Genomic DNA, 72089 nt, shown 5'->3' on the forward strand with positions numbered 1-72089 from the left:
CTTTTCCCTGTAGACCAGGAAACACGTGACTGGAACCGTAGACCAAGCTCGCCGGTGTCATAGGCATGTGGAAGCTGAGAATAGGGCCATCTATGGCCGTTATCACAGACCGTCACACAGCATGGAAACAGGCTGTTTCCTAAGGTCGCCCACTTGTGGGAAACCGAGGCGGCATTGTCTAAGTGGAAGCCAGGGCAAAGCCGTCAAGCCGGAGGTCGCCACTCATTCCTGTAGCCAGGAAACACGTGACGGAAGCCGTAGACAAGCACCCGCTGGTCCACAAAACCCCGGTTACGCTAGTAACCTCATGTCCTCGCAGGCCGTTTCACGAAGCTGCACGTAGCACGCCCGTGAAGAGCCGAGTTGGCAGGTAGTCACGTTAGAGAGAGGTCTCGTCACAGGAGAACGTCACTCAGGTGGGACTTAAGCCGGGCTATTGCCAGCAACCTATTATCTTGCAAGGTCAAGAAAAGCGTGGACAAGCGAGCTGCAGGCAGGGCTTGCCGACTATAGAGCTCGGTTACGCACGTAACTTCCAACTCTAATAGCAATTTACCGGGCCAAGCGCCAACAATGGCAGCCGGCAGGCAGTCACGTTAGAGTGAGGGTCCGGTGGGCAGACAGGTTGCAGGCAGGGCTCGCTGATTATGGAGCCCTAGTTACGTCAGTAACCTCCAATCCAAGTTAGTGCTAACTTAGTAAAGAAAGCGGACTTACTGTTTAATAGAACTATGGTCACAAGAGTAACCCCCAGTTTCAATAAGCAGTTTCACAAGGTCGCCCACTTGTGGGGGACCGAGTTAGTGAGGGTCCAGGCAGGAAGTGGCATGCCGCTGCGAGCAGCCGCCTCATCCTGTAAGGTCAAGAGAGGCGTGGGCGGACAGGTCGCAGGCAGGGCTCGCCGATTAAGGAGCCCTAGTTACGTCAGTAACCTCCGCTTCAATGGCCGCTCTTACAAGCTAAGTGCAGCGATAGCTGAGTCGCAGACCGCCACATCAGTGGGGTGCGAAGCAGCAGCCCGAGCCATCAGCCACGTAGGCGGAGGCTCCGTGGGCGAACACGCTACCTGCATGGTTCGCTGATTCATGCCACCCGGGTTACTAACAGTACCCTCGAGTTTTATCAATCAGTTTCACAGGGCTGTAAGTTTCAGACCAACACGCTGCCGTGGGCTCGAAGGGCCGCGGGACGTCGTGTGTGGAAGCTGGGGAAAGAGCTATCACTAGCTGTTCACCCAGACCGTCAACACAGCGTGAGAGCTAAACAGGCATATCACTATATGCTGTTTGAATCATCAGGGCGTCGGAGAGCGGCGCCTCCATGTCAGGGGACCAGTGCCTGGCTCCTTGTTTCAGAGCGGCAGTGTAGGCCTTCTGTGCAATAGAGGTTGCCATAGCCCAGGCAGTAGAGACACTCGTCATGCAAGTCGTCATGGGCGAGCAGGCCCTTGCAGGTCTTGCACGCCCCTTGTATGCACTGGCTGTGAGCGTCCGCCCGGGCGCGGCGGCGTTGGCGACGGGTTGTGGTCGGGGACTCTGCCATCACACGAGGCTTAGAAGCACGTGGAAACGAAGAGCAGAGTTACAAGCAGCCACGTAGGTGGAGGCTTCGTGGGCGAACACGTTACAGGCAAGGCTCGCTGGTTCATATAACCCTGGTTACAACAGTAACTGCGAGTTTAATCAATCAGTTTCACAAGGCTGCGCGTTTCAGATCACCACGCTGCCGCGGGCTCGAAAGGCCACGGGACGTTGTATGTGGAGGCCGAGAAAAGAGCTATTACTAGCTGTTAACGCAGGCCGTCAACACAAACGTGAGAGCTAAACAGAAATATTACTATATGCTGTTTAGAATACCCGGCGCCACGGGCTAGAAGGCCGCGGGGCGTTGTATGTGGAGGCCGAGAAAAGAGCTATTATTAGCTGTTAATGCAGGCCGTCAACACAAACGTGAGAGCTAAACAGAAATATTACTATATGCTGTTTAGAATACACGGCGCCACGGGCTAGAAGGCCGCGGGGCGTTGTATGTGGAGGCCGAGAAAAGAGCTATTATTAGCTGTTAATGCAGGCCGTCAACACAAACGTGAGAGCTAAGCAGAAGTATTACTATATTTTGTGCAGCTCACCACGCCGTCACGGGCTTCGGGGCCGCGGGACGTGCGTGTGCTGTGTCGGCTACACTAGCTGTTAACGCAGGCCGTCAACACAGACGTGAGAGCTAAGCAAAAATATTACTATATTCTTGTGCAGCTCACCACGCCGTCACGGGCTTCGGGGCCGCGGGACGTGCGTGTGCTGTGTTGGCTACACTAGCTGTTAAAGCAGGCCGTCAACACAGACGTGAGAGCTAGGCAAAAATATTACTATATTTTTGTGCAGCTCACCACGCCGTCACGGGCTTCGGGGCCGCGGGACGTGCGTGTGCTGTGTCGGCTACACTAGCTGTTAAGCAGGCCGTCAACACAGACGTGAGAGCTAAGCAAAAATATTACTATATTTCGTGCAGCTCACCACGCCGTCACGGGCTTCGGGGCCGCGGGACGTGCGTGTGCTGTGTCGGCTACACTAGCTGTTAAAGCAGGCCGTCAACACAGACGTGAGAGCTAAGCAAAAATATTACTATATTTCGTGCAGCTCACCACGCCGTCACGGGCTTCGGGGCCGCGGGACGTGCGTGTGCTGTGTCGGCTACACTAGCTGTTAAAGCAGGCCGTCAACACAGACGTGAGAGCTAAGCAAAAATATTACTATATTTCGTGCAGCTCACCACGCCGTCACGGGCTTCGGGGCCGCGGGACGTGCGTGCGCTGTGTCGGCTACACTAGCTGTTAAAGCAGGCCGTCAACACAGACGTGAGAGCTAAGCAGAAATATTACTATATCTTGTGCAGCTCACCACGCCGTCACGGGCTTCGGGGCCGCGGGACGTGCGCTGTGTCGGCTACAGCGGGCTAGGGTAGCAGCCACCGATGCCGGCACACGTGTGGAAACTAGCAAAGGGTCGAGACCGTTTCTAGACGGTCACACGTTCGGGACCTTAAGTCACCGAAGTTTGTGTGGAAGCAAAAACACGCCATTGCTAGCCGTGTCAAAGACCGTCACACGGGTAAAGAAACTTAGCAGGGCTCGAGCCACCACACAAGTTACATTACCCACCAAGTTATTATTAACCTTGGTTAAGGAAAAACGGACTTACCGTTTTTCTTTACTTCTCGAAGCCTCTAGGAAAGCAGTTTCCGCGGTACCGAGAAGTTTTCTCGTCCTTATGGAAATAACTCAGATGCTAAACCTTAGGGAGACTTCGCTTGCGCTGTGTTACACACATGAGAAGAAACAAATGAATGGAGACTAAGGGACGTTGACGCGCTTTATACTAGCGCACCGGTGGGCGGTTCTCAACGTCATCACGTCTCAAAGTCCCAGCCAAAATTGTCTGTGAGTTTATATAATGCTTCTGTGTTTACGCTAGGGGGCGCAAACTCCCATAAGTGAGCAGCCTTGCTAAGCTGATTAATATAACAGATACTGCTGACTGCATGACCTGGCTTTCCAAAATAGCCAGGTCCAATGTCCAAATAGCCATGACATGTAGGCACTATTCCATTCCAATTATTGTCTCCACCAGGCCGAAGGCATGGGCAGAGAGTATGTTTTGCACTCCGTCCGTGTGTGTGTGTGTGTGTGTGTGTGTGTGTGTGTGTGTGTGTGTGTGTGTGTGTGTGTGTGTGTGTGTGTGTGTGTGTGTGTGCGCGTGCGTGCGTGTGTCCATCCTTCCGTCCGTCCGTTACCAGCTAATCTCCGGCACCGTTGGCCCGATCCATTATTCCATATTATTTTCACTGTTATTTTTATTATTTTGTTTTAAATAAACATTGTCAAAGATATATTTTCCAACATTTTTCATTTTTTCAAAGGAACCAGTGCCCAGTCAGAACCAACTTCAAGCCTAAGTGGGTTTGCCTGTGGGGATCCCACAGGCAAGCCCACTTGGATCCCACATCTATCCCATATGGGAAAAAGGCGGGTCCCACAGAATTGCCAAGGTGGGGCCCACCTCAGGTCCAGGTAGAACCCACTGAAAGCCCACATGGGCAAGCCCAGTTAGGACCCACTAGGGTCCCACATAAAATTGCCTAGGTGGGGCCCACCTAGGGCCCAGGTAGAACCCACTTAAAGCCCACACTGTCACGGTTCGAGTCAAGACAGTGTAGGAGGACCCAAGTGCAAGATGAGAGGCAGAGGCAGCTCAGTTCAAATGAAGATATTTATTATATCAAGCCCGATGAGTAGGCAGTCAAAACATAGAACAAGGAGTACAAAGGGAAACACTAAACTGGGAAAACTAGGGGATCTGAAATACAGGGCAAACGAGGAGTCAAGGAACAAGATACTATCACAAATACTCACAGTGACAAATAATAACGAACCAACGGAGAACTGAAAACACAAGGGCATATAAATAGACATGGACTGACTAGACACAGGTGAAATACAACAGACAAATCAACACAGGGATTGGCTGGTAGAGTAACAGGACACAGGTGGGGAACACTACACTAATCACAGGGTTAGACAAGGCAGGTAAACATGGGCAACACAGGAAACCAAGAGACACTAGATACTACAAAATAAAAGGTAAAAGTACACAAAAGTAAAACCCAAAACAAGGAACATAGGGAAACACATCAGGGTGGCAGACCAGGTCACGGATCATGACAGTGCCTCCCCCTTAAGCGGTGGCTTCCAGACAACGCTTCACATCTCACAAAACAAAGTCCATAACATCGAGCAGGGCGGGCGGTGGGGGGTCTGGAAGGAGGGTCACTGGGACAGGGGATCAGGGGCAAGAGAAAAAACTGGACTAAACATGAGACTGGCAGGAATCAAAACAGCAAAACATCTTTGCAGATCTACAAGCTCAAAACCAGTAGGGACACGAACACTGGAGAGGCTTAGGGCAAGGGTCACACAGAAAGGCAGGTGGGGAGACACACAGACAAGCACACAGACAAACAGAGAGGCAGAAAGTGAGACAAACCGAGAGACAAACAAATTAACTGACAGACAGTCAAACAGGCGGACAAACAAGCAGTCAGACATAACAGGGGGGTAAAACGGTTAGCAGGGGGACTAAAGGACTGGGGAGTAGACAGACACACAAGAAGACTGGCATGCACACTCGCGGACATACAGACAGGGAGACACGCAGATAAACACATAGGGAGATCAGCTAACGGGGTGGTAGGTGGGACAGAGTGGACCAGAGGGGGTCGGGGACTGGACGTAGCCTGGGGAAACTGAGAGCCTGAGATGGGTCTAGCAGATGTAAAAACATGGGAGCTAGTTTGAAAAACTGGGGGAGTAGGGCAACTAGGAGGACAAGCAAGGGGACTAGGAGCTGTGCTGGGTCTGGGGCATGGAGACAGGGGAACCTTAGGACAAGGAGACACAGTCACTAGAAGCGAGAAGCGGGGGTCAGGCGGCACGTCGGCGGGGACAGCCGACGGGGGGTCAGGTGGGACTGCAGGCGGAGGAGCTGGGGCTGCAGAGCAAGGAGCTGGGGCTGCAGACGGGGCTGCAGGTTGAGGAACTGGGGCTGCAGGTCGAGGAACTGGGGCTGCAGGTCGAGGAACTGGGGCTGCAGACAGGGCTGCAGGTTGAGGAACTGGGGCTGCAGACAGGGCTGCAGGTCGAGGAACTGGGGCTGCAGACAGGGCTGCAGGTCGAGGAACTAGGGCTGCAGGTCGAGGAACTGGGGCTGCAGACAGGGCTGCAGGTCGAGGAACTGGGGCTGCAGACAGGGCTGCAGGTCGAGGAACTGGGGCTGCAGACAGGGCTGCAGGTCGAGGAACTGGGGCTGCAGACAGGGCTGCAGGTCGAGGAAATGGGGCTGCAGACAGGGCTGCAGGTCGAGGAACTGGGGCTGCAGACGGGGCTGCAGGTCGAGGAACTGGGGCTGCAGGTCGAGGAACTCGGGCTGCAGACAGGGCTGCAGGTCGAGGAACTGGGGCTGCAGACAGGGCTGCAGGTCGAGGAACTGGGGCTGCAGACAGGGCTGCAGGTCGAGGAACTGGGGCTGCAGACAGGGCTGCAGGTCGAGGAAATGGGGCTGCAGACGGGGCTGCAGGTCGAGGAGAGCCGGGCAACGGAGGGCCGGGCGGCGGAGTGCCGGGCGGCGGAGTGCCGGGCGGCGGAGTGCCGGGCGGCGGAATGCCGGGCGGCGGAATGCCGGGCGGCGGAGTGCCGGGCGGCGGAATGCCGGGCGGCGGACTGCCGGGCAACGGAGTGCCGGGCGGCGGAGTGCCGGGCGGCGGAGAGCCGGGCAGCGGCGTGATGGGAGACGGGAAAACAGAGGAGACTGCCTCCTGGGGACCAGGAAACAAAGCACCACGGCTCTCCCATCTGAAGAAAGCCAAATACTTGGCCAATACACAGTCACCCCTCCAATATTTATGAAGGGACTCTAGGAAGTCGGAGTCTTCATAAAACACCTCCCTAGTTACACCAAAATCCTTCCAGGTAAAGGGTAAGCAGGGCTGTTGAACAGGCTGGGAAGGAGGGTGGATCTCTGGCTGAAGAGCAGGGGGACAAGTGGGCTGACGGCTTGCAGACCGGAGGCTGGTAGGTGCATTGGACATGGCAGCCCACATTCCCTTTACAATGCCATCAAGCTTGCCTGCTAGTTCTGGACGGGAGTAGGCCACCCGGAGAGCCTGCTTCAGAGCCTCGATCTTCTGTTCAGCACTGGTTGATGGACGATTGCAAAACTCCATAATAGAGACCATCGACTGAAGAACCTTGGTGAAATCATCCTCCTCTGCCTTATCTGCTGGGTCCATGTTGGTTGGTTCGTTCTGTCACGGTTCGAGTCAAGACAGTGTAGGAGGACCCAAGTGCAAGATGAGAGGCAGAGGCAGCTCAGTTCAAATGAAGATATTTATTATATCAAGCCCGATGAGTAGGCAGTCAAAACATAGAACAAGGAGTACAAAGGGAAACACTAAACTGGGAAAACTAGGGGATCTGAAATACAGGGCAAACGAGGAGTCAAGGAACAAGATACTATCACAAATACTCACAGTGACAAATAATAACGAACCAACGGAGAACTGAAAACACAAGGGCATATAAATAGACATGGACTGACTAGACACAGGTGAAATACAACAGACAAATCAACACAGGGATTGGCTGGTAGAGTAACAGGACACAGGTGGGGAACACTACACTAATCACAGGGTTAGACAAGGCAGGTAAACATGGGCAACACAGGAAACCAAGAGACACTAGATACTACAAAATAAAAGGTAAAAGTACACAAAAGTAAAACCCAAAACAAGGAACATAGGGAAACACATCAGGGTGGCAGACCAGGTCACGGATCATGACACACACGGGCAAGCCCAAATGGGAACCATCTGGTGCCCGCTGACAAGCCCACTTGAGGCCCATATAGTTCAGCCCACCTTGAAACCATAAGGGACCCATGTCAGCCCACATAAATTGCCAAGGTTGGGCCCACCTAGGACCCAGGTAGAAACCCACTTAAAGCCCACACGGGAAACCCAGGTGAGAACCTGGTGCCTGCTGACATTTCCATGTGGGTCCCATATAGTTATCCCACCTGGCTCCCACATAGGCAGCCCACCTCTAAACCATATGGGACCATCATCGGCGTGCTGGCTGGGACTGCATCAATCTTATGTATGCGCACTCCCTAGAGAACATTTTCCCTGCATCCCTCCACATCTGCCGGTTATAGCGCCACCATGTCATCATGTGATCAAGACGAGTCTGTTGGATTTCTCAGATTCTACACTGATTGGCTAAGATTGCCTTCCAAAGTTTTCAGGAGTGGCCCGTTTTGCACAAAATGTCCTGCTCATCCAGAATTCTATCCTCAGAGATGATATGAGTGATCTGGCTCTGCATTTCCTCAACAAAATGAAGAAAACTGTTGCAAAAAACTAACAAACAAAGAAACATGTTTATATCACTCCTAAACATTTTGCCAAACTAGTTTCTAGTGTATTGTGTATAGCTATGTGTACATATCAACTTCATATGTACATGCATTTAAGTGTATATATTGTTTGTACAGTATGTTAGTTATACCCAGTGGCACTTCAGCCCACACACACATGCAGCCTCGAGCGCAGGCACGCACACGCACGCACGCACGCACGCACGCACGCACGCACGCACGCACACACACACACACACACACACACACACACACACACACACACACACACACACACACACACACACACACACACACACACACACACACACACACACACACACACACACACACACACACACACACACACACACACACACACACACACACACTGTGTCAGGGTGGTTGTGACTTAAGACTTAATCCACCAGCTGAAGTCATGCCCTGTTAGTTTAAAATAGAGCATTAAATCATTAAGACAGGGTAGAAACGTAGGAGGCATAGATCAGACATAGATCAAAGACAGTAGAAACGTAGGAGGCATAGAGCGACGGCAGTAAATTGTCACCTGATTTAAGGGACAGGCAAGTCTGAACATTCTTGAAAGCTCAAACAGGGAATCGATCTGAATTTATTTGGAAAATGTGTTTTATCTCTGCAATCTCAGGCAAAGAACACAGGATGGTGCTATATCTACACATGACTTGTGGACTGCATCTTGGTTTCTAAGGAGTCATCTGGTTAAGAATATTATCGTTTTATTAAGCTCTTTCTGAATGTGGCTAAATTAATGTCAAAACTATAACAAACAGGAATCAGGGCATTATTCATTTCTTGAACATTAACCACTTAAACCCTCAAGGTCAGGCCCCCTATATCCTTTTATTACTCTGTGGGTCGGGCCAGCCGCCAGCCCAGTTAAGGCCCAGGTAGGGCCGGGCCTTAAAGGGTCAAATACAAATAATGACGTTTAGTTGATTTAGAACACTTTCCTTGGGTCTTTGTGTAATATGTTGTTTTAGATATTTTAGATTTTAGCAGTGTCCATGATGTCATGGATACTGGGCTCACTTACTTCCTGAACTGTATGTTGTTTCAGTAAGACAGCCCTCCCCCTATCCACAAGGAGGAGCAGTGCACCAAAGCATTATGGGAATTGTATTCCAGAAAGTAAGTGAGCCCAGTATCCATGACATCATCGACGCTGCTAAAATCTAAAATATCTAAAACCACATATTACACACATAAAGACCCCAGGAAAGTGTTATAAATCTTCTAAACGTCATTAACATATTTATTTGCAAAAAGGGTGAAGTGTCCCTTTAATTTTCGGGCCTGTTGAGAACTCTAGTTTTCACCGGCTGCCGGCTGCGCTAATAACTTTGGGGCGGGCCCGTCTAGAGTTTGAATGGACAGGTATCAGTCAAAAGGGAGACATCGAAGAGGAAGGACGGGTGGGGACGGATCAACATATGGAATGTCAGAACAGGTCAGCTCCATATAAGGGTTTGAGGTTTGAGGTCAGACGTAGAGTTGTTGGCTCCATATACTGTATGCAGATCTAGGTGATGATCCATTCTTCTCCATGTATGGAGAAGAATGGATGGGTTTGATGATCTTCATATGGAGATGGCCATATGGAGCGTGACGTGTCACGAGGCGTGATGGACTGGCAGATTTTGCAGATTTTCATCTCACAATTATACTGTATATTTTCGCAGAACATATCAGATCTACACGCATTTTGTTGAGACGCATTCAACCCCTTTTGGTGTTTATTTACCGATCAAAACCCCTTTTGGGGTTCTTGTTGCTATGTACAGTATAATAGCAACATAACATTTTTGTAATTTTTGAAGAAATATATTTTCTAATCAGATAACTTAAGTCAGGCTTTAGGAGGCGTCTTTAGAATCGGCCTCAGTCTTAAATGGGGTAAGTGTACACTTAACAGACCAACAAACCAACAGACACGTGTCTGTTGGTTTTGTAACCAATAAAAAGTATTAACAAGAGCTTGTGACTAAATAATGACTACAGTGTACATTGAATCCATTGGAACATCTGGGCAAAGACTAAATAATGACTACAGTGTACATTGAATCTATTGGAACATCTGGACAAAGGAATTCTGGATGTTGTAGTATTGTAGAAAGTGCAGGTCCCCAAGGAATGCCTTGGTGGTAATAAGGTTATTGTAGTCCTTTGCCACTAGAGAGCACTATTATACCACATGGGAGTACATTCATGAAAAAGGCTACAGTAGACCCATCAATAAACCTTTTACTGTATCTTTAACTTTTTTAATTTGTTAGTTGAGCCCTGAGGTGTGGCCTCAGAGCCATGTTGCCCTGCTCTGACTATGCTTTTATCAGTTAACGCCCAGTGATTACTACTAGATAAAGCCAATCAGAAGATGAAGATAAATAGTAACTGTATAACACAAGTGCCTATAATGGGCTGATAAACATGTAGTATGTATGTATGCATTAGACATGCACTATCCTACATATTAACCATGTTAGAGTCGTTGATTGAAATTGTTTATCTAATGCATGAGGAGACTATCATTTTTCAATTTGTTGTTTCATGCATGAATTTCATGCATGGACGTTACAGCACTATGGTAGTGAAAATGATAATAGACCTATAAACATTTTCATGAACGTGTGCACGTGGAACACACGCACGAGTGAGTGCATGTGCCAGGACCAGGAGTGAGGTAGATCTCACTGAAATCATAAGAATCTGTAGCATAAAACAGTTTATGAAAACAAAACTGTTACTTGATCAGCTAATCCCAATGTTTATCTTCATCCCACCATGCAGTCCACATAGCACAAGGAATGTCAGTCCTTCATCCTTTAAAGTACATAGTACCTCAACAATAGGTTTCATTGGTGTTTTGTTCATTGAGCTGTCTTATCAGGTGTGTTTTTTACATTGATCAGTTTTGTTATCACACAACACATTCTTGTAGGACTACTGCGCCATAGCTTTCTCCATCTGTAGCAATGCCTCAGCACTGGATTTCTTAGAGTGCTTGAGGACGACCTAGAGAGCTTCCAGAGAGCTTTTTCAATAAAGCACTGGTGCAATACATCAGCCTAGCTGTTGGTGTTTGACAGTGTCCCATGCTTTAAGTATTTTTTAAGTATCTTACCCAGCACTGGTTTTATAAGCCAGTTGATGAGCCTGCATGTGACTCAACTAGTACCCACACCTCATCTCAGAGTGCTTATTCATAAAGAGGGAAAACACAGAATCCCTGTCATGGACAGTGCAGCCTTATCTGAACTTATAAAATATAGTATGCATCATTTTGAATGAAACCAATCTATGAACAGACACGCCTAACATGTCTGTCATGTAGGCAGTCATTGTAGTAACCACAACCACAACACAAGAATTCAAAGATGGATTATTGGTTTATTATTGCTGACGCTGCAGTAATGTAGAAATTAATATAATACTGTATATGCCATTCCTAAACTGGGTTGCTTAAGGACAGGACTGTTTTGTTCTCTTCTATCCTCACATGTCTGTCTCTGCAGGGAAGAGTAAGGATGTGTTGATTTACCCTCAATGTCCCTCTGACTACTAGGAGCGTGCTTTCGAGGTATGCCAATATTACTAAAGGCTCCATTGCCATATTACGCCATCAACATCAGGGTGCACTGGAGAAGGAGGGGTTGCATTCTGTGTTGATATTGCCCCTTTTCCCCTCAGTGGCTGCGTTGTGGCCAGCTGGTACCTTGAATTTAAGTTCAAATACAAAGAATGTGGCCAGTGGCCATAGAGCATATGTACATGTAGACAGATGTACAATGTTTGTGTTTTAATCGATAGAAGATAGACAAAAAGACAACATAGGCTAAAACAGATATCATGATCATTTAATTTAAACGTGTCACAGACAGTGTTTAGATTATAAACAGAACAACATGTTTAATCACCGGTAACACTTTTTAAACACATAAATGTGTTTCGTTTTTACAATCAAAAGTCAGTCATACTGTGTTTAGAATTAGAACACTATATGCCTATATTTTATATCCATAAATAAACATTTGACATTTTATTATTACACACTGGTGTTTAGGTTTTAAACGCGTTTGAATCGATTGATTGATTGAATTTATTAACAGATTGGAGAATTACAGTACATTTCAAGCATGCCACCATAAAGCATTACACTTGTTTACAATAGGGTCCACCGTGTTCCAGGGATTTACAGTGTTGACTATAAGGGAGGAGTAGCGGGGGCCCTATATTTAGTGTTGAATTATTATTGAAATGTGAATTATGAATACAAAAGAATAGGTGAGTATTTTATCCAATACTCATCTTATAGTTACTATTTGGTAACCAAATAAGGTGTGGTGGAACACAGTACACCAACAGCATTGTTGGACTGGGTAAGTCATTTTTAATTTGGCTTCCTTCACGCACTGATGATGATGGAAGATATTACTCATATTTTGATGACATAACAAACATACTTAACATAGTCAATCATAGTAACTTGTACTATAATGCCAAAACAAGGCAAGGCAAGCCAAAAAAGTAATTCAAAATGCTTTACACACAATACAAACCTTAAAAGCATTAAGTAACAATGCAAAAAAATGACAAACATGCATTATAAAAGGACTACAAATAGTAAGATTTCTTAGAAAATAGGAAGCTAAACTAAAACAGATATATGACAATAAAGTTACAGTACAGTCCAGCGTAAATATATCTAAAACCTCGATAAAAGGCACTACTAAAACAAACATCAAACAAAGCTAAATAAAGTTGTAGACCTGCGGTTTTCTGGGAGTCTGTTCCAGATGTGGTGTATAAAAACTGAACTCCACTTTTAGTTGAGACTCATGCAGCAAACTTGTCCCACACACACACACAAATGAATGTTTCATAATGTAGCAAAACATCAAAAAATATATTTTGGACCTAAACCATTCAATGCTTTATAAATCAATTTTGAAATAAATTATTTGACAGACAGGAAGGCAGTGTATAGTAGATGATTAGTATGTTCCACTTTCTTGGTCTAATGACTTGAACTGTCAAGCAGCATTGTTCTGAATTAATTGCAGCTGTCATGATACATTTTAGGGTGACCTATAAAGCATTACAATAAATTATTAAGTAATTGAATCCTTGATTTGTTCCTGTATAGACTCATATGACTTTACTACACCAATATGTTGTGTTATCGCTTGGGTTTTGTTTTTTTTAACTTTCAACTTCAATTGTTGATTTGTTCAATGCGTTTACACAGTCCTTGTATTGGACCATAGTTCCATGGTGATATGGATATGTAATTATTATGTCTTCTGCATAATTATAGTATAACCTAGTTTGTTATTTTCCATAATCTGAGACAGTGACAGCATGTATACTATACTGTATGTTGAACAGCAGAGAACAGACCCAGGGCTTCCTCAGTTTACCCATGATACCAGTGTGTCATATAGTATGTACTGTAAACATTGAATTGAAGCGACCTTTGGTTCAGTAGTTGTTATTATGCAAATTAGTGTGACACTAAATACACAATACAGAACAGAATGTAGTAAAACAGTTTTATTACAGCACAGACTTTCCATATTAACAAATTACTGTCTGGTTGGCTGTGGAATAAATTTTATTGCTAACCAATAATGAAATACAGTGTACACCACCAGCACCCTCACACACTGATGCACACTGTTTTCAGTAAACAACAGAGTGGATTAATTCACCTGCAAGAGTAGCACCCTCTACTTCCTGTCCCTGTTCCCATGAGCTACTGTACCAAAGGACAGAATGGTAAGACTCAGATCTTATAACGTTCATGTTTGTGATATATAGCATATACTCATATGCTCTTCTCTTCTCTTCTCTTCTCTTCTCTTCTCTTCTCTTCTCTTCTCTTCTCTTCTCTTCTCTTCTCCTCTTCTCTGCAGGTGTTCAACTGCAGCGCGCTAGATGACCTCCTAGAGGTATATTACCTGTCACCACTCTATGCTCTGGAGTTCTGCCTTGGTTTCCCTGGCAACCTGTTAGTTGTGATTGGCTATGTGGTTTGTCTGCAAGAGTGGCGGAGCATCAATATTTACCTTTTCAACCTAGCAGTGTCTGACCTCCTGTTCCTATGCACACTGCCTCGCCTCTCCTGGCTCTATGCGAATGGCCAAAAAGAGACCAGCCCCTATGCCTGTATCATCAACCGCTATGTCCTGCACGTCAATCTTTATTCCTCCATTCTCTTCATGGTCTGGGTGAGCGTGGATCGCTTTCTGCTCATCAGACACCCGACACGAAACCACTTCCTGCTAAGACCAAAGGTTGCGATGGCAGTAGCTGGGCTGAGCTGGCTGGCAATCAACATTCAGGTGGCTCCACTGATAGTGCTTATGTTCCAGGATATGCAGAAGGCAATTAACTCGAGCCGATGCACAGACTTTGCTAGCCTGAGTGGCGACACAAATTCATTTGGCTACAGCATTGGACTGACCCTGACTGGCTATGTTCTCCCTTTCCTGGGGCTTTGCCTTTCCTCCTACAATATTGCACGGCTTCTAAAGGTGCAGGATGCAGCTTTCCAGCGTAGGACCACTTCCTACAAACGGCCTCTCAGGGTTATCACAGCAGCAGCTGCCATGTTTCTGGTTCTCTATTCTCCCTACCATGTGATGAGGAATGTGAGGATAGCATCTCGGCAGGAATGGTCAGGGATGGAGCTATGTACCAGGATGTACATAGAGGGTCTGTACATCCTGACTCGACCAATCGCCTTCTTGCACAGTGTTATTAACCCCGTCTTCTATTTCCTCATGGGTGACCAGTTCAGAGAGCTCCTATTTTCTAAATTTAGACAGCTGTTGAGGAAGACAAGACGACAGAGGGGTGCAACATGACAACACGTAAAGGTAGAGTAAGTGATTTTCTTTGGTTAAATATAAGTGTTAAATAGCTCTATATTCTGATAGTACTCTTGCTATAGAGTGTTTGTTCAGTAACAGGAGTCTCCACGTTTCTACAGCTCTTTAATAATCAGAAAGTTCAATGGGATACCAATTTTATCCAATCAGGATAGAGACCACGAACGGAATACAAAGTGCAAGCTGGGTAGGCTCTCCTGATTGGCTGTTGTCACCGGGGTGCATACTAGTTTAGACTAGTCGGTTAGACATGGGTTAAGGTTAGGTTTAGGTGTGCTGCCCCGTGGGAGGTTAGGTTTAGGGTGAGGGTTTGAGATAGGTTGTAGTTGTAGTACTAATGACTTGTCTAATCAATGACTAGTCTAAACCAAAAACTGTCTAAACTACAGTAAGTACTGCACCCGTTGAAAATTTATTTTCTATTCATGAAAGAGCTGGAGAGACATGGAGACTCCTGTTACTGAACCCACACTTACAGAAATGATTACTATCAGAATATAGTGATTTAACCTTTTAACAAAAATATTTTTTATTTTAACAAAAACATAACACTTATCCTACCTTTATTTATTGTAATATGTACAGTAATGTACAGTATGTGAAACCACTATAATACTATATGAATGTTCAGATTCTTATACTATCTGGTATATGTATAAAAGTGCTGACATTTCTTATTAGTTTAAAGTCCTGACATTTATTATTAGTTTCTTATTAGTTTAATCTCTATAAACACTGATTGAATCCTTCAATATGTTTTTGTTTTACATACCGGTAATTATTCAAGATGATCAAACAAAAAAAGACAAACATCTTCAATTTAGTAGGCTGTATTGCCTAATTCATGTCAAATGTAATTATGAACAAATATATTTTGTATTGATGATCTAGAGATTATTTGTTGTGATTATTATAGCCACTGTTATCTGCACTGACAATGAATTACGGCATGTACTTTCCTCTTTTACCCTGGGTTTTGAACCCTAGTTTCCAGCACTGGAAAGTCCTTATATATATTTTACCATTGAGCTAATATTAGAGCCTGCCTGCTTGCTCAGGGGATAAATTGAATCTTGACCATCAGGTCAGAATTCATCAGATCCTAGGTCTAGGTGAGACATGACACGATCTACAGTAAATGTCCCAATATTGTATTATATTGTATTACCATGGTACCACAGATTGGACTAAATTAAAATGTATTCCTTAATAAACAAGACATTATGACATAGTCTTATTATTACCAGCTGCTTTTATATCTTCTGTGGTGGTGGTCCGCCATGTATGTACTGTAATAACACGAACAACAACTTGTGCAGGTTGAGAAATAAAAGTGATGCGTGGTAACTGGTTAATGTCCACGGCTGTCTTTAATTTCCACATGCATGCAAGCCTGTCTTGGCATCTTCAGTAAATGAATAGTTTCTAATCTTGCAGGAATGTTTCTGAGAATGTATTATGAGCTCGTCATCTCATATGTCAGTACCTGCATGTTTTAGATAAGAGGAACTCACTAAACATTATACACACTATGGGAAAAGGAAGATACAATGCTGAAAGTCAGACTATCCTAATAGAATGTCATCCAATATTATATTATATCTTACATCTCATATTTAATAACAGTACAGTATAATGGAAATATTTTGCCGCATCAAAGGTTGTAGCACATTATTGTTGTGATCTTTTCAACAGAGTCATCCTAACCTAAGTTTCATGACTGAAATATTAAGAAATGGAATGTTTTGGTGACCTTCTCCTGCACTTTCATAATAATCCTGTATGATGTAATGTTTTGTTTCATTAGCATGAGCGTGACAGTGAACTCATCTGCGAAGAGAAATGCCTGGTCACAACCAGAGCCATATAGCTGAGAGAGTTGCACCATTGAGGGATCAGAAAACCGCACTCATGCACTGTGCATGCAGCCCTGGAGTGTGACAAGATGGACTTTGAACATTGTTTCCAACGAAGGCGGCGCAAATATCAGCAATTTTAGGCATGTATGCAACATGACAACTGTTTTAAAGTATTGCACAGTGACAAGTCTCTGTAATGTTGTGCTACTAAAGAACTATCTAAAATAAAGGAATTTAAGATCATTAAAGCTGGGCTGTTGCCTCAGAGCCATAGAGTAAGACAGAGTTACTGTAGCCACGGCCAGGAGGCGAACCAGGGACCTCGTTCAAAAAGCCACATACGTTACCAGTCGGCTAAAGAACCATGGCCCAATGGGCGAGTGTGTAACGCAGCAACCTATAGCCTACATTATGACAACTCCGTTCACTTCATGGGACCAGTCCAATGGCGGCTCTTCTACGTGGACATCTATTGTCGAATATTGATAAGGGCCTGAACCGGAAGTTTACGGAATGCATTGGAGTCTATTGACCTTATGCACACTGCTGCCATCTTGCCAGCAAGGTGCTAACTAGGTGCAAGTTCCCATAGACAGCCCAATCATCCAAATAGAAAAGTCCTATCTAATTGTATTAAACAACATCAAACTCACCAACATTGCAGCTGTACGGAAAGCTTATTATCTTCTTTCAATCTGTAAAGTTTTTGTTTCATGTGAAGTTGCCCGAGGGCCAAGGCTCCAAAAACAGTCAGGGATGCTTTTTGGTGGTTTTTATTGCTCAAAACCTCCAGCTCCAGTGTAGATATTCACAAAAGAAAAATCAAACAGCAAAAATAATACTGGCCAAAATACAAAACAAGAACTCAAAAATACTTAATGTACAAGTAGGAAAAAGGGAAAATAACAAACTACACTAGGCTATGCCCATGACATGGGCCCCAGCAGCTCTCTCACAGGGCTGTCAGCATGATGCCTGCCCCAGCATAACTGACTAGCTCTGCCTGCAGTCTCCTCTTTATAGGAGAGGATCCTACCACCCACAGCGAAGCAATTAAATATAAACAGTAGATCTACAAGCTCACAGCTATCAGCTGAACCTGAATAGGTAACCCCACACCTAGATGTTCTATTTTAGATTATACATCATATGGGGTTACATTCATTTCCCCCGATAATAGACATACTTTACACTTGACATTGTGGAACACCCCTACTCCTCAACAGTACTTGGCACCTTCCCCCCTTCTGAAAGTGCCAGCACTGGAAAGGCCATACAAACACTGAGGTTGCAATAAACACAGGTTAATAAACGGAATGTTTTCTCTTTGTGTATCATTTCATTTGTACATCCTGTAAATGCATACATCAACAGTATTGACATTATATGATATGATTATATGGACCTGTCTGCCCCACTACCCACAGTCTGTGTGGTGTGTGCGTGCGTGCAATGTCCTTAATCAGTGTGTGTGTGTGTGTGTGTGTGTGTGTATAGGGCACGGGCTGCCCCGTGACATTTCATAAGAAATCCACGGTAGGCTACTACTTCCTGTCAAGAAATTCTGTGCAGGTTATTTGTTTTCTAAGTGTCAGTTTTGGAGTGCTTGTTGGATATCACTCAACAGCCATGCGTACCACCTGTTTTGAATTTGCACATAATGCAGGAGGTAGCAGGAGGTTGCTTTACTAAAAATACTTGATGGCCGCGGTCTGCGCAAGGTCAATAGGCTTTACAGTGACAAACGAGTTACATGAAACCATGTGACCGGGCTGTCTTCTGCCCCCTCAATGTCGTAACTCTGTCTTACTCTATAGCTCTGTGTTGCCTGAGTCCAGGGCATTATTATGCCAACTTCCGATCCAGGACTTTGTCACTCTTAGCCTAGCATTTCGTCAACGCAAGTCTATGTTGTAGAAGAGCCGCCATTGGACTAGCCCCATGAAGTGAACAGAGTTGTCGGCAGCGGTGGATCAGGGGTAGAGTGGCCGGATGGTAACTGCAAGGTTGCCAGTTCGAACCTGCGCAGGCTCCCCCAGAGTTAGTGTCCTTGAGCAAGACACTGAACCCCTAATTGCTCCTGTTGTGCTGGTTGGTGCCTTGCATGGTTTACGCCACCATCGGTGTATGAATGTTTGTATGAACTGTGAATATAATTCACAATCTATGTGAAGCACCTTGGATAAAGGCGCTATATAAATGCACCATTTACCAAGTATTTACCAAGTTTTTGACCAATCACAATACTTCATACACAGAAAAAGAATCCTGCAACTTCTGCAACAACAATTGATACACTCTACAGCGTAGGTCTTGCCCAGCGTGCACGTGAACAGTAAAGACACCAAGGATTCGACAGTGATGTCACTGTTATTCCATGTAACAACGGTGAAGCCATGGAGTGCTCGTTAGCACTTCCGCCCCAAGCAGGATCTGCAATCTGTAATGGCCGTAGGATGGCCCCACTGAGAGAAGAGTGAATCCAGGAACTCGGTCAACGTCCCAGTGGAGTGGAGGCCACTTGGAAAGAAGGTCGTACACCACCACCATGAAACGTTGGCGGACTGGTTTTGCCACTCAGAAGGCAAGCTCCCTCACTAAAGCCTCAATGTCCCATCATACCAGGTCACGACAGCGCTGCTTCACTCTTACGATGCCCAGATGACCCTCGTGGGCCATGGCCAGGACACATGCTCGCAGGCAGTCCGGCATCAGGGTGCAGAGCCCACGAGCTATGCAGACGCCGTTCCACAAGGACAGCTCGTCCTTGACACGATGGAAGGGAACCAGTTTGTCCGGAAGCTTTGCGGGTCACCAAAAGCGAATAAAGGTGCGGAGCTGGGAGAGCACCGGGTCCTGTTCCGAGGCTGTCTGGAGCTCTTGAAGCGACACTATGGACTGGAGTGGAGAGTGGATCATCTGGATAAGGCCCTGATCAGCGGGGTCAGGACCAGGATCGGGCGAAGGGCCGGGGGTGGCCTGTGACAGCAGGTCTGCCACGACATAGTCTCGACCTGGAGTGAACTGCAGGGTGAAGTTATACTGCTGGAGCCGCTCCGCCCAGCGATGGATGCTGAGTGGCCTATGTCCTGTGCCAGAAGTTGCGAGCAGAGCTGTGAGAGCCTGGTGATCAGGCCATTGTTGGGAACACAGAGAATCAACGTGATGGATAGTAAACCCGCTGTAATCCATGAGCATAAACCCTATAGGTCAGTGAACAAGTCCAGGCCCATAAGATTGGCTCAGTGGCTTGCGACTTGGAATGTGAATGAGTCAACAGTCTTAGTGCCATAACGCACCGAGCTGAAGGTGCCCACGATATCAATCCTGGAATTACCGTAACCTTTGAGGGGCACTTTGGATGGTGCAGCAAGCTTGTGGTATGGGAAAAACTGTGTGACTGTGGCCGCATTTAAGAGGGAGGTGTTCGCCCCTGTGTGGGCACACGCCATCAAGCTCCACAGTACACACTTTAAATGGCTGGCGAGCAGCACTCACAGAGTGTATGGTGGTCGTGGGTGAAGGCAGCTGAGAAAGACTATCGTGAGGTGGTGGCTGGAGTAGAACGGCAAACTTTGGAAAAGTGTTTTTCTTTCCCACAATTTCGACAACGCTGCCTCCTGGCGGGACAATTCTGGGCTCTTGAAGCAGGCGATGACGAGCCGCAATTACCGCAGCGCTGACCTGATCCCTCAGGTCAGCGCTGACCTGATCCCTCAGGTCAGCGCTGACCTGATCCCTCAGGTCAGTGCTGACCTGATCCCTCAGATCAGTGCTGCGGTAACTGCGGCTCGTCACGCTGTCGTCCAGCATAGTGTATGTGGGAAGCGTCTTGGAGAGGGTCAGGGCTAGAAGAACGTGATGAAGACTCGACCTGCTGTGATGTAAGTGCAGGCAGTGGAGATGAGGCGCTAGCCAAATGCGTAGCAAAACCCATGCTGTCTCGGTTTGAAAAGCTATTTCCACAGCCCTATTGAGTGTCAGGTCATCTGGTATGGGGACATTATCAATTTCTCACAAACCTTTGGGTTATTTGTGTGCAGCTCGGCCAGCTGATCATTTCGTCTTGCAATGCACCAAACTTGCACAGGCAGGCCAAGCCCCTCACATCAGCCACATATGGGTGAACTGTCTCACCCCACACGTTGTCGGCGCTGGCGAAATAAAATCCTCCGGAGGATGACACTTTGTGGGTCTGCGAAATGGTCAGACAGGAGTTTGACACAGTCTGCATATTGCGGTGGTCCCATGGGTGGCGTTGATCCGTTGTCCCTATGTGCCAAGACAGTGAATCAGAAATTCAGAATGGCTCTTAGTCGTGCGTCGCTCATGTCCGTTAGTCCCAAAGCCGTGATGTAGTTTTCGAACGACTCATGCCAGCGAGTCCAAGGATTAGGAGGCTCGGCTGGGAACGGCAGGAAAGCGGGAACCGGTGGTTGGGAACCTCTGGATAGACGGATGTACCAGTGGCGTTTCCAGGAATTACATTTTGGGCAGGAAAGATGTGTTTATTGTCGTCTCCCCGCGCACAATCGTAGCACTAAAGGTTTTCAAAGAGATATACAGTACCTGCCAGACGAGTAGGATACAAAGGCTGAAAGGCATGCATTTACATTCCAATGGGTGATTGAGGGTCACGCTCTACCGCAACGGCCAATCAGCTGTCCACTAATAGGTCTCAGGTTTTTGTCTTCTCTTTTTTCTCATTCTATGGATTTTGGCCAGGCAGAAAATGGATTTGGCCTGTCCTCGCCTTATTGTGGATACGCCTCTGGGATGTACCATGGTGTATTCAAGCTTTTTTATGAGCCCTCAGTGCAGAGCAGTTATAGGAATTAACCACTTAATTAAATCCAACATGTAGGCCTACTGTACTTATAGTTGATCTGATTCCCAAGGGCTCTGTACTAGAGCCCCTCCTGTTTTAGCTCTATACACTAGGCCTATATATCTTCATCGAAAATAGCAGACAAGCTCGCATCACACTGCAAGCTTGTAGATTGGCTATTTTCTGAAAATCTTTGCCCCAGAATAGAGATGCAAGGGTTCAACTGGTTAAGTGTCTTGCAGCTGCTCGGGGATAGTTTGACATGTAGCTAGGAGAGTCAAGCCTCGTGACCATCTGATTACCCAACCCAACGGCCTCTCTGCCCACTCAGCCGTGGCAGCCCCAAATACATCACAGTACAGTGGAAGTATGAATAATGATGAATCACTCCTTACTGTATAGGAACAAAAACCAACATCGAGTAATACAATACATACTATTTATTTGATTTCTGGGAAGTCACAGTCACAATTAAGGAGCCAACTCTCTTTCACTGTTACATTTCTAACCTTTCTAACCATTTCTTTTAACCTGAATCCACCTCATCACACTTTAACTGAACTTAACCACTCTGCTTTGTGTGTGGATCTGTTTTATACCCGACTCTATATCTACTGCATGTGCATTATTTGCTAATAACAAATTGGCTGTGAAATTAACATGATTTATTTTCAAATCCCTGCTGTAAGGGTGGAGGGAACTATCATATTTTCTTCCAGTAGACCTACGTATGATCCCTTGTTAAGTGTTTATGGATCTTATGAATCATGCTTGTTCACAAATGCATTCCTGTGTGTGTGTGTGTGTGTGTGTGTGTGTGTGTGTGTGTGTGTGTGCGTGCGTGCGTGCGTGCGTGCGTGCGTGTGTGCGCGTGCGTATTTGCCGATTGATCAAATCAGGATGTAAAGCCTCTTTATGTGTGCATGTGCACACGTGTATTACATGTTCCCGAACTTGTGTGCTGTAATTAAGAATAATCCTCAGAAAAGCTCTATCCACACTGCTATTCAGTAACTGTCTTTCTTAATCCTTGTCACGTTTCTTTCATTATCCTTCCATATTCTGGGAAGACAATGAGAACAGTACTTCCCTACAAGCTCTAGCTGTCACGTACAGATGGATAAAATGCATGCATAACGTGTGGAGCAACATCAATTGGTTATTACTTTGACGTCCATGTGTGTTTGCATGCGCACGTTCAATACTGGTTAAGTATTGAATGCACAAAGTCAATATCCTTGCTCCAAAACTATAGCATACATGCAGGATAAAATGACAGAGAATCTATGAACACAATTCATCTTAAACTGTGCAAGTTCTCTGCATGCCCAGAGGGGAAAGGCAGGCGTGTGTGGCTTGATGATGTTGTGTCCTTAACAGTGAGAATGACCTATTTAAATCACCTCCTTATATAATTGGCCCATTTGCACTCATCCATCATCCTCTCAGTAATCTGGGGAAAAAGAATTCCAGCCTCTTCTGAATTTGTGTAGGTGTGCATAGTGTAGCTACGGATTTATGGCTGCACAGTGACTGCACAGTATAATGCTTTACCCAAGCAGCTCAAAGATTACTTGGTCCTGCACATTGTCTCATACGGTAGTATCCCATTCAGCCTTATTATTGGTCAGTTAATAAACCTCCACACCATAAATCCTGACAGCATTATGGTCCCCACTCCTTTGGGGTATTTTTGTTCGTAGCACATTTGCACATTATGAGGAATTTTCCCTCTGCATTTAACCCATCCTATTAGCAACAGGGGGTAAGTGCCACTATACAGCAGAGTGTGTTCATGATTGGACAAAAGTAAGCTGCATTCATGCTTTTCAATGGTTGGCAACACACACACACACACACACACACACACACACACACACACACACACACACACACACACTCACTTCACTCACCTCTCTCTCTCTCTCTCTCTCTCTCTGCAGAGAAACAAAGACAGGGTCAAGAATGTAGATGTTAGATCATTACATTTATTGTCAGAATAGATTAAAAATAACACGTCCCTTCTCATTTGCACAGGGGACATTTTTTTTTTAAAATACACATCCTATTTACAAGTGTATGTTAAGGAGAGGGTATGGTGCAGTACTCAGGCAAGGATTTCTGATGTGTCAGCAGCTATAGTATTTGGTGATCAAGTGTAATTTGGTTATAGAAGTCAATGGATTATTCTTGTTTTCAATATAGAAGAGATGTGGAAAAGAAAAAAAAGGGTTTCTCCAGCAACTTCAATTGGTTATTACTTTGACGTCCAACTGTTTCCTATCAACTGTGACCCATTTTCAGTCTCAAAGCATTGATAATATATTTTTTATCACAAACACAAAAAGACAAAGTCACTCTAAAATTATGCTTCTGTTTTCCTTTTTTTTGTAGTTTTAAGCTTTTCCCTCTGTGGTCTCTGCTAGTCATTTCATGTTCAGAGCAGTCACACTGTAAGAGAGAGAGGGAAAAAAATATACCAGTAGATATTATCGAGAGCGAGAAAGAAAGACAGATTGATGGATATTTAATCTCACATGGAGGCTGCACCTTGGGGCTATGGGAGATCTACATTTTGTACACAGAAGACCCGTGGCAGACAGCATGTCCACAGTTCACATTCCAACGGGTTATTACTGTTTGGCAACGTTCACAAGCTTTCTTCATTATGTGACTGTTGAAATGAAAGGAAGCCCAATATTTGGCCATACTTTTTGGAGTTGCTTTTTTAAATTAAACCAGATGCAAGAACCTGTTTTGGTTATAATATACCCTTACAGTACCAGAGCACAGTATGTTGTGTCTGTGAAGTGTGCAGTCCTTTACATTTCTATGTTCTAATCTACATTAAGATAGAGTGCAAACAAGTCAGATTCAATATTAATAAAGAAAATTATGATTATTTAATGCTTTTTTATTATTCAGTGCTGGAAAATCATCCGGCATGCTTTTGCTTTGCAAACCAATTATTGAACACAAAAAAACTCTGTCACACTTGCACTGTCAGGAATGACCATTGAACACTTTTTCCTTCTGTTTTACAAGTTCTCCTTGAGCCATCTGACATAGTTTTCCGTCATGCGGTGTGCAATCAGGAAGTCATTGGGCCACACCGTGAACATCAGTGCTCCATGGAAACCGGCATCGTAATGTTCGTGTGTCACTTCCACGCCGGCAGCACGGAGACGTGTGGCGTACATGATGCCGTCATCCCGGAGAACATCGTACTCACACGTCAGAACATAGGCCTTGGGAAGAGAGCGTAGAGCGTCATCTGGTACGAGCAGCGGCGAGGCACGTGGATCGGCAATGGATTGAGATGGCACAATCACATTGGCCACCTCCTCTCCTGTTTCCTGTGGTACAGGGGGAGCACTGTAGTTGTATTTCCCGTGGAGGGATTCGGGCAGGAAAACACTCCAGTTGACAAACTTGAACAGGCGTGCTGACTCTGGGCTGTTGTGGGTGTTCGCCATCATGGCCTTGAAGAGAGCCTTGTCACTGGTGAAGTATTCACTCCAAAAGCGCACCATGAGGGTGCGTGGCAGAAGGGGCATATCTTGATTCTGCATGTATGATGGGGTGTAGAGGTCCAATGCCTGTAGTACAGGGTACAGCAGTGCTTGGACTTTCAAGTGAACCTGCCGCCCTGGCTCCTGCTGTAACTGTAGGGACAGAGGAGAAAGATAATTTGGTAAATAAAATAAATGGTAAATGGAGCATTAATATAGTGCCTTTATCCAACAGAAATTGTGTGTGCATTTCATTCACCATTCACACACATTCATACACCGATGACGGAGGAAACCATGCAAGGCACCAACCTGCTCATCGGGAGCAATTAGGGGTTCAGTGTCTTGCTCACTGGCAGCCAAATCTAGCCTGAATCTAGCCTGAATCAGAAAAGTCTAAATGCAGACAGGTCACCCGGAATCCGATTTTTACAAATGTGACTTGAGTCACATTCAAGAGGTGGTTTCAAATCTGATTTGAGGAGATCCGTCTCAGTCTGAATGTAACAACCTGATCTAAAACAGATTCCATGTGACTTGTATGTGACTTTTTGGGGTTTAGACTTATTTAAACAGATAAAGCAGATTCCAATCTGGATGTGGCACACATCTGTGACGGATCCGATCTGGTCACTTGCAATGTGTGAATGGTCAGGCCAAAAGATCAGATTTGAGAAATAAATCAGATTTGACTGGATGTGACTGCAGTCTATGGGGCCTTTAGGGGGCCCCATCACTGACTGGATGTGACTGCAGTCTATGGGGCCTTTAGGGGCCCCATCACTGACTGGATGTGACTGCAGTCTATGGGGCCTTTAGGGGGCCCCATCACTGACTGGATGTGACTGCAGTCTATGGGGCCTTTAGGGGCCCCATCACTGACTGGATGTGACTGCAGTCTATGGGGCCTTTAGGGGCCCCATCACTGACTGGATGTGACTGCAGTCTATGGGGCCTTTAGGGGCCCCATCACTGACTGGATGTGACTGCAGTCTATGGGGCCTTTAGGGGGAGCCCGGGATCGAACTGGGAACTTTGCGGTTCCCAAGCGGTCATTCTACCCCTGAGCTAATGCTGCCCCTGCCCCCTCCCTATTAAAACCCTGGAGAGACTCACTGAAAATACATATAAAGCAATGTAGTTTGACGGCAGCTAATTGTTTAATCCAGTGTTCCACCTCATGTAAAACGCTATACCCGACATTTGATGAATGCGTTTAATTCGCTGTTTTAAAATAATTAAAAAGAAACAGCAGATTTATCCGGGACCTGGTGACGAGGCCGTCGCGTTATGATGACGAAACCGGAAATCAAGTCATCATCTGGGCTGCTAGGGCTTCTGGGAAATTGAGCTCAATGTATGTAAGTGGACGGGGGTTTGTTTGGACTACAATGCCTCATGGAGGCGGATCCTGTAGCGCATTTTAATGGCCGCTGGTGCTGATGATCATAACATGCCGACGGACCATTTTTCGCCGGATTTTCGTCGTTGAAAGCTGCAAATACTTCAGCGTATGCTCTAAAGGTAAGAGCAGCGTAGAATATTTGATTAAATAGCGAGTAACGCGTTTTATGGAGTCAAACTGTTAACACAACCACCCACACACACACTAACTACACAAGGTTCAAGAGATTAAGGCAGGTTAAATATGTTCAGATTCAGAAACCAGGTCACTGATATTTAAAGACACTGGAAGTAAACGGCTGTGTAAATATGGTGAAAGTATTTACTTTCACCGGCCGAAAACAATTGCGATCATCTGTACTTTAGTTATGGGCCATGAATGAAGCTTATTTTGACCAAAAACACAATCTGTGAAAAGAGTCAGAGATAAATACATTTTAGTAAATTGATTTACATTGAGACAGATGGGATGTGGACTTTTCATTTCCGGTTTCATCGGTCTCCTAGCAACCCAGAGCCATTCATACGTTGGCGAAGAGCGCAATCTAATTTTATGAAAACCCTGAAAATAAGTTTGGCGACGTCATTTCATTTCATGTGAAAAATACAGTGTGGCCTGTCGCTGACTATTTCGTTGCCCCTGTATGTTTGTGCTGAGTTGACCTCCCAAATCCCCCCACCCCCCGCCCAAAAATATACAGGAGTTTGAGTACCTGCTGAGACACTGCAGCTGCTAGATTACCCCCAGCGCTGTCCCCAGCCACTGCGATACGTCCTGGGTCCACAGAGTACTGGGCAAGCACACCCTTCTGGAGGAAATATTTCACCACGCGGTAAACATCCTCATATGGCTCCGGGAAGTGGTGCGCTGGGGCCAGACGGTATCTGGCAGAAACAAAAAAGGAGAAATTCACAGGTAAACGGAGGAAATACAACAGGATAATTAAAAGCAATTAGGCCCAAACAACACCAATGATTCACCATGCAACTCGCAGCCGTTAGTTGCATGTAGTTGCAAGCAACCACAGTCATCATCATTTTTCGACATTCCGGTCCTTCATTGCCATCCCCAGTTCCTGCCTACTGATGCATCAGCGATGACATCAGGGAACGACAGTTTTCTAGGACTCCAAAGAAGAAGGGAAGATATAACCTCATTGTCAGCTCTGTAGCAGTGGCCGGCAAACCGTGTTCAACTGGATCTGACAAACACGGGGAAGGTTGCCGTATATTAGATTAGTTGATGGGTGGCTCTTCCAAGATAGATTTTGCGCTCTCATTAGAAGGCGGGTGTAAGTGCCATCCAACCGTTTCTCTAATTTCTTTGAAAGTGTCCATGTCTCGGAGCCATAGAGTAGAATCGGCTCAATGGTCGTCCTAAATATTTTTACTTTTAACATCTTACTAAACTGGGATGACCAGATCTTATGCATGTCATTGCAGGCTGACCCTTCCTAGTTTGAAAGTCCTTTTGGGAAGGACTATATGAACCCAAATACTTGTAGTACTTGTAATACAACCACAGTGCCACAGTTGCCCGTAAACGTCAAGTTTAGTGGGCATATACAGTTAATATACGGTAATATGTGTGTGATGGTACAATTCGGGAATTTACCGGAGTTTGTTGGAAAGTTTAACGGGAGTTTCCTGTAATATACACATCCATATTCCATGCTTTTTGCACAGGGTTAAGGCCCTGGGATTTGCTAAAGGCCCCCCTGAACATGTCCTCAAAGTCATGCATCCAACAAGCTTTGGACTGAGCAGATTGGATTTTCCTGTGAGTCCGTCAGTCAATCCGTCACTCCACGCCTCCATATGGTCACACATCATGACATCTCGTCTAGTCACCCACGTCTCTATACATGGTCATTGGTCGCGCATCGTGACATCACATCTCCATATATGATCACGCATATGTCAGTCTGACATCATCAAACCCACTACACTCAAGACACACTATGGCCATGAACCCTGGCCATGGCCATGAACCCTGGCCATACCCGTTTTTCATTGTGCATTTTTGGTCAAAGTTGATCCCATGCCAAAGCGTCATCACTCGCCCAGCAGTATGCCGACACCCAAGCGGATGCACGCACATGCCCAGCAGCGCGACCTCCACACTCTCAATGAGGAGACTGCCGACGAGCGGCACGGCTGTCTGACCAGGGAACGCCACGTCTCGTGTCGCGTGGCTCGACAAAAAAAAGTGAAAACACTGAAATACACTGTCTGGCACTGGCATATTCTCTCACCCATTTGCTTACTATGTGGGTCAAATAAAAACAATCTGTTAGTTGCTGCCTGGCTGTCACTCTGGGGCGGGGTAGGCGGCCGGGAATAGGCCAATATAAGGGCATAAAACCACCCCAAAATGCCCCAAAATGTCCAGAAGTTTGCACGCGCGATATGCGTGCACAAAAAAGATTTGCACATGCATGTGCAGGGGGGCCTTCGAGCTTCAGTGCCCAGGGGCCCTCAGAGGTGTTAATCTGGCCCTGGTGTTATTCCACCACCAATCTACATCTGAGCTCACTGATAACAGATTAATAGTTGAACTCCTCCTTCTCAAGTGTGCTGTTATGTATTGTACAGTATATGTATTATGTATTAAGAAGCTCTGTTGTTTCAGGCCAGAAAACATTAAAAAATAACGGGAAAAAGGCATATGGGCATTCCCAGACGATGCGCTAATAATCCCGGTTGTGCCCATATATGGAGATCCCTGATTAGCCGGAATGTCAATATATGGCCATATTGTGCCAATCTCATAACCAGTGTGGTTGCCGCCAGAGTAATCTAGTAAGAGAGTGGCGACACTAGCGTTGACTCACATTGTAATAATGGAATGCGGAAATGCTCGTTCTATCTCAATGGGATAGTTCCAATGTTTGGAACTATAGCCTATAGCACACTGCTTTGCGGCGAGATCAAAGTGTGTCGTCACTCTCTTACTAGATTACTCTGGTTGCCGCAACATGAGTCACACTTGCAAATGAACCAAGTTGGTACAACACATGGATCTCCATATGTGAAGATCACAACACTGACCTCATCAAACCCTAGATAGTAGTGATGCACCGAATATTCTGCTGCAGAAAATATTCGGCAGAAAATGGCTAAAAATGCAATTTCTGACATCACTGACACCAGATTAATAGTTTAACTGCTTCTCAACTTTGCCGTATTAAGAAGCTCTGTTGTTTCAGCGCAACCTCGGTTCTCGCCCTCAGGCGTCTTACTGGTAACTTATTATAAACTATTAAGATACTAAAGATCAAATTATGACGGCAATGGGACTGATCATCACATGACATGAGCTGCTCTGGCCTGTCTCCGCTCTCCACCTAAACCATGGTAAGGAGTAAAAGGTTTGGACAGGCCAGAATGCTCAGTGAAAGGCAGTCCCTGCACTAAAAGGGGCTTGGTGGGGGTGTGAGTGACTGTTTGATTATTTTACAAATTTTACACAATTTATACCCCATTTTGTTTCTGAGAAAATAAACTGTCCTCTTCATGAACTCGAGATAAGTGAAAGTATGCACACTGGGAGCACAGCACCAAGCATGAATATATCTGGTGCAGAAGCATGTACTGTAGCCTATAATATTTTTATGAAATATATAAGAGAAACTAGCCTGTGGTCATGTGGATGTTCAGAAAAAGGGTATCGAGTAGTAGATGCAAGAAGGATCAAGGAAGCTAGTGAAGTAGAGAAATGTTGGTGTGGCATGTCCGCAAGACATCCATCCATTTTCAACCGCTTATCCGTATAGTCGGGTCGTGGGGGCAACAGCTCCACCAGAGAGCTCCAGACTTCCCTCTCCAGGGCAACATTAGTGACTTCCTCCTGGGGGATCCCGAGACGTTCCAAGGCCAGTGAGTCGATGTGTTTCCTCCAACTGCGCCTTGGTCTGCCCCGGGGTCTCCTCCCAGTGGGATGTGCCTCGAGGACCTCCCTAGGGAGACGCCCGAGAGGCATCCTAACCAAATGCCCGAACCACCTAAGCTGGCTCCTTTCCAGGCGAAGAAGCAGCGACTCTACTCCCGAGTCTCTCTCATGTGACTGAACTTCTCACCCTATCTCTAAGGGAGATGCCAGCCACCCGTTGAAGAAAACTCATTTCGGCCGCTTGTATTCGCAACCTTATTCTTTCGGTCGTGACCCACACTTCATGACCATAGGTGAGAGTGGGAACGAAGATTGATCGGTAAACAGAGAGCTTTGCCTTCTGGCTCAACTCAAGACAATATTGGCATAAAATACAAAAGATAATACTGCTGGGTTTCAAAGAAACATCACATGCCTCACATCATAATGGGAAGCTATAACTGAATGGGTCCCACCTGTCGAAGCAGAAGGTCACAGGTTCCAGCCCAGTCTATGTGTCGAGGGGTCACTGAGCAGGACACTTAACCCATAACCTTTTTTATTTTTTGTTAGTTTTTACTTAAAACACGTGTGGTACAATGTTTTGGCTAAGCATTATGGACTTCATCAGGTGACCACCTGCCAAAGCGTGACCATAGCAATGCTACAGTAAGTGTACATCCAACACAATTGTAATTCTGCACTTTATTGACTATACACACACAAACAAAAACACATGATTATACCGGTGTGTCATGTAGCTAAGCCTCGCTGAGTCTGCTAATTGCAATGCATTTAAATCAAAGTATTTTATAACTTTGCACCGTTGAGCCCATAGACAAATACGTCGAGAGTGACGTTGCTTGTTATCCAATGTTTGTTGTTTTCTTTTTACCAGCTGCTGTGTGAAGCACGATTCTGGACTAGCAAGCTATCTCTCTCATTGGCTGCCGTACGCTTTGCCTTTCTGGACTAGCAAGCTATCTCTCTCATTGGCTGCCGTAGTGGCTGTACTAGCAAGCTATCATTTACATTGGCTGCCGTATTGGCTGCCTCGTCTCTAGGCAACCAGCCACTTTATGCCTCTAGCCGACCTCTCAGCCAAGTCAAACCATCCGACACTACTTTTATGAAACTAACGTCAAAGACAGCGAGTGCTGCTGGTGATACGAACGGGTAAAAAAAGAGAAAAGACGCAGCCAACGGGATGCTAGCGGAACGGCATGAAGTCAAACCATCCGACACTAATTTGATGAAACCTAATAAAGTCAAAGACAGCGATGGCTTCCAGTCATACGAACGGGTAACGATGCACGTGAATGGGTCCAACAACTTTTTAACATCGTTGTGCGAACCAACGGATAACAGGTGTGGTGCAGCACACACACACACACACACACACACACACACACACACACACACACACACACACACACACACACAAACTGTCTTTAACAACATGGATTTCATGGAGGCACATACGTTGGTCCGACGTACCAACAGTCCGACACATGTGTGGCTGGTTAAGACTCACCCGTGGCTCCTGACATGTGGCTGGTTAAGACTCACTCGTGGCTTCCCTGTGAAGTTAGGGTTAGGTTAGGCGTAGGGTGTCGGACTAATGCCTGTCGGACAGTTAGTACATTGCACCAAACACATGCAACCCCATTGCTGGAAGTAAGGTAACAAAGGTAACTTTTTTTGCAAGGTTGGCAGAGATAGTGCCAACAATTATTGCTGGGACGTGGCCAAGGTACAGCCGATAAGCAAGATAATCAAATCCGAGCAGCAATTAGCCTTTATGGTTATTTTTCAATAACCATAAGGCTCAGGTTTGACTTATACATTATACACAGTCCTTCTCCCACAACCGGTTGTTAAATGTCATGCATATAAAATTAGAAATAACCACTGGGCCCCAGCGGAACTCGGCAGTTCAATGGATACAGAGTGACATACTCACTCTACATTGAGGACCACTGCGTTGAGTTCCGTCACCATTTTTCTGGCCAGGAGATCATATGGACTCATCCCTGCATGGACACATAATACACAGCAAAATCCGTGCATGTGTTAATTTAACTGTGAGATTGAAAGAAGGGTCCAGATTCACATTTAGTTAAATAAACACCCTGGATTTTACTGTATAGCAGCCACACATGTCAAAGTTACTCTTACAGAACAACACACCATTTTGCTGTAGTATCCTGTACCGTGGAAGTAAAGTAGTTTCTGCATTTCACTCTCTCGTAATCATGAGGGTTCAGTGCTTCCAGAATAGGACTGTGGCATAAAGCTGGGAAATACTGGAGCATAACAATCTTCTTCAAGAAATTAATATATTAAGGTACAAGAAAGAGGCTAATTACACTACTGAGTGCGCAATGAAATTCAGACGGACGCTCGTATTTGACATTCCGTTTCTCTCCAAAGTAGAATTTTGCCAATACTACTATCGGAGCAGCCATAAACTACACAGGTAAGCATCTTTGTAAAGTTAGTGTTAGTAAAAAGCAGGTAAAAGAGTAACGACGAACATCAATCACTTTCCCATTCACTGTAGTAATAGGAATGACTTTTTACACCGCAGCTATGTTGGCGCCACTTACAGGAAATAACTCTGTTGACAGGCTGTGCGCAGGGGGCCCCTCTGTGGATCAGAGCATGTGAGCGGCCGATAATTCCGCTCTCGACGGCTTTTGTTACGCTCGCTCCGCGCTCACGTTCATCTCCCCCCACGCCGCTCTACGCTAGCTCCGCGCTCACTTCAAAATCCACCCGCTCCGCTCCGCTCGCGCTCACATGCTGTTGTAGCCCATCGTCATGTGTCCAAATCCAAAAGAACAGATATGTAAACTGACACGCCATGAGCGGTGCATTGGTGATTTGTCTATTCTCATGGACAGTCCGTGAAGCAGATTACGCGTATGGGGCTGGGCTTGAGTCTGAGAGCAGGCCCGGCGCCAGGATGAAATGACTGAGAGGGCATTGAGATTTTTCAGGGGGCACAAAGGCAAAGAGGTTGATTTAAGGGCGCAAACATCCCCTTTACCGCCCCGTGGTGCCGGGCCTGCTTGAGAGGCAATGATTGATGTAAACTGCTAGCCAAGCTTGCACAGTGCCGTGTGCACTGAGCGGCTCGGAGCGGAGGACAGTTCTCGCTCCGGAAGTCAATCTGACCCATTTAAAAACCCGCTCCGCGCTCACGTCAAAATCCCCCCGCTCCGCTCCGCTCACATGCTCTGCTGTGGATTTGTCTATAGAATCAGAGAGATATAGCTTACTTTTAAAAGCCACGGAAAAACAGATGCATTGTTTTACCACTTAAAGTGAAGAAAATGCCACGATGCAGGACAATTTATTAAATTAATACCAATGTTCGACCTGGAAAGGATTGTTTTACCACTCAAACAATGTGTCAAATTATGCAGAAATAATCATTATGCCAGACGCCAACACTGTTTACAGGTTAGGATTATTGCAAACAATGGCTACATATACAGTTGCTCTTTTAAACAAATTATTTCATCAGTGGGGCGTGGCATAAAGGTGATGTGCCTGTGGCACTGTTGCTTTGATATCAGCTTTAAACTCATTTGAATTTAGTGTCTCACACCTTCCTCTTGACAAAGGTCAGTTGGCTGGTCAGTTAAGCACAGTAGTCTGTACACCAATTAGTAGTTTTGGCATTGTAGGGAGGTGCCAAATCGAATTAGAACGGAAAATCTGAATTTCCATAAACAGTGAAGTTGTCACCGTCAGTGGACCAACATCATGCAGATAACATGTCTTATCAATTGCAGAGTCAACACAACCATCTATTAGGATATTTTACAGCACTGTGTGCTTCTGTATGTTGACAAGCTTTATGTATATATATATACTGATTTCCTTTTCCAGCAGCACTTGGCACCTGCCCACAGTGCCAAAACTACTAGTAACTGGTGTACTGACCATAGTATAACTGTGCTTAACTGACCAGCCAACTGTCCTGACCTGAACCCCACAGAGTTTTCTTGTCAAGAGGAAGGTGTGAGACACTAGATTCAACAAAACAAATTAGTTTAAAGCATGCTATCAAAGCAAATCTGGGCTTCCATAACACCTCAAAAGCGCCAGACTTAACTCCTCCATGCCACGCCCGTTGATGAAATAATGTGTTTAAAAGTAGCCCAGGCCACGTACTTTTCAGATGGTCAACATTTCTGTATTATAAATGTGTTTTTTAGTGGTCTCATAAAATATTCTAATTCTAATTTTGAGATAGTATTTTTTATTTTCATAAACTCATGAATCATCAAGATTTAAACAAAAAAAAGGTTTTAAATATATAACTTTATGCGCAATTAATCATTATAGTGCTAGATCATAATGACGTGACAACAAGATATGAGACATAATAACGTGCCTACTGCAGCAAGGCTGACCTTGCTGCCGCTGAGATGTCTCTCGTAGCCTATCTACTGTATAAAGTATGCTACAGTTCAGGCAGTACACAATACATTATCAAGTACACAGTACACTGTATCTCAAGTTCAAGTATACAGACATGGGCAACTCATGATTACAACATTATAAATTACCAACAAAAACCTTGTATCACAACTATCTGTCCCTGGTTCTATACTGGAGGTTCTAGTGTCTTTGCTAACGTACGGCTCATGTGAAGACATCTCACTCTTTCAGGTGTACTAACTGCTGAAATAATTGTCCCCCATCATGAATGTGCGGTTAATTTAAGGGTGAGGTTTGAAAATGTGCTCGCTGCTTCACTTATTTAGTTTTATTTAGTAAGACCTATCAACAAATGGTTCAAAAGATAGCACTTTCCTGTTGTGGTAACCCAGTCTGGCAGTGTGCCACGGGTTCGACTCCCGATCCCAACAGCCTTTACTGCATGTCTTCCCCCCCATCTCTCTCCCCATTTCCTGTCAGCCTACTGTCTGTCCCTCCATAAAATATATAAAATAAAGGCGAAAGCCACACAAAAAAAAACATTTAAAAGATAGTGCTTTCCACTGTGTTATCAATAATGGAATACCTTTACGCGCAAGGATAATAATATCTTAAAATATTAACAGTTTACAGGTATAATTTTGTTGTTTGATTAAAGGATAATAAGGCGATATGTTTTGGTTAAAAGAAAAATGTACTAACTGTCAGAAAGCCTTTTCAATTGTACAGAGAAGCCACTGAGTTCATTATTGCAGAGACAGTGTGAACTGTGTCAAATTGCATTTCAATTCCTTTAGTCTTGGCTTACCCAGGCTGGCCACCCTCTGAGGTGCCATCACTCCAGCAATATTTCTTCAAGTTAGGAGAGAGAGAGAAACATTTCTTTTTTAAGCAAGGATATTTTCATGACATCAGAGAGAACTTCAGTCAGGACCACTAATATTTATAGCAGCATAAACAATGTGATACCTTTATGTTTGGCTTCATGGTTCTGTTCAGAAACCCCCTCCCTTAGGATAAAGCAGGGGGCCTCCAATAAATCCCCCACAGGGATAGAGACTGAACTGATAGCCTACTGTACTTGCTCAGCTGAGACATCAGCTGACTATGCTGAAAGCTGCAGGAGCTTGATTATGTGCCTGAACTAACATGATGCTCTTCCTTGCCTGCTGGGGATCACATTAATGCCGGGGATACGAGCAACCTGAACATGCTGGTCAGAAAATATGTCTCCCTCATAGTGGCTACCCTCGACTGGGTGTAGAAGGTGGCAAAGTTGCGTATATTGTGGAAACTGGATCCTATGGAACCACACACACCCCCTCCACATGGAGACTGCACGGAAATTGATCAGAAGGGGAAATTATATCGACCCCAATGGGAAAGGTAATAGGCTTATACTGTTATTTGTGTGGGTAGCTATGAAGATTTAGAATTAGGCACAAAATGGTTGCTCTAGCTCGTTCAATAGATATACAAATCAGCTCATGGTCACAAACCATGCCTCATCCAGGCAAGACCAGGTAACAGCTAATCAGGTTCAGTCGGGGGTACGAGTGTAAGAAAAGGCTGCCATACTTTACTGAATTTGGAGATGGAACCATTTTTTCCAATTTTAAAAAGTATAGTATATCAGAGATCCAACATGAATGTGAGGGAGGGTATGATTTTTGCTCGTTCAATAGTCGAATTAGCTCTGAAGTAACAACCGTTTTAGGAACAGGTCGATTTTTGAGGAGTGCTAGCCCCTCCAATATACGTCATTGACAATGAATGGAGAATTTACGTCATCTGAGGACGAGCAAATCGGCTATTTATATTCTCCATTGACAATGGAGAATTTACGTCATATGTGTTTGAGTAAATCGAAATGTTATGTCATGATGATGTAGGATGATAAGAGCGAGCAAATCAGCGATTTGTTCTACACAAATTCCCATTGACAATGAATGGAGAATTTACTTCATATGTGTTGTGCGATGATAAGAGCGCCCCTCACTTCACACGGAGTGTGAAGTGAGGGGCTATCAAAGCAAATCCGAGGGCGGAGCTTTCTGCTTCAAGTGACAGATGTGTTCCGCATGAGTCAAGGCACATGTGTAAACAAGGTGCATGGCTTTTTAAACGAGGCATGAGTTATGCCTATTCAAAGTTTTCATTTTCAAACGCCCCCTTTAGCCAATTGGAGTAACACTGCATGGTTTCAGCCCTATTTGAGATCACCCCATACCCGGCATACCATACTGTAAAGTTTCATAAACATGTGACTCTGCATGTATGTATTGGGCAGAAGAAGAATAAAACTGCAATTTTTTATTAGATCATAAAACCTTGACATTTGCATTAGATATTGGTCTAAAGTTTGTGTAGAACCTTTTGTGAATTTTGATCAAAGATCCCGGGGGAGGAGATCGATTTTAACAATTTCAAATGGTGGGTGATCTAAAAGGTCAGAGGTCAAAAGTCAGAACACCATTCGGCATGAGGAGACGCATATGTGTATCGACGTTTTATTGCTGACGGCAGTGCTTAATTTCAGCCGGAGCTTGGCGGAGCTCAGCTCCGGTAACTGTCACTTCATCTCCCCTAAGTGTAGAGGCAGCTCCGGTACCTGTAGGGGGCAGTGCACTCTGCTATGGGAGGCTCCCATAGCGGAGCCGATTGGTCCTATACACAGAGTAGACTAGGCAGGCTGCGTAGGGCCCCCGATTCACAAAAAGGCCTCCACCCACACTGCGCAAAGAACTACGTTCAAATAATGTACAGCTACGTTATTTGCCAGGAGGATAGGAGTGTGTGTGTGATGTTTGGCAAAATGTTTAGGAGCAATATAAATGTGTGTGTGTGACGCGGCTTGGCCTGTGGTAGCGCCACCATGAGGCTGATTTGAAAACTGTCAAGTGGCATTTCTTCCAAAGCCTAGTGAGAATATGCACAGTTTCACCACAAAACGGGTACAAAGCGGCTACTCCTGAAAAGTTTAGAAGCCAATCGTAGCCAATGAGGGTGGAGTATGAGAAATCAAACAAACCCGTCTTGATCACATGACTATGAAGAGCATGTGTACCGATTTGCGTGAAATTTGGATAAAATCTGAAGAAGTAATATTAGAAAATGTGTTTTACATCTGTCGGCCTCCTGGTGGCACTATAAAGAGCAGATGTGAAAAATTCCAGGCAAAGGTTTTTCCTTGGCCTCTAGGGAGTTGGCATACAAAGTTACCCACAGATCCGTGTAGTTAGAGGTACAAATGCAGTCAAGGAAGGTCCCAGCAGTGCACTCTTTGACTTTGTATGTATCTCTGACTTTTGTATGAGAGTGTGTAGACATGGCTCTGATTGATCAACTGTTTCCATTCTCCTAACTAGAAGCTCAACCGGCCGCCGCTCTAGCGCTACGGGGAAAAAAACAAAAACAACAAAAAAAGGTGTAAGATAGAAACCTGTGGGCTGTAGAATGATGTTACCATTCAGTATTTTAACAAAGGAAATAGAGCATGCACCTCCACTCTAGCCCAGGTGCTAGACAAAAAGGCAGTACAAGATGAAAAATAGAGTCTGCAACACTGGTATGAAACTCAGCTCCACTGGTTTATTAGAATCTAATAAACCAGTGGAGCTGAGTTTCATACCAGTGTTGCAGACTCTATTTTTCACCATTCAGTATTTTAGCTGTGACGTGAGCGCCCCCTCCTGAGATACGGGTCCTACTTTTGTGTCCCCATAGAGTTATACTGCGACGCTCCGTCGGACTGAATCTGAGACGAGAACAACCACGAAAGTCTAATTTTACCGCTTTCCTCGCAACAACAAAGCTGTGCTGCTCTCCCAAATCTGGCTGTGACAGGCCGTCTGCCCCACATGGAATACTATCGCCATTTTATTTTATTGTGTCAACTAAATCCTCATTAATGCAAACTAGATTCAACATACTCAAGCCTGCACACATTCTAAATATGCCCCCGAAATATTTTACGGAGCAAATGGACTGTTGCCACCTTCAATAATAATGATAATAGTCTTTATTGTCTCCACATCATATATTTTTGTTGTCATGGACACTTGTACAAAACATTAATAATTCTACTCGAGTTGGAAGCATTAAGACCCATTTTAACCCTCAATGGCTTCTTTTCTGAAAAATAACGTCATTGTAAAAAGATTGACGCGTTTAGATATTCTATTTACAATGAGTTGCGGATGGGAGCTGGTGCCACTTGGACCCGGATGTAACGTAGCACTACAAAATGACGTCGGACTTAAATACTGAATAGGTGTGCATCGCTGTTTGATGACGTTGCGTAGAGTGGTCCTAATGGGAAAAATAGGTGGCTGAAATGTGCCTGAATATTATACAGTTAACTGTACTACTATGTGAAGACATTGAGGGCAGGATAATAAGCCTAGACCCAAGGTAGTACTTGGAGGGTCATGGCAATTTATACCAGGGTACATACATTTTCTCCAGGGGTACACTTTTTCAAAATTGACTTGTCTTGTGCCTGTAGAGTGCAAACCGACTGGTTAAGTAATCAATTGGCAGGTGTGGGTTTGCCATGGCAATCAATTGGCTGAGGCAGAGGCTAGAAATTGCACAGGTGAGGGGATTGGGCTCATTATGTCCACTGGCAAAGTCTGACCAGAGCCATTTGTGGTGTTTCTGGACAACGGTGTATGCCACCGACTCAAGGCTGGGCACTACACTCCCTGTGGGGGTGTCAAATTTGAAGTCGGTGGGGCAAACAGTTCTCGAGTTACGTGCACAGAGATAGAGACAGAGACAGAGACGTGGCGCATTTATAGTTAGATATAAATTTATATTAAAAGTTTAAATGTATTCAGTGGCAAAGAAGCTTAGAACCATTGACTCACGGGAGCTGCCTAGACACCATCCTCCTCCGTGTAGGTATATGACAGCCCTCCTGAGCTCAGTGTGAGCACCCAGCAGCTTGGGTTGGTACAGCACCACCTCCACTCCGTCAAGCTGTTCTTCTGTCACTTGCACATACTCATCAGATACAGGCACCACCCCCTCAGCCAGGGTGATGAAGTACATCACTCCCATGTAGTCCTTCAGTCCAAGTAACTCGCTCAAGTCTGCCTGGAGAGAATGTGAGTGAAAGAGAGGCAGATAAGTCCATCCATTGTATTCAAAACATTCTCAATTCAATACAACTGTTAAACATTAAGAACACAAAGACATAAGCACACCAGCTGCAGACCATTCAGATAGTTGTGCTAAAATGACAGTTCATAGTTCACTTTGGCAGCTACAGTAGTTGCACTGAGAATAGGCTACATGAGCCAGCTTCTTGATGGCCACCATGACTACGCCCATTCAAATGTCAAAATAAAATAAGCCTTTTAGCTTCAATAAAGGGCTTATGTGTTCAATTGTGTGACTATAATATAACACATCTCTTGGTGAATACTGCATTGTAAAAGAAACCATATGACTATAAAAGCCAACAGAAGTATATCCCCAATAGAAATAACTCATTCAAAGAGCAAAAGTGCATGACTGGTCATGTGAGGCAGGCAATCAGAGGTTGATAGTGCATAACACAGATCAGCTGAACACATGATCACAGCAACTTCAGCAGTCATCTGTAAAATCCACTGTCAGGATCCCATATATGTTCCTATAAATTGGACTAAACTCACTCAAGTGTAAATCCATTCAAGGTTCTGCACAAGGAAAATGTCCATGGGCACAACACCAGAGGAAGCTCTTATGACTGTTCCCCCATAGATCCAGCACAGACATGGGGAACATGGCTACTATAGGCCTACTAGCACCAAACTTGGCAACAGCAACATTACCATACCAACAGCCAAGGAACTTCTCGATTCGTCACCCAAATTTAAAACTGAAGCAACTAGTGTTGTTGCCAGAGCTATCCAGACTATAGGCCTAGTAATTGCCCAACTTTATTTTTTCTGTATATACTTTTTAGGGTCAGTGTGACGTCGATGCAGCCACAATTGCAATTTTCCCAGAATTACATATTCATGTTTACTTTTAGTGCATGTTGTTGCTGATATGAAATGCATGCATTGTACGTATTGATGATGAATTGAGTACTTAAACCCCAGCATCCGTATTGTGGGGAAAGTTTTGGCAGAAAATAGCCGATCTACGAGGTTGATGATTGGCTAATGTTCAGTGAAAGCTTTCCTCACAATAACAGAAAACAGGAAATACACTAGTACAGAGCCCTGGCCTGAGGTAGTAAGTGGTTACAGTTCAGTTTCTCTTTTGTGGTTTGAGTGTGCGTGCATATGTGCTGTTGTGACGCATGATGAAAGTATGAGCAAGTGAGACAGACACAGAAAGAGGCTAGAAAAAACTGTTAATGAATTTAATACATGAATAATATATACAGTAGATGAATAAATAAAGCACATTTAGAATGTTCATACTGTAAATGAATTAATACAGTTACGTTCCCTGGTACTTAATGCTTTCTTTATATTTGTTATTTTAATTATGTGCTAAAAATATAAATGTATTTACTATGATTTTGAGGTAGCAATTAAGGCATATGACTGTGAAATATATGGGTCATTATGCTAATGAGCACTTTTACTTTTTTTCCCCTTACATTTTTTATCCCACATTGTGGTATACTAACATTGTGACATTTTAGATGAATTTAATAAATAGCCTATAGTAGACTATAGGTTCCACCACTGCTTGCAAACATAAGGATGTGACACCACAGACAAATATAATCATCACAGCAATAAACATTAACGTAGATTTCCTTAATAGGCTCTATAATTAGAACAGGTGAGCAGGACTATTACAATACATGGATTAGTATGACATAATCTGGTAGCCTAGACAACAACCTTCATTCACAAAAAGGTAAACGCTTATAGCTGTATATACTTACCAGATGGCTGAGACTTCTGAAGAAAGAGTTGGTCAGCATAAGTTTCCATCTTTCCTCTATCTCCTCGGGAATGGGCTCATAAATGTAATAAGCGGTAAAGGAACCCATAAAGAGGATTAAAAACACACCCTTCAACCTCATTTTGGCCGCACGTCCCCAGCAATTGATTACAAGGTACTGGACAAAATTACAAATAGGATGTTATGCGACGCTTGTTAATTCACTCCCTTGCGGGAAAAACTGCAATTATTGTTGGATACAGGCCACTTGTTTGTTAGGTCATTATCGGCGAGGATTCGGAGGATGACCGGGGGCTTTTCATCGTGGTTATCATCACTGCCGTGCTGCACGTCCCGTTATGCATGTCGGTTCCCCCGTCCTCCGCACCGGTAGAAATGCGGGGTTCATTAATGAACCGACTGGGGATGAGAAAGACAGGCGCGCGCGCGCACCCCCAGCGGCTCACGAGGCAGCAAGGCAAGCCGTCCCTCCTTTGGCCCGAGACGCAAATTCCTCAGGTGCCTCCCGAGCGTCCAGGCAGGGTGAGGGCACTCTGACTCTAAATACCCCTGCGTGGAGCGAGTAAACTTTGTCCTTTTTAGACTTTTCCCCTGCTTCCCCTGGACGGATCTGCTACACACAACGGATGGAAAACATAGCTGGTCCATGCGTCTTTCCATGTAGTGCAGACTGCAGACAGTCTTTCATTTGAGTTTTGAATCAGTCCAAATATATCCGCCCGACTGTCCCCAGCGTGCAGGGTATGAGAGAGAGAGTGCGAGAGAGAGAGAGAGCCATTTGCAATGTTAACGGCGTGTACCTCTTGCTGCACGCGGTTGAGTAAGAACTAGTCCGTCTGTGACGCTTCTATTTCCCTTGGCTATAAATATCCAAGTCACTTTAGGAATACGAGAACCAGAGAACTCATTAGAATCATGGCGATGCATAATCGTGTTGCCTTGCCAGTTGCCATAGAGGGAATAGGTTTGTGTAGTGCCTTCAACGCTTGTGAGGGCAGGCAACCATGCACGCTAATTAGCCTATGATGACAGGCCGGATAAAACTACAGGGGGCCGGATGCTCCAAAATGCACCACTTTCCAGTTGCCATGAGGGCAACGACACCTGTGCTCTCACATGTTATGTTTGAGAACGAAGCAGCACTGTATGAGCATCACGGTAAAGCTGACATGTAAAAGTATTTTATGTTTTTATTATCTTGCTGTCAAATTATAATTTTGACTGATGAAAATGCAATAATAATTTACAGTGACAACATAGTGTGCCATTATAGCCTACTGACAAACCACCTTGTGTGGAGTCAGTGGTATAATTTCAGTGTGTTTGTGTCTCTATTTGTCATATGATATAGGCCCATGTGACAATGTGACCACACATTGTCATGGAAAGGGACAATGCCAACTGATTGTGCTGTAAGTGTAGGGAGGCTATACATGCCCATCAAGAGTGCAGCACGCTTGGGTGGTGGTGTATGGACACAAACTAGCCTACAAACGTAAGTTATTTATTCAAGAAAACCATAACCAACAAATCACATTCATCTCTCTCGTGGCTCAGCTCTGGAACCTAAAAGAGTCAAAATGGGGTTCAGGTCATTGCCAGGAGGAAACACACCAGTCAACCACTGATTGAAGCCAAATTCAGCCAAACCAACTCCTTGCCTATGGCAAGGTTTTGACTGTGTCAAAGGGGGACACTGATTGATTTGATTGAAAAGTGTATTAGATTTTAGACTGGGTAGTTTGGTACAGTCCAATACTGGACAGTGGACACTGAAAATAAAATCAGTTGTAAACTCTAATTGGACCCTCGTCTGGTTCTGGCAGACAGGTAGTGTGTGCAGGCTGGGTGGTGTGTGACAATCCAGTTGAATTATTCCTTTGGTATGACGACTGCGGCGGCGGGCCCGCGAGAACCAATAACGGGACACGAGACAGTATCACGCTAAAGGTTCACAAAGTTTATTACACAAACAGGGAACATACTGTATATAGTGCTGGATCATAATGACGTGACAATAAGATATGAGACAAAATAACGTGCCTACTGCAGCAAGGCTGACCTTGCTGCCGCCGAGATGTCTCTCGTAGCCTATCTATAAAGTATGCTACAGTTCAGGGAGTACACAATACATATCAAGTACACTGTGTCTCAAGTTCAAGTACACCGACATGGGCAACTCATGATTATATCCTTATAACAATATCTATGACTTAAATGAAATTGTACATACTTTTGTGCCGGTATATTTCTAGTGAACAGAACTGACATCCTGATTATTTGGTCTGTCTGACAGTCTGCTGTCTGCTGCTGTCTTGCTCAAGTGCTCAAGAGCTGTCACTAGCTGTCTCCAAGGAGGTTTTGTAATAATATTTTAGTTAAAACCATTGTAAAAATGCATTTGTTTCTTATTATAGAATTTGGTTGGCCTAATCTTTTGATCATTTGTTTTTGTAGGACTTTTTGTATATTCTTTATTTTCCATTTACAGATAATCTGATGGTCTCTTTTGTTTTTGCCACTTTTGAATTGTCATTTGGGGGGAAAATAAACAATATAAACTCTGACAAGTGTGTGCCTTTGCCTCCATCATTTGATAATGGCTGGTCGTTCCACAATGTTTCAACTTGAGAAATCAATATTTGGTTTGAATAACCTGCAGATTTATTTAACTAGTAGCACTGTTGTTGTCACGCAGCTTGTCCTACTGCAAGAGAATGGCGATGACCACAGCAGTTTGTTTGTTTATTATACAGAGCCCCATTAGCACTATACATTTCCTTTCATTCTTGCTGAGCAGTAAGTTATCTTAGAATATACAAATGGAGTCTTGGGTGTGAACTATGAAAATGTACAACTAAACTAGAAGTAAGTCTTACTTTGACACTAAGCCAAGTGAGTTGCTCATGCATGTGTTCAACACTTGTCCTATAGGAACAACTCAGAACTAGTTTGACAGCCGTGTTTTGAGCAACTTGTAATTTTTGAAGCAGACCATCGGTTGCACGTGTTATATATTGCAAGTGCTCTTTGCATTTTGTCAAGTACCTTGTTGATATGGTCAGACCATGGCAATGTACAGTCTAAGCAGAGTCCTAGAAGCTTCAGTTTCTTACTTGTCATATACAGTAATTTGACCTATAATTTGTATATTATAGGATTGTCTGATAATATATAATTTTAACCAAACATTATACACATTTGTTTTTGAAATATTAATGTTTGTTGGGACAAGTGGGGCTGCATAATTGAGGGCCACTAGCCCCTCCTATGTCCAGCTTTGAGGGTGTGTAGAAACACAAACATTGTCCTAACACAAACATTGCATCAGTGTTGATTTCGTCGACTAAAACTAAGACGAAATGTTCGTCAACTACCTTTTTTCACTGACAAACTAAATGGAAACTATATGAAAATCAGGCTATGACTGTTATGAGTTGCCCATGTCTGTGTACTTGAACGTGAGACACAGTGTACTTGATATGTATTGTGTACTGCCTGATCTGTGGTATACTTTATAGTTAGGCTACGAGAGACATCTCAGCAAGGTCAGCCTTGCTGCAGTAGGCACATTATTATGTCTCATATATTGTAGTCATGATCCAGCACTATATATGTTCCTGTTTGATTTACTGACAATTTCGTCAACAAATAAAAACTAGACTAAAATGTTAGGAAGGGACTAGTAGTGGACAAGAGATCCAGTATAAGCCATTTTACACGGTTGCATGCTGAAAATAGCAGATCTACAAGCTCACAGCGCATGCACTGCGACGCGTTGTGAGCTTGTAGATCTGCTATTTTCAGCAAGTATACAGTCATTACGACGGCATCAAAGCCCACCAAAATACATTTTAGTCCACTAAATCAACTGTAGATTTAGTCGACTAAAATCTTATATTTAGTCCACTAAAACTAGACTAACACTAAAACATTCCAGCAAAGGTGACTAAAATGTGACTGAAACTAAATTAAAACTATTCAAGAGACTGACTAAAACTAAAATAAAAATTTGCTACCAAAAACAACACTGCATTGCATGCCATTGATAATGAATGGCCAGTTTTGAGTGTTTGTGTAAACACAAACATTGCATAAACACAAACATTGAGAACGCAAATTGTGATATAGGCCGGAATGAGGTGATGTATGATGATGTGTGATGATAAGAGTGCCCCTCACTTCACACAGGTGTGATTGTTTGAAGGGAGCTAGCCCCTCCTATGTACAGCTTTTGTCTCAATATTTGCCATTGTGGGTTTAAATACTTTTCCTAATGAGACTTGGTCCAGGTAATCACACATTTCCTAATATAGTAGTGTGAGATGCTTGTGTTGGAATTCTACAGACACTGGAGACAATGAAATGGGTGCCATGAAGTTGCTGAAATTCAATATGTTTTACACGTTTTTGCAGAGCTGCAGACATGAACACGTGCAAGCATGCAAACAGTGCCAAACACACACAAACCCATTGGCTTACACTGTGACACTGCCTTATACACCCTAGGCACTTTCATGATTTGGCACTGAATGTGCCCTTTCACAGCGCATGCTTTAACTTGTAAAAGTTACATATATCACACAGATGGACTACATAATTCTATGACTTTGTTTCTTCCCCAGGATCACAATATTTTTTCCTGTTGGAGGCTATAACAGGCCAGGCAGATATTATACTGCAGTGTCACCCAAACTTAACTGGCAAATATGCTGGGGAGTATAATATACTCCCACCCCTATCCCTACAGAAGCTGAGTCTTATTGAAAGACAATGTTTCAATAAAACTCTGGGGATTCTGTGTAGATATCTCCTTAAGTGGTTGTTAAAATTTTATGAGGTTCTCTTGACTCCCTGGGGAAGTCTGTTATCTTTATCTTGCAGCGAATCATGCCGTGCCAAGCCATGCCCTATATCCTACAGTGTGCAGTGTTGGTTTAGGCAGATACAGTATATAAATGTCAGAATGTATGTGTGTGTGTGTGTGTGTGTGTGTGTGTGTGTGTGTGTGTGTGTGTGTGTGTGTGTGTGTGTGTGTGTGTGCAACTGCGCACACACATACAAGACAGGTACAGTATGTGTGTGTATGCATAGGCTAATGATTTGGAGCAGCAAAGTTGGAAAAGTTTTAAATAGCAGGGCCCACACTGAGATGCTAGATGGGCTGCTGCATGACAGTACACATGGGGAAGGTGCACACAGTTTGAGCTGAGAGTAAGCTGTGAGAGGTAATGTCGCATTCACTATAGTATCTCCAAATGAAGGATGACACCTTTCAAACCACAGGTATGACAGAATGTTTGGTGTTACCCCCAAACCTTCCTAAATTAAAGCTGCAATCCGTGAGTTTTATGTCCTCCCGCAACTGTAACAATTTACCAAAATACATATCTGAACTTATACAGTAGGTTATAGGCTAAACAGCTAAACCATCCATGCCTCTCAGGTTGGACAGGTCTGCTTTCTGTTCCCAAAACTAAAGTACTAAATGTGGAGAAGCAGCATTCAGTTTTTATGCACCACATGTCTGGAGAACAATCTGCTACTCTCAGTTCTTTTAAATAAATCAATACTTTTCTGTTTGCTGCTACCTTTTATTGGGCTTTTGCCTGCACTGCAACTTAAATATTGTATTGGTATCAGTTTTATTTTAGCTTATTCTTATTTTCTATTATCTCACCTTTCAGTATTTGTTTCGTTTGCACTTTGTCTTAATGCTTGTAATGTTTTGTATAAAGCATTTGAATTGCCTTTTTGTTGAAATGTTCTATACAAATAGTGTTGAATTGCCTTGCCTTGTTGTGTTTCTGGAGTTGCATTCGCATGATCAAGTTTTATATTTTTAGATGACCTCCCTCCAGCTCATTTGCAATATCCAAACTATCTTTCCACATGAGGTTACCTTTATATTGCACAATGACTAAAATGCTCTCTCTCTCTCCCCCCCCCCCCCCCCCCCCCCCCCCCACCCACCCACACACACAAACTAGACACGTGTTAACTTTGGCATTCCAGAATCCCTCTGGTTTTCCCCAGAAGCCTTATGCAAGATGCTAGCCCCAGCCTCATGCCTTCCTGGCGTATGTGCGTTTTGCTCGTGTGGCTTATGTGATAAACACACGCACGCACACACACTGTTTTTGTGTGTGTGTGTGTGTGTGTGTGTGTGCATGCATACACAAAAAAACAATGTCATATCCATTACATCATGGTTAACTGGGAACAATTGCACAATCAAGTATTTTCATAAGTCATGGTGTTATACAATAAAGGCAGGAAACACAATTAGGTGGTTTATTTTATTCTCAATTGGTTATTTGAGTCCTTTAAAGCATAAAGGGAAGTGCATGGGTGCATATAATTTTGGACTCCAGTTTCTTCTGTGTGGTATAGACTTCAATACCTGACCAATTAATTTCCCCCCATTATCTGAATCATGAATTAATCAAGACTGTAGGGGATTATTTGTCACTCATTCATTCAGCTACACTGCAGCGTTGTTGAACACTTTATTGAATTATATTATGTAAGGCCAAGAGTGTGTCATTAATACATTGTCCTGTATTGCTGATAGAAAGCAAAACAGCCTAGCTTTCAGAACATCCACACCCAGGCCTCCTGCGGTGTCATTTGCATTCAGGTTGTTGCCAAGTTCCCAGCCTCAACCTGCCAGGGAGTAATTATGAGCCTGGTAGGGCAGCTCTCCTGTTGGGCTTTCCTCCTGCCTGCATCCTTTAACCTTGAAAACTGACTGACTAATGCCAGATATTTTGCAAAAGAAAAACGCACACAAAAAAGAACACCGTCTGTCAGCCTGCTGCTGCTGTCATCACCACTCTTTCAAACTTCTCATGTGAGGCTTGTGGGTGTGTCTTGAAACCGCTCAAATTCTTAATACTGAAAGATGCCACAATTTATGGAATGCACAACCTCGAAGGAATGAAGCTGTGAAGGATCTTGTAGGTGGAATATAATACACAAGATGTTTGCACACTTTTGATAAATGACACTAATCTTACCACAGAGGAATATTGCCAAGTGCTGTCTTTTGTCCCTGATAACCCACATAAGCTTGGTGCCAGTTGAATGTGGGTTTTGTGAGATTGTATGACCGTGAACACTCTCATCCTGTTCTCCACCGGATCCTGTTACATGGTCTTTATGCTTTAAGCACCCACTGAGAGTCCACATTCATTAACCACATGTCAGATAGGGTGTGCAAAATGTCTTCTCTGAACTAGTATTCCAATAAAGATTAGCCTGTGATGAGAGTATTTTTCTCACTTGCTTAAGTGGGATTGAACTCAATAAATGATAAAGGAGCACAGCGAGAGATTTAATCAACCACTGACCTTCAGAGCGCTGGATGGTAATGAATGAGGCATTGTAAATCATAATGGATCTCTGCTCTTGTTTCAGTCTAGACCACACCAACCTGACTATGGGAAGGAAAGTGAAATAGAGCTGCTTTGATGCCCATGGCTTGACAAGTCATTCCTTTTTTGACCTTCAATTAACAGGTAAGATTTACAGACCGTCCTTTACTACTTTTCTTATTGCCTTATATGGCCCATTAGGATTTATTTGGATGAAAACATAAACTTTACGTAGATTGTATAGTACCACAAAATGATACAACAATGTTTGTAGACTACTATACTGGTGATTAGACTAAGGGTTTACATTTCTTTTCTTTTGAATATTTTTCCTCACGTGAAGCAAGAGGCACTTTTCCTCAAGGTCACGAGACTGGCTGTAGGTAATGGCAGTACAGTAGATAAGCTCTTTACCATTAGCCCCATAGTAAAACATTTCTGTCACATGGAATGTTGGCCTCTCACCCCATTCTACGTGACTTTCCTCTGCTCTCCTCTGCTCACCACTCCCAAGTATAGCTGATCACCACACCCAAGTATAGCTGATAAAAAGCCAGACGTCTGCATGGTTTCACACAGACAACAATTACATCAATACATTGTTAAGATTATCTCAGTATTGGGTTTTGGGTTCGATTCCCGCTGGGGACGCATGGGGGCGTGTTCTCTCCTCCACGTCATCAGTGACCATATGGGTGGGGTTGGCAAAAGGGCCTTTCTGTGTGGAGTTTGCATGTTCTCCCCATGTTCCCTAAGGTAGGAACTAGGGGCTCTATTTTCATCCATGCTAAACCCCTTATTCTAAACTTCTTTTCCATTTTTATACTATTTGAAAAACAATTTTGAATAGTTCAAATAGCCAATCTACAAGCTCACAACGTGTCGATGTAGATCGTCTAGTTGAACTATTCAAAAATGTTTTTCAAAAGAGTAGAAAATGGCAAAGACGTTTAGGGATAAGAAGTTTAGTGAGGACGAAAATAGAGCCAGGTACCCTCACAAAAATCAGATCTGTCTGAAGTGAGTGGTGCAACAGTGACACTTGGTGGTCAACAAATACTATTGCATCTGGTCTGTTCTGTACTGTTACACTAAAACTCAGCATCCCATCATGCACCTATGCACAGTGTGAACAGCTCAACAGCCACTTTGTACATACACACACACACGACATGACATGACATGGAGAAACCAAACACACCAAACACGCCTCAAACAACACCTATATCACATCAAACGAGCAGACATACACACAACTCTGTACACACACTTTCCCATCCTATCACTAACCTTATCGTTTCAGGTCTGGAATGTGGAGTCCGATGGACCAGTGGACAGCGGAAACTAATGGAGCATAGATGGATTAAAACATTGCAAACAGTGGTCTAAATGAAAGAAGTTGATTATCAAACACCTACATATTACACCCACACCTCATTCACTTTTCTGTTCAATTAAAAAAATGGTATCCAGGCCTTGCTGTGAACTTTTACTTTTTTATGGTTTTAGGTTGTTTTATTAATGTCCATTTTTTGCCAAGTATATCCATTTTACCATTGTGTTTTAGAGGATGGTTTCGGACCATGGTTTATATATGCAGTCTAGTGTAACTTGGATTCAGGGGGGTGGACGCCTCTGCCTCGCATAGTCCCCAGTGAATAGGCATGTTGCCCTTCACTGGTAACCTTACTTTGGATTTTTAGAAATATATGAAGGTATTGTAGTCTGGGATTTTACAAAAAAGCCCCCACATACATACATACATACTGTACACACATACCGTAGGTACATTGATACGGACGGACATTGCTTTACTTTACTTTATTTATTTGGACAGGACAATGCATATTAATGGACGTCACATGGACGTAAATACACCGGATATAGCACAGTTGCTGGTCATTGGAGTGGCTGCACCACTCAAAAAACATGCAGTCTCTAGAACTGCCTCCCCCTGGCCAGCCGGGGAGCCTGATGGAAAGGAACTGGTTGGAATATCATGTTCCTTCCACGTGCTACGTCCTACTAGTCTGTATTATTATTATTATTATTTTTCCAACCAACATACAATTTGAATTAGTCAGGCCAGGTGAAGCATGGTCAGTATGTCCTGTGCCACTAGATGGCAGTATCAACCAATTCAATTCCATAATTTCCAAGTATCTGAATGTTGTTTCAGTTTAACAGTCTACTTCTTACTTATGACCTCTTCTGGTCAAATTATGTCATTAAGAGCACCTCAGTTGAAGGACTGCTTTCTGTGATGAATGTACAACAATCACTATCACCATTGTGCAGATGCTGACCAACAATAGTACTAGTTTGATTGATTGATTTATTGATTGATATTCTTCTTTGTAATTATGTGTTTGGTCCAAAATAGTGTTTATTGTCACGATTTCTCACGGCTCGAGTTGGCTTTGTCCGCGGTGTAACCGTCTTTAAATAAATACTTTTTGAAATGTCTATGGGAAAAATGCATTGGGAATTATTAGTAGTAGACACAAAAAATAAAAATAAAAGAAAGGTGGCACTGTACAGAGCAAGGTTAAAAAACAACATAAAGCAAGTCACAATCAAAAGCAATATGAAAACGAGAAAAAAAAAAACCAGCATTTGGGGTATAAAACACTGTGTAAAGGTGGGTTTTTAAAAGTGACTTAAACAAAAGGCACAGATGTGCCAAGTCTGCTAACCTTACATGCACCGGCAGAGCGTTCCATAATCTAGGATTTTAGGTGCCCGGGCGTAAAAGACCCGATCACCCCTGGTAACTAAGTTCGTCATAGGGACCTCAAGGAGGGCCTTATCCGATGATCTGGGATGCACTCAGATTTAGGAGGGGACAGCATCTCAAGGAATAGGTATAGGGGCCAGCCCATTTAGGGATTTATATGTAATAAGTACAAAATCGCATCTGGCACTTACAGGCAGCCAGTGGAGAGTATATTGGAGTTCTAAGATCTTCTCTGCTGCAGGTGGTGGGAATTAGCCAGTTGCTGTTCACTGCCTGTTCATATCCTGCTTGGAGAGTTGTCAGCTCTCCTGCTGAGGACATTGATGGACATAAATATGACGACTCCCGAAAGTTTAATGTTGAGTCAGCAATGAGGTCATGTTTAGTGGATATTTCTACTGAGAATTCAGTAGGATTAAATGGATGAAACATGGGGATCCCTTTCTTTATGATAATTATCCCTAAGTGAGAAGGTCTCGCATAATATTCTACACCGATTATGATTATTGTCGTCACTTCTGAATAAAACAGAGGCCAATTGCTTTGCTGATCCTAGAGGTAAAAGGGGTCTATTTTAAACCCACCTCAAACAGTCTCATGTCAGGCTCATGGTTGATGTGCTGCCATCACTTTAAACTGTGCACACACGCACGCAGGCAGGCAGGCAGGCACTTGCAATGCCCCATGTGCGTAATAGGTCAGGGAGGTTATGTTATGGTAACAGTCTATGGTTGCACTTAGCTCTACTAGAGCATTCCACCTATTTCCTCCCAGATTTACCACCTAAATAGTGTTGCTTGTTTTAAGTATGGATTCAGAGTTCAATTTGTAAAAACCGTTGCGGTCTCCAAACAAAGTATGTAAGAAACACAAGTGGCTCGAATTGGAGACCTCAACATAAAGGAAGGACATCACAAAATCACATCCAACTTCCCCACAGAGGTATTAAATAACTGGGTACATGTGAGCAACCAAAATATCAAACAATACATTTCAGTGGTACTTTACCAACTTAGAAGAACAAAGGAGACCTGGAGATGCCAGCCAAAACAGGAGAATGGGGGGGGGGGGGGGGGCCCAGGCCACCCCCTGTAGGGACGTCAAAGCTGTTTCCCCCCTCCCCTAACTTACAACCAACTAAATACTACAACGAAAACTATGAATGCCGGCCATCTCCAGGCCAAACTAAAGTAAATGAAGTTTAACTGAAAACAAGTATTGACATAGTGTGGGACTGAGATGTTGCTGGGTCTGTGTCTGCCATGACACTGAGCTGGCTGGCTTTTATAGCAGAGGGCTGCAGCAGAGGACAATTAGGGGAATCTGCTGCAGGTATACCAGCCTGGGTGTGTCAGGAGTGGGGAGGAGAGACAGAGAATTAGCACAGACAATGATTGAATGACTGATTGTGTGCATGTGAGTGATGTCATGGCCACACGCAACAACAAAAAAAGAAAAAAGAAAAGAAACCACCCTTACTCAGAACCAACCTGCAGGGACCACTGTTGTGATGGGTGAGGACATGGGCTAACATTCGTGCTTTTGTTTTTGTTTTTTTTAAGAAAGAAAAACAAAAACATTATAAAATGGTTGAAAAATGACAGGGACACCAGGGTTACCAACTTACCATACATTTTTACATTGTGAAATTGTGATATTATGAAATACACAATATCACTGTTTGGTCAAATCATATACTGTATCAGACAATCTACATTTCCGAAGAGAAAATACATTAAGTATGACCAGACCCTTCTGCATGCATCAGCAATTTTCTGAGTTCCAAAGAAGGAAATGGTAAAATGACTTGATAGAGAGTCATGATATTCCCATCTACAGTGAAAGGAAAATCAAGAGGTCCACAATGTACAAGTGTGAAATAAATCAATAAAAACCACACGTGGATCATCCACAAATGAATCATCAACTGCACCCCTCTGGAAAACAGATGTGGGATGCATGAGAGTGATGCAGTGACCCAACACTGAGAATGACCCCACTTCAAACCAGGTTGGCCCCCATCAATAACTACCATGTTACACAAACAGGTGGCATTTTCTTCACTCTGTCATGCGTAGCACACTAGGCAGTTTGAAATGTTCACTTTTTGCTTCTGTTACGACTGCCTACACACAGTCGGTGGTTTTTGGTTTGAGTAAGCCTGCAGATGGAAAGAAGAGAGTCGATCGAGCAGAGACAAATCAGTCACATGTAAAATATCCTACTTCAACAGTTCAAACTGCAACCATGTTGTGATAACTGCTCCTTCAACTCTAAATATACCGGTATGTTATTTTGTTTCCCTCCAATCCTGGATTTAAGTCACATTCAAGATGTAGGGAAGAATTCCAGCCTGATTGATATATGTTGCATGTATCAATCTGCTCTGAGTAGCTATAATTTGACCATACAGTAGCAGAAAGAAGAAAGTGACTTATGAAGTGATTATCTTTGTCCTGCATGAAGCTTTCAGAAGGTCTTCCATCATTCCATCATCTCAGATTATTTTTTTTTACATCTGAAGGTGGCAGAGGAAGCCTGCTTTTGGTCATTTAGTCATGATGGAGAAGACGACACTGGGATGAGTAAGAAGGTAATCACCCCACTGGGACAAACTCCTATCCATCTTCTTGTAAGACGAGATATCCTGGAAACATTCCACATTCCTCTCCTCGCACCGTCATCGTCTATTCCAGTGTTTACCAAACACTGAGTCGGAACACATTTGTGGGTCGTGGGCACATTTGTATGGGTCCCTTTATTTTTTAGTTTCCGACATCTAGTCATTTTTTTAATCATTATTTCAAAACACTTTTAGTGTTTTGAAATAATGATTAAAAAAATGATGTCGGAAAAAACATTCCCAAAAAAAATATTATTTTTTCATGAATTCAAAACAAATTAAATGATTTTCAGTAATTTCCTGAAGTAGAAATAAATCAGTAATAAATTAGAAACAAATGTTTAAGAAGTAGTGACAATAGCCGATCTACTGTACAAGCTCGCAATGCGGCACAAAGCAATGCAATGCACAGAACGGCTGCATATAGCCTAAGTCTATTGTTAAATAGTGTATGAGTTTTAGACACACAACACAATATTTACTTAAAATATTCAGACAAACATCTTTTAGTTTTAGACTAATTCAAACTTAGCATCGGCCAAGAAAAGCCAAGTTTAAACGGTTACACAAGCTTTACAGCTGTTGTTTAGCTTGTTTTTCAAGGAAGTTGAAAAGCTTTAGCGCCTCCCCGGCGCCTCCCCTGGTCGAAAGTAAAATTTGATTTCCAACTGACTTCAGTTCACTCGACATGCACGTTTCCTTGATAAACATGGAAGCGGCTGACTAAACAACCGCTGTAAAGCTCGTGTAACCGTTTAAACTTGGCTTTTCTTGGCCGATGCTAAGTTTGAATTAGTGTAAAAGCTTTTTTTAATTCGGCACGGTACTGACACGGTGTGAAAACAGGGGTGAGACCACTCACTGGGTAGTTGGTGCGTCTTGGAAACTCTGGTGACGCGAGGTCGATTAGATGCGCCTTCTCTTCAATCTTCTAGGGGGACGCTTTCTAGCGTGCACGCACATGCACCGTTCCGTCCCTGTGCGTGCACGTCAAAACATTACTGGTACCACGGCGTGGTACTGCGTTCTACGAGTATGACATGCTCCTATGGAAATGCTCCCATGACACCACTGGGAACCGCTAATCCATGCTTCCTGCTGTTGGCCATGAACCACCACAGTGGACCTTTTAAGCCCAAACCACACTGGTAGGCCCCTTGGGACAAAACCAAGGTGGTTAATGCCAAAAGTTGTTTTATATCAGTACTCCTTTGTGGCATACAGAGTGGAGACAGTTTTATTAAGTGCTACCAGTGCAAACAAGGTGAGCAGGGCTGAGCAGGACCTAAAGCAATGAAATAAACAAAATATGCTAGCGTAAACCCCTCCCAAATCTAACCGGTATTAGCAAAAGAAAACCTAACTACTCCTCTGTACCTAATGCCAAACAAAAGTGAGGAGCCTGCTTAACTACCTAAGTGGATAACAGGGAGAATACTATGGAAAAATACCTACTATACTACCTGCTCGTGTTTACAATACAATAATATGCACTTTAGCTTTATTTAGCAATTAACTCTTGTGAGGTTTTACTCAGTAGCTGAATCAAAGGGTTTCAAACACTCTCTTCCCCTGCACGGAGAGAGAAAGAAAAGAAAGGCATGCAAGCACTTTTTTCCATTCATCCGTTGAGTAGAAATAAGATGCATGAACTGATGAGAAGTTCAGTCATGCGAGAGAGACTCGGAGTAGAGTTGCTGCTTCTTCACCTGGAAAGGAGCCAGCTTAGGTGGTTCGGGCATCTGGTTAGGATGCCTCTCGGGCGTCTCCCTAGAGAGGACCTCGAGGCACGTCCCACTGGGAGGAGACCCCGGGGCAGACCAAGGCGCAGTTGGAGGAAACCCATCGACTCACTGGCCTTGTAACGTCTCGGGATCCCCCAGGAGGAAGTCACTAATGTTGCTCTAGAGAGGGAAGTCTGGAGCACTCTGGTGGAGCTGTTACCCCCGCGACCCGACTACGGATAAGCGGTTGAAGATGGATGGATGGATGGAACCATAAATTACTGCATGCTTTCTCTGGACGGAAGCATAGAACCAATTTATGCTGAATAAATATAATACATTATTATTTACCAAGACAGTTTGTGTGGGATAACTCTCGGTTAACTGCATGCATTGAATCTCTCAAAAAGTGCAATCTGAAATCAATGCATTATAAAAGCAAAACACAGTACAATATAGGCTACTTAAAAAATTAAATAAAACACTGCAGAGGTTGTACAGGAGGAGCCCAAACTCACCTGCTTATATATTACTATACTATTGGTGGATTATAATGCCTACGCATATGTATAATTTCCTATACTGTTACACACAAGTTACAACTGTAAATCTACTCACATTGTCCTCCTGCGGGTGGAAATGTGGGAGTTAGCCAGTTGCTGTTCACTGCCATGTTTCATATCATATCCTGCTTGGAGAGCTACTGTGGTTGATGTCAGCTCTCCTGCTGAGGACGTTGATGCAGCGCCTCCTGAAAGTTTAATGTGGAGGAGAAAATGAGGTCATGTGAGTGGATGTATGTTTCTACTGAGATTTAAGCAATGGGACGTTAAAACGGAGGGTGACCCCTTTCTTCATGCTCTAATGACCCCTAAGGAGAAGGTCTTGTTGGCAGGATAAATCGAGTGTGGCCTCTCAGCACTAATCATTGTCAGGCTTTACAGCCCATAGCAGGTAGCTAAGGGACTGTCTTGTCTATGTCATCTCTTTTAGTCTCTTGTGCCTCTTACAATTTCTGGAAAAGTGATAGAACCCGCCACCTTGTAATGCGTTCAGAACTTTTTCTGAGCCATTAATCATGGCCAGCGGTTGGCTCATAGATAAATCTGAATGCTTGGGTGGAATGGAGCGTCGGGCAGATGTTGCTATTGTTCCACATAGGGAAATAGACATTTTCCTCAAATTTCCTCATGATTAATTAAATTTACTGTAGAGGCAGATCAGGGGGAGACACTACCCTATAGGGGACATGGGGAGAACACTCCACACAGAAAGGCCATTTTGGGCATGACAGGGTATGACACAGAGGAGAGAACACGCCTCCAGAGCCCACATACGTACCGGGTGGGAATCGAACCCGGGATCTTCTAGCTGTGAGTCGACATTGCTACCGAATGTGCCACCGTTCCCCTTTATCTGCAGTGCACCTAAAATGGTGAATTATAGGAAAGCAGTCCCCTGTTGTGTTTCTCATTACTTATTCCTTAGCAAAGAGCTCAGCAATTGCAACTGCTATTTATATTTGGCAGAAAATGTGCACCTTATCTTTTACAGCCGATGATAGTTATCTAGTTATCCCAAAGTCTTCTTCAATCTCCTAAAACATGTAACCTATATATTACACATATTTGCTAGGCCTTATTACACAGTTTAAGTAGCAGTTACTGGCTCATTAGTGGTTTGTTTTCATGTTGCATTCTGTTAACTAAGGGTCCTAATTGCATGTGACTGAGGGAAACAAGGTCTGGTTTTCATTACTGTGTGACATAGTAATCGTCTGAAGGAAATTATGCACGTGTGCTTAATGTGGTAGGAGGAGTGAAAGTATGGAGCAGATGAAAGTGAATGCAGACCAGAGGAGGGGAAAATGCTGTATTACCAGCAGGTCCCTGATAGCCTCTATGCTTCTAATGGGAGGTGATGGTTTTATTGTCCATTATGACCCAACATCGGCTATATGGATGGAAAGAGAGTGGGAAGGAGGGAGGTATTGGGGGGTTATTCTCAAATGTTCTAGGTCATCACTCTCATGTTGAGGGATGTTGTGATCAGAAACACATGTCATCTGCGGTCCAGAGCTTCTTTCATATTCATTCAGTGGGCTTTCAGAGCTTTAAGACCTCCGGTCCCCAGAATAACTAGAAGTCAGAGGCACTAATCCTGACAGAGAGCTTCAGACACAGTGGCATGCTGGTTCAGTCCACTCTGCCTCAACAAATGAAGGGAGGTTTGTTGGTGGTGTTGAAGTGAGTGACTGGCAGTGTGGCTTAGACTAGAGCAGTATAGCCTAATTGGCTGCATGTGAATCATGTCGCATGCAGAACATACAGTAATAGCCGATCTACAAGCTGACGTGTTGCGCTGTCACACATTGAGAGCTTGGTTATTTTCGGTGTGCAATACCGTACTGGTGGCAGTGCATGCTTAAGCCCCCCTGCCAGACTCCAACCCGGGGTGACTAGAGTCCGTAATATAATCTATCCTGTGGCAAAAGGGTCACAGGATTGATCTCTGTAACAACCCATGTATAGAAAATGTGCCCTGTTTAAGTGTTCTTTTCAAAATATTAGGCTCATTCTAAGTTCCTCTGGATAAGACACAGTTAAAAAGGTGAAAGGAATGTAGGATTTATAGCTGCATGCAGTGCCAAGTGCCTTACCTGAGAATCCAATACAAACAACCTCTCTCTCCCGCTCTTCCGCTCTCCCTCTCTCCCTCTCTGTCTGCCCCCCCCCCCACACACACACACACACACACACACACACACCACAAACACACAGACACGCGTACCATCCCCCTCTGTGGACTCGATCCCATGCATGTATCAGGGTGAGTAAAAAAGCAAACAGAGCAGTCAGCAGTTGATGTCAGAGGGCAAGGAGAGGTAATGGGTGAGGGATTAAAGAGATCTGCATTCTTCCTCCTACTATAAAAGAATGTCTTGCAGATTATCAGAAACGTGACTCATCAGTTCCAGGCGGCAGTTAAAGGAAGGAATGATGGAGAAACAGGGAAAGTAGGGGAGGGAATGAACAAGTAGTTTACTATGTGACTCCAAGATGTCAGGGGGGTTTGATCTGTGCAACTACTTCATTGTGCCCCACTGGGTTCTGTAGAGCGTGTCCGATAAAGGCAATCGGACTGAAGGGAAACCCATGTTCAACTGGAGTATTATTTATTAGCTAAATTGTTTGACTGCAGTATACTTCACGACTCAACTAATCATTTGGCTTAAAAAACCTTGTGATTTACAATACCTGGTCCTGTGCTCTCCGACTTTCTTTCTGTAACTCTTTTGTTTTGCTCGTAGTAGTGGGAGGGTTTAGTTCCTGAGTTGAGGTTGAGCAGCACTGTATGGTCAATGGAAAATGGTGCATTTATACAGCACCTTTATCCAAGGCGCTTTACATAGATTGTGCATTACATGCACCCATTCATACACCCGGAAACCATGCAAGGCACCAACCAGCACATCAGGAGCAATTAGGGGTTCAGTTTCTTGCTCAAGCACACTTCGACATTAACTCTGGGGGAGCCTGGGGTCGAACTGGCAACCTTGCGGTTACCATCCATCTACTCTACCCCTGCACCCTGCCAACAAAACAGGACAGTTTTAGAGCTACAGTAACACGTGTTACCTGAATGTCACAAAGTTGTTGCGGCATGCTTAAACACAAAGGTTTCTCACAGCTAGGGAACAGGTAAAAAAAGAAAGACAGGTTAATTCATTACCTCTCCAGAGAACTATAGATTTACAGTAGGCTCCAGTTCAGCTCCAGGCTCCAGGTCAGATTTATGGTTTATGGTGTCTGCAGTGATGTATTGGATTACGTTAAAGGATGAAATGGAAAAAGCTGGTATGAATATTGTCAACATTGTGTTCTCGACTAGGTTAGGTTAGGGGCTGTATAATGTAGGTACACTAGATAGTCCTTTGATGTTTCTTTGGGTTCACTCATCATCCTTGAAAGCTGAGCACGTGCTGGACTTGAGAGGACAAGTTTAGATGGTTGCACCGAGCCACAGCCAGCCAGAGTAAAATATATTGCTTATGTTCTGGTGAATGTATTTTAAACTAGCCTATAGGGGGCAATACCAAATGCCAGGAAACTGTGCCAGGAAAATGAACATAGGCGCCTTCTGAATGTTTGAGAAATTGCTGATTCAGTGTTTTGATCATTTTCCCGGCTGAAATGATAGAAGATAAATGGTTCATTGTTAGGGGCCATTTAGAATTTGCATTGTGCCACACTAGCTGGAAACCACAATATTTAACTTGGCCATTGTGCTCTTGTGCTTTTTTTCTGATATCGATCCCATCTCCGGAAATCGCTGTGGTTTACTGACGATGAACTTTCAGAAATAAGTATTATTTGTTTTGTTTAATCTTGCCATCGGTTGGTTTATAATAATTCTTTCTCCTAGTGACGTTTTCCTCCTAACTCGCTGTGATTGATTGATGGAATCCATATGGGATTGGGTCCAATCCCTTTTATGGATGGAATTCTGGAACTCCCATGCTTCTAGTTGGAACATATCATGACTCAACCATAAACCACAAGCAAGTGCATGTGTTCTGAACACACACACACGCGGCCGCACGCACACACGGGCGCGCACACACGGGCGCGCACACACACACACACACACACACACACACACACACACACACACACACACACACACACACACACACACACACACACACACATCTGACTCGGCTTTCTTTCACATGCAAAAACACTGTTCAATTTCCCACTTCCTTTTGTAGAAACATAGACATTGTGATTTCCCATGGGTAGCTATTTGTTTTCTCCACATTCTCTACAACAGTATGTGATACTATTACTGGTCTATCATTAGACCATAAATAACCACCCACCTCTACAGTATGTGATACTATTACTGGTCTATCATTAGACCATAAATAACCACCCACCTCTACAGTATGTGATACTATTACTGGTCTATCATTAGACCATAAATAACCACCCACAAACGTGGGTGCGTGCGTTGCGTGCATGTGTGTGCGTGTCTACTGTCTCATCTCACCCGTGTTCAGATATGGACCCATAAGGGTCCATTTGGTTCCAAATTATCATTTAGCTGGGGACCTCCTGGAACTGCCTCAAGGACCCCTGGGAGTCCCCGAACCCCACTTTGGGAACCCCTGATTGTTTGATCTTCACTTATTCATGGATAACAACCATCATAAAGGCCAACATATTAAAAATGAATCATTTTACAGTCTGACTCAGGATTTTACTGTGTGCATGATATAAAAGCAGACATGTTATTACTTATTAGTGCGCATATGCACGCCATAAAGAATTTGAGGGAGAGACATTAGTAGTATGACAAATCACTGACTGCATGGGTTCAGCAGAGTTCAGTGGAACACCAACTCATAATTCACCTCCTCCTCGCTGTGTAACGAGGGTCTGCGGGAAATCTGGAAAACGCGGAGGCAAAAGGTGATGACCTCCAAACACAACCGAACCAAGTTCTTGAGCTTAGTCCAGTTACCCTGGGTAAACATAGTACCTTTCCTTTCGTTACCGCTGAGGCAGATGAAGTCCCTCACGCCACTGCCAAACAGATTTCATCCAAGAGCATGTAAAATGGAGAGGAGATTAGATTCAAAAAGTTTTTCTATTCTCTGCTCTGAAACGTTTTCATAGTAGTGTCAAGACTCCAACCATCTGGTTTGTTTGGACATTGAGTGAGGATCTAGCACAGAATCTTGAGCGCTCACATTACAGTCATCATAACTCCGACCTCAAAGCTGAAAACACAGATCCATCAAAAACTCATCGGGCTAGTAGTGTCTTGAACTGTCTTTTTGCTTCTAGCACCCTACTCACCACCACACTGATTTATATTATGAATAATCTTTGGAAGGTCATTACCAAAACATTACTAGGATGTTGATGACTACAGTTATATTTCATTAATCTTAAACACTTACAGTAAGCCCTATTTTATACTCCATGGTATTAAAACATTGTCTCATGGCGATAGCTGATCAACAAGCTCACAGTGCATCATCACAGTGTCTTGATGTGTCATAAATCTGCTATTTCCCTACTGTATGATGCCCCCAAAATAAGGTAGTGAGGTTGAAAGTGTTAAAACTGAAATTGCTGTAATTTGACCTTTTACTCTACTGGACCTCAGTTGATTCTCAGGAGGTGTAATGAAAACCCTATGTTAAAGTTAAGATGATCTTCTGCAGGAATGGACGCATCCAATTGATATAAAATATTGGAATTAATTAATTAATTAATTAATTTCCAACCTCATTCACATGGGAAAGCTCCCTTGGATTTGGTCTTGTTCTCACGTACCTCAACATGCAAACAGAGTGAGTTGCTTTGCCAAACACTTGGAACGTGTTTAACACTTCAAAGTCAAATTCACAGAATATCTTTGGCCTTGAATCAAAGGCACAAAAACATATGCGCGCGCGCACACACACACACACACACACACACACACACACACACACACACACACACACACACACACACACACACACACACACACACACACACACACACACACACACACACACACACACACACACACATGCATGAATATTGGATACATACACTCACACTGTACAGACGTACCCAAATTCAAACTTACATAGCCTACAGCAGATGAATTAGAATGTAATACAATATTGTCAGGACCGTTGCCCTGTTTTCATTGAAGCCCCTTGATATATCAGTGCATGTGCATCAGATGCTGCCTGTCAGTGCACATGCATGCTCACACTCACTGTCTGTTAGTCGTGCATCTGCATGCTAAAAACATATAGGCTGCCTATTAGTGGCGATTGTGGCTAGTGCCGAGTGCTCCATATAATGCTGAATTGAGACAGGCAAAACTAATTTGAAGCAGAAGATTTCTATCAGCCATGGAATTCACATGTGAATCACAGCATTATATTATGCTATTTATTTATTCAGTCATTTACCTATTATATTTAATGTTTTGGTAGCCTACTAAATTCTTCTAGTAACCAAGCTAATAATGTGCAGATGCATATTAGACAGAAATAAATGATGTCTTACAAGACACTTAAAGGGCCTCTATTATTGTACATGAAACTGCTTGTTATCCAGCTTTACTTTGTTTATAAATGTAACTCATCCATAGCCAACCCCCCAATATCCACAGAATACTTTGGGCTGCACGAATAAACACATGGTTCTGACCATAAAATCTGAACTCACAAGGGACTAGAGGCCGAAGCTCTCCAACAGAAAGCCAATGTCCTGTATCCAGAAATAAAGGCTGGGGTCACCCCTGGCCCTGAGATACATAGACTGGCTAAACCAAAAGGTTGTTGGTTCAAGCAATGCTTTTTGATTAGGGATTAATAGGGATTTTAAACGTGTGAGGGAGTCAGTGAGGCTGGAAGCTCATTCACGCTTTGTGACGTAGTTCGCAGTACAGATTTTTAGGAGCCCCTTGCCTACAGACCTCAGGCTGCGAGGAGGGTCGTGAGGGGACAAGAGCTCCGCGATATAGCTAGGGGCAAGACCTCTTTGAGCCTTAAAGGAGATTAAAATAATTTTAAAATCAACTCTATAGTTGACCGGAAGTCAGTGAAGCGACATCAAGACAGGGGTGATATGATCACGCTTTTTGGTGTTGGTTAAAAGCCTAGCGGCGGGAGAGTGATTTTTGTGTTAAACCTGAATAAAGAGCGTAACAGTAATCGAGACGGGACGTGATAAATGCGTGAATGACCTTTTCTAAATCAGCGCTAGACAGGAAGGACTTGCTTTTTTAAATGTTTTTAAGTTGGAAAAAACTGGTTTGAACCACTTTTTTAAGTTGAGCATTAAAATTAAGGTCTGAGTCCATTAGAACACCTAGGTTCTTTGCAGTGGATTTTACATTTATGGAGAGGTTGGCAAAATTGTCTTTTAGAATTTGGGTGGATTCTGGAGGGCCGAAGAGGATTATTTCTGTTTTATCTGAGTTTAGTTGAAGAAAGTTTTGAGACATCCAGGAGTTTATGTCCGCCAGACAGGCTTTCACACTGTCTAGGCTCCCAGATGTGGGTGACTTGATGGGGACATACAACTCAACTGTGTGTCATCTGAGGGGAAAGGAACTGGTTGGAATAACGTGTTCCTTCCACGTGCTACGGTGCGTGCCAGGTGATAAGAAGCGGCCTGCTCACTCCTCATGCATTGAAGGAAGCATAAGTCCAGTTCAGGGCTCTCCCCAGGTTGGCAGAGCCCAGGATTACAGTTTAGGCAATTTGCACCGGGTAAAGAAAGTGTTATAAAATTGTGGGATAATAAAAAGGGTTGTTGGTTCAAACCCTGGCCTTGACAGGTGCATGCATTTCATTGTGTTCGCGTGTGACTAAGGTGGAGGGTTTGTGCATGTGCATTCTTGCGTGCATATGTCTGAGTGTGTGTGACGTGTGACATATGGAAATGTTAATTCTACCCGCATCTTTTGAATCTTAATCTTGGTTCATAATACTGTACCTGAAAGGCCAAAGGTCAGAGCAGACTCACTCACCCACACAAGTGACAGCTGTTAAAATGCGTGACTAATGTCACACTGATCAGAGGTGGAAGTAGAAGTCAGCTCTTGGTGAAACCTGAGTCATTGTCTATACAGAGAGTCAGTCACAGGGCTGGATTCCAGGGACATTACCCTCTTCTACTCATGCAATCATATGCACACATACACACTAATCTACAAGTATGGCGTCCTAGGCACAGCCAGGCTGACATACATTTGACAAGAAACATAAACACGCTCATTTATAGTTTACAGTGTAATCAAGTGCCATCATCTCAATTGAGCCGAAGGAAGCTCCACAGGATGATTTCTGTTTCTGACCACAATATCACACTGGCTACAGCCACACAGCAGTCCTCAAAGTTCCATCGCTCTCAGGTTACTAGAGATGGCAACAGACGAAAACAGTGGGTTTAGTGGTGGTATTAGTGTGTAGAGGAAGGGCAAAAGGAGACACGGAAAATATGCTGTCTATGTGGAAATATGTGTGCCAGTGGAATGAGTGTAAACAAAATAAATCAAATTAATAACAAATATAACCATGTTATCCGTGAAGAGACAGGCTTATTTAAAAGCAGTTTATATGTAATATACTGAAAAGTACTGGCACAGCACACCTGAATTCCTAACCTGGTTTTTAACCCATTTTAGACCGGAGGACAATTCTACTATAAATCATGACAGTTTTCTATGTCAGTCGTTCTCAAACATTTTCAAGTCAAGGACCCCCACGATTATATGTAATTGGCTGCCGACCCCCATCTGAAAATATGTTGTTCCAGGGACCCCCCCAGAAGCAAATATTTGAGTTAAAAACTTTAGCTCTGAAAGAATATATATTCAAAGCTTTGCACTACATTTTCACGATTTTTCAGAAATAGCAGATCGACAAGCTTGTAGCCGCACTATGAGCTTGTAGATCTGCTATTTTTCAATAGCTAAAGTATAACATAATGCTTAAAAAACCAAAAGGGTTTCCCGCCCAAAATGGGTAAAGACAGTAAAAGAGCCAATGACATGAAATACTCCATACCAAAACCATGCACCAAACTAGTCAAACACACACACACACACACACACACACACACACACACACACACACACACACACACACACAATTAGGGTGTGTTTGTTTTGATAGTCAAGGGAAAATGGTGAGGTATAGAACACTAGGCTATAATCCATGTCATATGTTAAGATAATATTGTGATCCATTCGGTGGTAAATCAATAACCTAAATTCCAGTGAGCCATGTGTTTGAACAGGAACATTAATAAACACAGGGGCTATTATTAAAGCCCTGACGAGAAACATTAGCACAGAAACTGCACAGAATGATTTTGTGGGGAAACTCCACATGTAAGGAAAAACATGTCCTTGAAAGAGGTGTTGTCTCATGTAAGATGATATTTCTATTCCTTGCTCTGCCCCTCCCCTGGTGGTGGGCCCCTGGTATTAACCTAGTGGTGAGTGTAAAGACCTAAGGCCAATACTGTATGTGCCTAGAGATTCCTCAGAGCCTACCAGCCAGCTGTGACTTTTAACAGCCGCACTGCCCTTCCACACCCCTCTGTCCACCACAGAGTAAAGACGGAAAAATGAGAAAGGAATTATTGTAGGCTACGTTTCTATCGTCAGCCAATTCCCTTAAACATTCACTACGGGCTTCAGAAGACGGTGCCACTACATTTTGATGAAAGGGCAATAAAGACTCATTGGACATGGTAGCTAAGCTTAGAGATGTGTTGCTCAGACAACTCCCCAAAATCCGATTTCTCTCCAGAGGGTTTGTGTGTTACAGAACTAAGAATCATAATTCAACTGTTCCTTCATACTGTGAAGTATATGTCTATGTCATCATCTGGACTAAATTACAGCTCAAAGAAAGCCAGTTCCTGCCGCCAGATAGAGTCTGAAACAGACTCAACCTTGCCTCTCTCACTTCTCTTTAAGCCGCTTATCAATCCCAATTTCCAGCCGGAATAATTATTTATTAGGATTATTTCAATCGAGGTGCAATTAGCTCCTTATATGCATTCCTGGAGGAACAATCCAACTCTCTTCAGATTAAATACAGATTGATTGTGGTTTATAATTGAACAATAATTTAATTTAGCCATGACTGGAGAGATAATAATTATAGCCAGTATGTCAGGGACAACTAAAGGGTGTCATTTCAAGACAGGAAATATGTTTTTGTTTATTATGATTTATGTTCTGCTTCTGGATGTTCAGTGAATCAAATGCATGGCAGTGAGTCGACAGGCCTGAGACAAACTTGATGGCTAATTTATAGGCTACTTCATCAAACAATTGAGTCACTTGCCATGAATATAACTTCAGTTGATCATTACCAGTAGTTACCTTTTGCACACGACCTATAGTATCAGAAGTGATTCTCAACCTTTAACATTTTAAGGATGCTCAATTTTTTACGCATTAGGCCACACCTCATTTGATAATAATTGAATTTCTGGGACCAAGACTGTTCACTGTTAGACTTGATACTTATGTATAGATAACAGTGAAACACTGATTGAAATTGCAATTGTGTACATTCTTTAGTTGTATATTTACTTGTACATGTAATAATGGTGAAGATGATCTATCAGTTATTTAGCACAGGCATTCCTTTGAAGAGAACCAATACAGTAATAGCATAGAAGAGCTTGTGAGTGGTATAAAACATATGGATGGTAAAACATATGAATGTACTGTAGTTAGACAGGATTTCCACAGTGGTAGCACTACTGTATTTCTCTTCATTTAACACCAGCGAGACAGAAATTGTGTTCACTTATGCTTTTGTGTGAGGAAAAAACTTCCAGTCTTGAAGCAATATACTAATTGATTAAATCTCTGTGTCTCAAGTAAACTTTACACCATGCTAATTAGTCGACAGGCTGTTAATGAGACAGTGGACACCATAGAGATCTAATGTCCTTATGTCCACAAGGGTACTGATGTTTGGTTAAGGTAAACAAGGTATAGGGACACAAGCACACAAGCTGGCTTTGTTTGTATGTTCTGCCACAACCAAGGGGGAAATGGAGTGAACAATTGCATTCCATGATGCAAGTTATCCATCCACGGCCACAACTCTTAACTCTCTTAATAACTCTTAATGTTTCTGCGTGCAGGGATATAAAAGTTGTAACTCCAAAGCCACATGCTGTGTGTTTCTTCATCTCTGTGTATTGTGTGTGTGTGTGTGCGTGCATGTGTGTGCATGTGTATGAACCATAAGTGTATTAGGGTCTGGGATGTGCTGAGCGAGCAGAGAACATATTAGATGTGAAGCTGATACGCACATGGTTAGACTTTAAGTGCGTTTGAGCTTTTGTGTTCCTGCGGGTTCTGGATATTGTTTTCTTCCTCAGGCATTCAAGCGAGAGACAGAAATCTCCTATGTCTCCCACAATATAATGAGACACACACATTTTATTGAACTGGTAAGTTGGAGATATAATAGTTATCTGCTCCCAATTAACTATTTGGGATGAGTGTAACCATACCCTTTAGGCTATACCCGTTTGACCGGCAGGATGAATTAATCTACCTATTTTGAAGATCCAAATATCCGTAACCGGATGTTATACGATGACATGCTGTGTGTGGTTTCTTGATCGAAAAAAACCTGACGCGAGTATCACAGCGCCTGCTGTCGGCCGATGAAAAACCTTGTTTTCACCAGAAACGACATTCATTGCGCCGATTTGGAGATACAGGCCATTGAAAGCAGCACATATAGGGCTGTATTTTGCGTGTCTTAAGTACCAGGTCTTATTCCCTAACTTGAGTAAACTAAAGACCTGGAGGCGTGGTCAATGCTCTTTGGTCACTCGGAATAGCCAAATTGCATTGATCACGCCTCCAGGTCTTTAGTTTACTCAAGTTAGGGAATAAGACCTGGTACTTAAGACACGCAAAATACAGCCCATAGAGTGCAAGTGGATGCCCGCGCGCATCTTCAAAATAGCTGCGGCCACTGTCCCACTTTAAACTATGATGCTAACGGGAGAGAGCTATCGATTCGATCCGATCAAAACATGGATTAAAGAATATAAATAAATATAAAACGCTTTCTACGCTTTTGGCGGGCTCCGTGTTAAGGGCTCCCAGAGTATATATGTACAGCACTGTACATTCTTGTATCTTGTTTGAGGTGGGTATAGGCACTGTAGAGGAGGATAGATTTTGTAGTGTGATCTTAAATAAATGAAAATGAAATACATTTATTATTGTGTTGCCCCATAATACAATAAAGAATAAAGTGTTCATATTGTAGCCTACTCAAGGTCATTTATGTGACTTTTTGTGGTTGTTTTCTTTTTGTGTAGTGTCATATAATCCCATGGGATGGGTCAAATGGTGTCATGACATGGCACATGGAAATAAAAATGTAATTCATTCATTAATTCATTCATAAGTTGTCATGCTGCAAGTAAAAGAGAAAGACAGCCTTTTCTATAATATAGAGTGCAAAGTATAACTTTAGGCTGCAACAGTGTCATGAAGGTGGAATTTACATAGGCTAAAAATAATGTAATCAAAATGACATTATATCACCCATCACCATTTTAATAAACACAACTACAGAACAAAATGAATCAGCCTAATATAACAATCTAATATGTGATCATCACGATAGCATTATCACATAATTGGAAACGATAGGCTTAAGTCCAAGATGTCTTTGTTCTGCATGAGTCTGCATCGTATGTGTGAGCGGCGCGGCAGAAATGCGTTTCATCAGCTGTAGGTGGGCGGAGGAGTCAAATGGAGCGCTCAGCCACAAGCGCTCCCGCAAAGACCATGCAGTGCTCGCTGAGCTCCAAGGCAGAACTCCTCACAGGAATGACTTTTCGCCTCTATGGACTTGTCCACTTCTCCCAGGACTTTAATAACATTTTGGTTTAATTTTTAATCCTTTCTGCAGTTTACACTGAAGCCCGGAAACCGGTAAGACCGATTTATTCAACCGGTCTTTTGATTGATTGACTGCATGATTGATTGGTTTAATTTAGTGAACAGTCGCGTCACACTCAAGTCAAGTAGGCTACATGTGTTTGTAGTTAATTATGCACATGGCTACTTTCCAATCCACTTCCTGCATGTGTGTAGCTATGTATTTTTTATAGGCCATTAATTGGCGATTGGCATAAGGCCAACAAATAAATAAATTGGTATAGGATATGCACATGTATATTCACACTTTAAGTAGCCTATGCCTACAATCTGCACGAGCCTGCGATTTATTTATTTGATGATTTGGCCTAGCTAGCCTATTCTATTTCCCGATGTGCTCTGTTAACAACAATTCTTCTCATCTCTTTAGGTCCCATGATGTCTCTCATAGGCAATTTTATTTTGACAATTTATCCCTTTTCAGTTACCCAATGAAACAGACGACTCAGTCTCTCCCACTCCACAGGAGGTTCCCATTATTTGCTGATCTAGAAGTAGTACTAGGCCTACTGGACGTGTCTCCTGAGTCTTGACAGAGTAACCCTGAAGCCTGGACCATGTGTACTTACGGCCCTTCATGCCTGCGGCTGCGGTGGTGGCTATTGAAGACTGCGTTTGTCTTGGCCGCTTTGCTGCCGGGAAGTAACGGCTGCCCCAAATCCTGCGCGTGCTATGTTCCTACTGAAGTGCACTGCACCTTCAGATACCTGACCGCAATACCTGACAAGATCCAGCCAGCTGTGGAACGAATTAACTTAGGGTGAGTCTCTCTCTCTCTCTCTCTCTCTCTCTCTCTCTCTCTCTCTCTCTCTCTCTCTCGCTTTCTCTCTCTCCCCCCCTAGTCTCTCCCCAAATCCCCCCTCTCTCTGATTCAGATTTCATTTCAGATGTATCAGAAAGCATTGCTATGAATTAGGATGCCCTTTTTGTAGCCTATAATAATATAATGAATAAACAAATTAACAAACAAACAAACAAATAAATAATATAGAAATGCACTCTGTCGAGGTGCCTTGCACACAAGTATAGGCCATACATGGCCTACTCTGCGCAAGCAGAGCACGCAAGTAGGCTAGTGCTATACTATATGTATATTACAACTGCTGTTCTAAATCCTTAGACTCTTTATTGATCTTATATCAACCTTGAAACGTACCTTAGTTAAATCTTCACCATCAACAGCCGAGGACAGGCCTACATATATGCAGCCGACCACCGTATACTTGCGCGCTCTGCTTGCGCAAGTAATAATAATTCTCCCTCGCTCTCTCCCCCCGTTTCTCTCTCCCATTGTCTCCACTACAGTAGTTTTTACCTATACGTGTAAAAACTGAACAGGGTCCATTTTTAACTGTCTGTTTACGGCATCTGTTTTCACCCTTGCTCCAACATGAAGTAGTGAAATATAGACATCATGCAGGCTATGTTTCCTCTCTCTGTCTTCAGGTACAACAGTATAACTATCCTGGGAGATAATGATCTTTCAGGACTTGAACATCTGGAGTTGCTGATGCTACACAGCAACACCATCCACAGCATTGAGGACAGGACCTTTCTCGACCTGAAGTCCTTACAGGTAGGCTTCAATGCTTCTTAAACGGCACTGAAATAGAAAGTCAACTGCTCTGCTATCAATGGACTTATAAGCCTGATCCTGAATTATACTTTGTCATATAAGTGTCATGCAGTGAAAATAGCCAATCTACAAGCTCACAACGCCTTGTAGTTTTCTGTAAACTAAATAATATATAATAATATATATATGCCTTTTATTTTTCTGTAAACTAAATAATATATAATTATATATATATGCCTTTATTTTTGCTGTTTCAAACTCCACTGCACCTGCTGGGAAGGCTATAGGTTTGCACACATGACATAATTTACTATTTATTGTTTTAAGTAGGCTACCTTTCCCTGGAATTGATTTCTGGATGTTTTCCCAGAAAACCTTCTGCTTTTATGAGTGAAAAGACTGTTCTTAATAACAATGAGCCTCAAAGAGCAACATGAATTGCACAATCCTAATGTCAACAAACCAACAATCTCCATGTCTAATAATGATGTTCACACACAGGTGCTGAAGATGTCCTACAACCAAGTGAAGGAAATCAAGAAAGAGACATTCAAAGGGCTGGAAGGCCTGCTGAGGCTCCACATGGATCACAACCGCATTGAGTTCATCCACCCCGAGGCTTTCTACGGTTTGACCAACCTACAGTTGGTCCACCTGGAGGGCAACCAGCTGCAGCAGCTTCACCCAGACACATTCATCACATTGAGACACAGCCAGGTGTTCAAGGTGTCTTCAGTGAGGAACATCCACCTGTCAGACAACCTCCTCACCAGTCTGCCTGCTGAC

The 72089-nt window shown here is 43.6% G+C and overlaps 3 protein-coding genes and 1 long non-coding RNA gene across 6 annotated transcripts in view; 3 read left to right on the forward strand and 1 right to left on the reverse strand.

Moving 5' to 3' along the window:
• Positions 1–13761: 13761 nt before the first annotated feature.
• Positions 13762–15068, forward strand: LOC308320986 (succinate receptor 1-like). The gene is made up of 2 exons (XM_080771743.1): positions 13762–13781; positions 13919–15068. Exons 1-2 carry the CDS (start codon positions 13779–13781, stop codon positions 14870–14872), a joined length of 957 nt encoding a protein of 318 aa, XP_080627869.1. The 5' UTR covers positions 13762–13778; the 3' UTR covers positions 14873–15068.
• Positions 15069–23551: 8483 nt separating this feature from the next.
• Positions 23552–42483, reverse strand: aadac (arylacetamide deacetylase). The gene is made up of 5 exons (XM_080772411.1): positions 41724–42483; positions 39697–39925; positions 32334–32403; positions 27213–27384; positions 23552–25248 (listed from the first exon to the last, which is right to left on the reverse strand). The coding sequence occupies exons 1-5, from the start codon at positions 41862–41864 to the stop codon at positions 24622–24624; spliced, it is 1239 nt and encodes a 412-aa protein (XP_080628537.1). The 5' UTR covers positions 41865–42483; the 3' UTR covers positions 23552–24621.
• A 232-nt stretch (positions 42484–42715) lies between these two features.
• LOC308321488 lies at positions 42716–50537 on the forward strand. The gene is made up of 3 exons (XR_013964622.1): positions 42716–42901; positions 49163–49263; positions 50423–50537. It is a non-coding gene; the product is annotated as an uncharacterized lncRNA (long non-coding RNA).
• A 19034-nt stretch (positions 50538–69571) lies between these two features.
• Positions 69572–72089, forward strand: part of igsf10 (immunoglobulin superfamily, member 10) — a 16185-nt gene continuing 13667 nt past the window's right edge. The window contains exons 1-4 of one of the 3 annotated variants that reach the window (XM_080771630.1): positions 69572–69721; positions 70098–70487; positions 71174–71303; positions 71805–72089. The exon at positions 71805–72089 is cut by the window's right edge and continues 106 nt beyond it. In XM_080771630.1, coding sequence (XP_080627756.1) covers positions 70285–70487; positions 71174–71303; positions 71805–72089 — 618 coding nt within the window. In that variant the 5' untranslated portion in view covers positions 69572–69721; positions 70098–70284. The remainder of the gene's footprint in view (positions 69722–70097; positions 70488–71173; positions 71304–71804) is intronic. The other 2 variants (XM_080771631.1, XM_080771632.1) reach the window with 2 other exon arrangements.

Source organism: Protomyctophum bolini, assembly GCF_963924005.1.
Source record: "Protomyctophum bolini genome assembly, chromosome: 9".
Lineage (NCBI taxonomy): Eukaryota > Metazoa > Chordata > Actinopteri > Myctophiformes > Myctophidae > Protomyctophum > Protomyctophum bolini.

What these genes read in the sequence shown, in the direction of transcription:
- aadac (XM_080772411.1), bottom strand. Translation starts at nt 41,864, where the DNA reads ATGAGGTTGAAGGGTGTGTTTTTAATCCTCTTTATGGGTTCCTTTACC. An exon ending in GCAGTGGTCCTCAATGTAGA is followed by an intron (nt 27,385 to 32,333) that starts GTGAGTATGTCA and finishes TGTTTCTGCCAG; the next exon opens with ATACCGTCTGGCCCCAGCGC. An exon ending in CAGCTGCAGTGTCTCAGCAG is followed by an intron (nt 25,249 to 27,212) that starts GTACTCAAACTC and finishes CTGTCCCTACAG; the next exon opens with TTACAGCAGGAGCCAGGGCG.